Raw genomic sequence first — 66,093 nt, 5'->3', positions numbered from 1 at the left:
TCCCCTCTCCCCGCCTCCCCCGCCCTCCAGAGGCCACGCCCCCTCGCTGAGGACCGCCCCCTTTTCCTCCTCCTCGGCCACGCCCACTGCCGGCCGCAGAATTCTTCCGGGCAGGCCGCGAGGGAGGCGGGCTGCGATTGGCTGAGGCGGCCGCGCCCGGGCGACGCCTCCTTTTTCATTGGTCGAGCCGGGCGGCCAATGGGGTGGAAGAGGGAGGGGGGAGGCGGAGCTCCGCCCCTGGCCGCCAGGGGGCGCCCTTGGGGGGGGGAGCGGGGGGACGGGGGGGGCCGGGACCCCCCCAAAATGGCGGGGGGGGGCCGGGACCCCCCCAGGACCCCCCCGGGACCCCCCGGGGAGCTGGGGCGCGGTTGGGGGACCCCGTCCTGAGGGACAAGCGGGGGGGGTTGGGGGGGTCTTGGGTTTTTTTTTGGGGGGGGGGGAGATTTTTTGGGGGGGGGGGCGTTGGGGGGTTTTTGGGGGGGTTGGGGGGGCTTTGGGATTTTTTTTGGGGGGGGGTTATGAGGTTTTGGGGGGTTTTGGGGTGGGTTGGGGGGGGTTGGTGATTTTTTTGGGGGGGTTGGGGGGGGGTTATGAGGTTTTTGGTGGTTTCGGGGGGGGTTGGGGGGGATTTGAGGTTTTGGGGGATTTTGGGGGTGGGGGGATTGGAATTTTTTTGGGGGGGGTTGGGATTTTTGGGGGGGGTTGGGGGGTTTTTGAGTTTTTTGGGGGGTTTTGGGAGGGGTTGGGGGCTTGGGATTTTTTTTGGGGGGGGTTGGGGGGGGTTTAAGGTTTTTGGGATTCTTTGGGGGAGGTTGGGGGGGTTGGGATTTTTTTTTGGGGGGGTGGGGGGGATTTGGGGGTTTGGGGGGGTTGGGTTTTTTGGGGGGAGGGGTTGCGGGCTTAGGGGGGATTGGGGGTTTTGGAGGGGTTGGGGGTGGGTTTTTGGGTGGTTTGGGGGGGGTTTGGGGGATTTTTATGGGGTTTGGGGGGGGGTATTTGGGGGGGGGGGACAAGGGGGGAGCACGATGCTGTCCAGCAGGGGGGACTGCGGGGGGGGGGGGTCCCAAAGTGCGGTTTGGGTTTTTTGGGGGGTTATTTGGGGGGGATGAAAGGGGGGGGCGCGATGCTCTCCAGCAGAGTGCAGTGGGGGGGGGGGGTTGTCCCGAGGTGTTTTTGGGGGGGGGGGGGCTTTTTATTTTGGGGGGGGGGGACGAGGAGGGGGGCACGACGCTCTCGGGCAGGTTTGGGGGGGTCCCATGGTGGTGGCGACCCCATGGTGCTGGGGAACACCCCCCCCCCCCCCCCCAAGGCCCTGCCCACGCTGCTTGGGGTTTTTTTTTTTTGGGGTGGGGGCACCGCTGGGGGTGGCACTGGGCGTTACTGGGCGTTACTGGGAGTTACTGGGAGTTAGTTACTGGGAGTTACTGGGTGGCACTGGGATTTACTGGGACTTACTGGGATTTACTGGGTGTCACCGGGTGCCACCGCCCCCGGACCACCTCCCGGGGGGGGGGGAAGGGGGGGGGGTTCCAGCGGGGGGGTCCCGCGCCCCCTGGCCATTTTTGGGAACTGCCGCAGCTCCTGGGGGGGCCCCGACCCCCCCGGCCCCCGCCCCGAAACCCAACCCCGCAGTTGTCGCCCCGCTGGGGTTTCAGAGCCCCCCCCCCCCTCCCCCACCTGCCCCGGGGGGGTCGCGGCGAATTCCTGCGGGGTGGGGGGGGCCTGGAGCGGGGAGGGGCCCCGGGGGGGGGGGGGGAGAGGGGCCCCAAAGCTTGAAGAGGGTCCCCAAATTGGGGCGGTGGTCCCCAAATCCGGGAAGGGGTCCCCAAATCAAGGCTGCGGTCCCCAAACTGGGGGTGCGGTCCCCAAAAAGGGGCTGCGGTCCCCAAATCAGGGATGCTGACCCCAAATCGGGGCTGAGGTCCCCAAATCAGGGATGCTGACCCCAAATCGGGGCTGAGGTCCCCAAATCAGGGCTGAGGTCCCCAAATCGGGGCTGAGGTCCCCAAATAGGTCCTCGAAATAGGGCTGTGGTCCCCAAATTCGGGATGCAGTCCCCAAATCAAGGCTGTGTTCCCCAAATCGGGGCTGAGGTCCCCAAATCAGAGCTGAGGTCCCCAAATCGGGGCTGAGGTCCCCAAATCAGGGATGCTGACCCCAAATCGGGGCTGTGCTCCCCAAATCAGGGCTGAGGTCCCCAAATCAGGGCTGAGGTCCCCAAAGAGGTCCTCGAAATAGGGCTGCAGTCCCCAAATCGGGGCTGTGGTCCCCAAATCAGAGCTGAGGTCCCCAAATCGGGGCTGAGGTCCCCAAATCAAGGCTGAGGTCCCCAAAAGAGGTCTGAGATCCCCAAATCAGAGTTGAGGTCCCCAAATCCGGGCTGATGTCCCCAAATCAGGTCAGTGCTCCCCGAATCAGGACTGAGGTCCCCAAATCAGGACTGAGGTCCCCAAATCAGAGCTGAGGTCCCCAAATCGGGGCTGAGGTCCCCAAATCAGAGCTGAGGTCCCCAAATCAGAGCTGATGTCCCCAAACTGGGGCTGTGCTCCCCAAACCGGGGCTGCTGGGGCACGGCGGGGGCTCTTTGGGGCCGTGGCACCTTCCCGGGGCCCGATCCCTTTTCCAGCCGCCCTCAGTGCCTTGGGGCTGGGGGGGGCCGCACCGCCAGCCCCCCGGGGGGGGTTTATGGGGTTTCGGCCCCGTCTGGGGGGGGGGACCCGATATTGTCCCCGTGCCACCTGCGGGGCCAGGAAGGAGACGCTTTGTTGGGGCTTCCTGCGGGGCTGCGTCACCTCCGGCCCCGCTCTGGGAGGGGAAACTGAGGCACGGCGCTGGCACGCGCGGGGACCCCCTCCCGGCTGCCCCCCCCCGGGGCCCGGAGCCCATCCTGCCCCCCCATTTTTTGGGGAAAGAACGGGGCTTACATCGCCCCGGGGTTGAGGTTTCATTGCTCCAGGTTTGGGGTCTCATCGCCCCGGGTTTGGGGCTGCATCGCCCCAGGTTTGGGGTCTCATCTCCCCGGATTTGGGGTCTCATCGCCCCGGGTTTGGAGCTCCATGACCCCTGTTTTTAGGTTTCATCTCCCTGCATTTGGGGTCTCATCTGCCCGGGCTTGGGGTCTCATCACCCCAGGTTTGGGGTCTCATCACCCCGAGGTTGGGGCTGCATAGCCCTAGGTTTGGGGTCTCATCGCCCCGGGTTTGGGGTTTCATCACCCCTGCTTTGGGGTTTTCATCGCCCTGGGTTTGGGGTCTCATCTCCCCGGATTTGGGGTCTCATCTCCTTGGGTTTGGGGTCTCTTTGCTCCAGATTTGGGGTCTCATCTCCCCGGGTTTGGGGTCTCATCTCCCCGGATTTGGGGTCTCATCTCCTTGGGTTTGGGGTCTCTTTGCTCCAGATTTGGGGTCTCATCTCCCCGGGTTTGGGGTCTCATCTGCCCGGATTTGGGGTCTCATCGCCCTGGGTTTGGGGTCTCATCTCCCCGGATTTGGGGTCTCATCTCCCCGGGTTTGGGGTCTCATTTTCCTGAGTTTGGGGTCTCATTGCCCTGGATTTGGGGTCTCATCTCCCTGGATTTGGGGTCTCATCTCCCCGGGTTTGGGGTCTCATCTGCCCGGATTTGGGGTCTCATCGCCCTGGGTTTGGGGTCTCATCTCCCCAGGTTTGGGGTCTCATCTGCCCGGATTTGGGGTCTCATCTCCCTGGGTTTAGGGTCTCATCGCCCTGGGTTTGGGGTCTCTTTGCTCCAGATTTGGGGTCTCATCTCCCCGGGTTTGGGGTCTCATCGCCCCAGGTTTGGGCCCCCCCCCCCCCCCCACTGACGGACGGCCCCAGACGCGCATTCCGGCCGCGGGGCTCGGCCGCAGGCATCCGCGCGGCCCTGATTTGGCCGCAGCTGTCGCGACACCGGGGCACGGCGCTGGGGGGGGGGGGGGGGGGGGGGGCACGGCCCGGCAGCTGGGCGAGCCCCCCAAAAACGAGACCGAGCTTATTATAACCAGCGGGAGCTATTCCGGGGGTGGGGGGGTGGGGGGGGCACGACACCGGTGAAGGGCGGGTTATGGGGTGGCGGGGCCGGACCCCACGGCACGTCCCCGGGGGTCTCGGGGGGGATGGATGGGGCCGTGCCGCCACGGGTGGCACTTTCTGGGTGGGGGGCACCTGCTGCCCACCCCTTTTGGGATCAGGTCTCCTTATGGGGTCACCGTGCGCCCCCCCCCCCCCCAGATGTCCCCCGTCGCCGGCGGCCCCGCTGCGGCTCCCCATCGCCAAGCATCCCTCATTTTGGGGAGGGGAGCGGGGGCCGCCTGCACCCCTCCGGGGTGGGGGGTATTATTTTTAGTCCTTCCCTTATAAGGTTTCCGTGATTTTTTTGGGAACTGCGAGCCGAGTGAAGTCATCGCTGAGGTCATCCCAACTCGGTCCCCCCCCCCACTTTGTTTCTCCCCCCCCCCCCAGCCCCAGCTTCGTGCCGGCGCTGGGCTCGCCCCACGGGGAGGTTTTTGTGTGGGCTCCATTGAAATCTTCCCTCTCGGCCCGGGCTGCGAGGAAACAAAACCCGTCATTGTCTGGCGGGGGGCCAGGCCGCAAGGAAGGGGGGGGCCTTTTTTTTTTTTTGGGGGGGGGGGGGGCTCTTAGCGCTCCCGCTTGGCCGGCACCGTGCCGTGAGCCGTGCCCGCACCGTGCCCGCCGGCCCTCGTGCACCGGCACCTTGCGGGGGGGGGGGGGGGGGGGGTGAGCGGCTCCTGGGGGGCACCGCTGGCACATCCAGCACCCAAAAAGCCCCCCCCCCCAAATGAAATTACGGCGGTGCTGGCCCCCGTGGCCCCCGGTTTGGGTCAGTGGCTTTTGGCGTGCCCCTGCGTGCTCTGTTGGGCACGGGGTGACCCCGACACCGGGGGGGCTGGGGGGGCTGGGGGGGGCTCTGTATGGGGTTAGGGGCATAGGAAGTTGGGGGGGGGGGGGCCACGCTCGTCCCGTTTGGGGACACCCGCTTTAGGATTTTGTGCAGCCTCGGGTCGAGCATCGCTGCAGCCCCTCGCCAAGCGCCCCGCGGCCGTGTCCCCCCCCCCTCCACCGCTGACCCCCAGCCCTCGCTTCTTCTTCCTCCTCCTCCTCCTCCTCCTCCTCCTGGGGGCTGCCGCCCCCCGCCCCCCCCCGCCATCTGTCCCCCCTCGTCTCTTTGGCAGCCCCGGGCCGGCAGGAATGCGGATTAATTTCGGGAGGAATGCCGCCCCCCGCCTCGCTCGGCTCCGAGCCCCTCGGCGGGGCCCCCACACCCCCCCGGCCCCATCCCACGGCGCCCCCACGGCCACGACCCCGCTTTTTTGGGGGGGTCCCGGGGGGGGGGGGGCGCACCCGGAGCTGCCGCAGGCTGACGCTGCCCAGGCCCCGCTGCGGGGCCGGATCGGGGCCAGGGGCTGATTGAACGCAGGCTCCGGCGCCTGATTAAAGTAATCGGCGGGGATTTTTTTGGGGGTATCGCGACGTTCGGGATCCGCTCGAGTTTGGCCTTAAAAGGAAGCCGTCGCCGGCGGGCAGGGGAGGGGGCCGGGGGCTTCGCGCGGCCAAGGCTGATAAACGGAGGGTCCTTATCTGATAAATGGAGGGTCCTTATCGGCGCCCGGCCCCGCGTGCTGCCAAGGGCACGGCCGGGCCAAATCCGGCACGTGGGCGAGCGGCGCGGCCCCGGCGGCCGAGCAGCGGCGCTGAGCGCACCCGTGGGTGCTGAGCACCGCCGCCGCCGCCACCCGCGGCCCCTCCGTGCCCGCCGTGACTCAGCCCTTTGCTGGCGGCAAGGCGCCCGTCCTCCGGCCGCTGGCGCGTCTCTGCGCCTCGTCCCCGTGCCCGGCACACAAAGGGGCGATTGAGGCGCCCCGGGCGGGGGGGGCTGGGGGCACCCACACCCCTTGGGGACCCCTGGAAGCGGGGTGGGAAGGGACAACGCTTGGGGTTGGGGTGCTCGGGGTCGGGATGTTTGTGGTCGGGATGCTTGGGGTTGGGGTGCTTGGGGTCGGGGTGCTTGGGGTCGTGGTGCTTGGGGTCAGGATGCTTGGGGTCAAGATTCTCGGGGTTGGGATTCTCGGGGTCGGGATGTTTGGGGTCAGGATGTTTGTGGTCGGCGCGCTCGGGGTCAGGATGCTTTGGGTCCTAGGTAGCTCCGGGGCAGGGCGGCCCCGCAGGCACCGTGCCCGGCCCGGGCAGGGCTCGCAGCCACTTTCTGCTGTCTCATCGCTGAGTGCGCTGGCACGGGGTCGGGGTGGGCTGGCGTCCCGTCCCCACCCTGCTCTCTGCCAGCTCCGAGCCCCGAGCAGCACCCCCGGGGCGGGGGGATTCAGCTTTGCCGTGCAGCCCCCGCCGTGCCCTCCCCGCACCCCCAGCCCGGCCCCGAAGCCGTGGGGCTCCTGTCCCACTCCCCCCCCCCCCCCCCCCCCCCCCCCCCCCCCCGCAGGAATGAGGGACGCAGCAGGTCCGAGTGGGAGGACGAGGCTTTATTAAATTAGTGTCGAGGCAGCAAATGCGTCCGCCGTGGGTCAGCGCCGCCAGCGTGGGCGGGTTGGGGACGGGCACCCCTGGGTGCCCTCGCCCAGAGGTGACAGGGGAGCGCGGCCCCAAACCCCGCTGCGCCCCCCCCGGGCCGGGCTGAGCCGGGAAGGAGGAGACGTGGGGTTTAAATTAAATACTGCGGTGGAGAGCGCACCTGGGGGGGCACGAAACGAGGCTGAGCCCAGCGGGGCCGTGGGGTTCGGGGGGCACGGGGTGAGCCCGGTTCTTCTCCGCTCTCGGGACGCGACCTTCTGCCGGGCATCCGCTTAAGGAGGCAAAATCCACACGAAAAGTGTTAAAAACCACAAGGAAACGGGCGTGCTACGCGGGTGGGGGCTACGGGAGGCGTCCGATTGTCGAGAGGGAGCGGGGCTGCGGGGGTGGGGGGGGGGGGGGCCCGGCCGCCCTCACTCGTCCCCCGAGGCCCAGGGCTCTGGCTCCAGGCGCGGGACCTGGTCCCCCGTGGGGGACAGCGCGGGGACGGCGTCGGCCCCGCCGTGCTTGCCGGGCAGGGGGAGGCTTTGGGGGGCATCGGCGGGCTTGGCGGCGGGGGCTTCGCCGGCGATGCCGTTGAGCCCCTCCTCGGCGAATTCGGCCAGGTCCTCCAGGCTGGCCTGGCGGTGCAGCCCGTTCAGCTCGCCGCCCTCGGCGCGGCACGGCTCCGCCGGCGCCTCCTGCACCGTCGGCTGCTCCTCGCTGGACGAGGAGCCCCCCTCGTCCTCCTGGGGGGGCTCGGCGCTGCCGCCGGCCCCCTGCCCGCCCGCCGCCAGCCTGGCCCCCAGCACCAGCTCCTGGTTGAGCTCCAGGGCTTGCTCCACTATCTCCAGGATATCCGAGTCCTGCAGGACGTCCGCCGGCAGCTGTGCGGGGAGAGCGGGCGCCTCGGGGCTGTCCTCGGCCTCCGCAAAACCTCCCTGCTCCAGCGGGGAGCCTGGGGAAGGTGGCTCGGCGTCGGAGGGCCCCTTGTCCGGGGGGCTGTCACCATCCTGCGCGTCCTCCTCCAGGGGCAGCTGCTTGGCTGGTGCCTGCTCCGCTTTTTCGGGCGGTGGAGACACCGGAGCCGCCGGTGGCTGGAGCTCTGCCGGGGGGATGCGCTCGTCCTCCTGCCCCGGGGGGGTCTCCGCCGGTCCCTGCGGCCCCAGGGCATCGCAGCCTGGGACTGCAACATCTTCTCCGCTGGCCCCGTGCTCCTGCTCGCCCGTGCCATCGAGCTCCTCCTCTGGCTCGGCGGCGGAGCCCTCGGAGTGCCCCCGTCCCTCGTCACCCTGGGGTGCCTCGTCGGCATGCCCCACGGACAGCCCCTCGGCCACGGGGGAGCTGGGCTGTGCCGCTGGCACGGCCGAGCCTTCCTCCAGCTCGGCAGCAAAGCCCCCAGCATCATCCTCGTCCTCATCCTTTGGCATCTCCTGTTCTTCTGGGGGCATCTTCACATCTTCATCTTCACCCCCAAAAGCCTCCAAGTGCTCTTCGGCCTCTGGCTCCGGAGATGCGTCTCCAGGAGCTTTGAGATCTTCCTGGCCGGCTTCAGCCGCTTCAACTTTAATTTCTTCAAAGTCCTCCGAGATCTCAGCTTCCTCCCAGCTGGACGCCTCTTGGCTGGGAGCAGAAACCATGAAATACCCTTCCTCTTCCTCGGCACACTCCGTCGCAGGGGCCAGCTCCGTCTCCGACTCCTCTTTGTGGCTATCTGGCACCGAGGCAGCTGCTGCCTCGTGGCTCCCTCCCAGCTGCTCGTCGTCCTCCAGCTCCGTTTCAGCTCCGGGCGCTGTCTCTGTGGCCTCCTCGCTGGCCACGGGGTTTGGGCTGGCTGCAGCCAGCATCTCCCCTTGGTACGCGCTCAGCGGCGTGCTGTCGGGCAGGGTGTCCTCCAGCTCAATCCTGCCCGTCCCCGACCGCTGAGCGTCCTCTTCCGTGGGCTCAGCGCTCCCCACGCCACTGCCCGGATCCTGCTGAGGTTCTGCGGGGTCGGTGCTGCCGCTCTCCAGCTCCGCTGGCTCCGAGCCGAGCTCGCCTGCGGCGCCCTGTGCCTCCCACACCTCCTCCAGCGCCTCGGACGGGTCCTGGGCGTCCCCGGGTGCCTCCGTGGTGCCCCCCTGCTCAGCCTCCTCCAGCCCCGGGGCCGGCTCAGCCTCCTGCTCCTCTTCGCCTTGTGTTGGTGCCTGCTGCTGGCTCAGCACCTCGCTCCCAGCAGCTTCCTCATCCTCCTCCTGCGCCTCCTTCACCTCCGCGGGCGACGTGCCGCCGGCTCCCTCCTGGCTTTCTGGTGCCCCCGTGCTTGGCGGGTTGTCGTCCGCCCGGGCTGGCTCTTGGGGTGTGACGTTGGCGTCCCCTCCTGTCCCCTCCGCGTCCCCCGCTGCCCCTTCCCAATCCTCTGCTCGATGCTCTCGGCCGTTGTCCTCGTCCCCCGTGCCCCAGGCGTCCTCTCCCGGCTGCAGCTCCGTGTCCTGCTCCAGCCCGTCCTCCTGCAGCTCCTCCGGCTCCTCCAAGCCACCGCTCTCCTGCCTCAGCTCCTCGTCCCCCCAGGCCTCCCCTGCCCGGGGGTGCTCTCCCCCCATCGCCTCCTCTCCTTCCCCTCCCTCTTCTTCCTCGCCATCCCCTGCTCCGTCTGCGGTCTCCCCTCCTTCAGCCCCCAGCGAGTCTTCTTCTGCCGGCCCGGCCTCCCGGCTGCTGGGGGGCTCCAGCTCTGGGCACGTCTCCTGCTCCCTTTCCCCTCCTGCAGCCGCAGCCGCCCCCCCGGGGGGCATCTCCTGGTGCCCAAACTCCTCCTGCTCTCCCCCAACCAAGTCCTCCTCCTCCAGGCTGCTTTCCGAGGGGAGAACCGGGCGGCTTCCCACCGGGAGCGCGCAAGCGGCTTCGATCTCCCCCTGCGGGCATTCCTCCTCTCGCCTCTCCCTCTCTTGCTCCGGGAGCTCCTCGTCCTCCCTGGAGGGGCTCCAGGCTCCCCTCGGCTCCTCGTCCTCCGAGAGGTGCAGCGCCTCCGTGCTGGTGGCCTCCACGTCGTCCTCCCCTGGCTCTGGCTCCTCCTCGCCGGTCCCTGCCTGGATGGGACCGCTCACGTCCCCTTCCCGGGGTGCTCCCCGCAGCCCCCCGCTCTGTTCTGGGCTCGGTGGGCTCGGTATCTCCTCCTCCTTGCTTCCTTCCTCCTCCTCCTCCTCCTCCTCCCAGGGTCCCGTCTCCTCCTGGCTCTCCGTGTCGCTGGGGGACGCGGGCGCAGCGCCGCGGGGACCGGTGCCGTCCTGCTGAGCGCTGCTCTCGCCTCCCAGCCCCTCGGGGACGCCTCCTCCGGCTTCCTCCTCCTCCATTTCGGGGACCCCAACGCTCAGGGCCGGCTCTCCCCCCTCGTCCCCGGCCTCCTCGGCCTCGCGAGCCTCCACGGGCGGAGAGGGGCCGGGGGAGCGGGCGTCCCGGGGGGCGCAGGCGGCGCTGAGCGCGGGCTCCTCTTTGGGCTGGGCATCGTCCTGCATCTCCTTGAGCGCGTCCTGCAGCACGTGGCTCACCAGCTGCTCGGGGTACAGCTGGCCCTGGGCGGGCGGCGTCCCGGGGGGCTCCTCGGGGCCTTCGGGGGGCTCCTCTGGGCTCCTCTCCCCCGCGTCCCCCCCCGGCCGGGCAGGACCCTCTGCCCCTGGGCTCCCCGGGGAGAGCAGCGGGGCGGCGTGGGTAGGGGCAGCCGGCTCCCTGGCCTTCGGTGCCTGCAGGACCGAGCTGATTTTTTGGAACTCCCTGGCGCCGGGGCTCTTGGTTTTGGGGGTCGGAGCCTTGAGGGCGTCCCCTGGGGCCCTGGGTGGCTGCGCTGTCCCCTCCGGCCAAGGGAAGGCGGCGGGGCCGGCGCGGTGCTTGCTGCTGCTCGCCTCCAGCTTGACATCTGCAAAGAGCCAGGGGGGAGCGCAGTGGAGGGGGGGGCACAGCCCAAAAAGCCGGGTCGGCCCCAACGGGACCCCAACGGGGCACAGCAGCACCCGAAACACCGCGGGGACCGCAGCGGGAAGGCACCGGGTGAGGGGGGGGGGGGGGGGGCCTGGGGGGCACGCTGGGTGCTTGGCCAGGGGAATTTCAACCCAACAGCTCCTCTCTCCCCTCCCGCTGACCCTGGTCCTATTTTTAAAACAGCCCCTCCACGGAAAGTGGGAAATTCCTCCCCGGAGAGCTGCCAGGAGCAGCACCGGGGGCCGGGTCGGGAGCGCAGCGGGGTCGCGCTGCTGGGGCAGCAAATGGGTGGGGAGCGGGGGGGGGGGGGGGGGGGTGTCTGTTTTTTTTTTTTATTTTTTATGGAGGAAGCAATTCTCAACCTGCTGCTGAGCCCGGGGTCCCGTGCTCGGGCTCCTCGTGCAGGAATTTAACAGGAAAAAATAAAAAAGGAGGCGCCGAAGGAGATAAGCCCTTATCTGCTCCGTGCCGAGGTGCCGGCGAGCCCGGTGCCAGCACCCCGCCGCTCACACCTCCCTGCCGGGGGGAGCGGCGCTGCCAGGAAAATGCTGGTGCCCCCCGCTTTGGCCCCGGCCCCCCCCCTTACGTCTGCACTGGGTCTGGTCCCAGCACACCCCCCCTGCCCTTTACCTCGCAAGCCGTTGGCCAGCTTGAACTCCCCGGGGGCCATCTGCAGCCGGGTGCTCTCCGCTTCCAGCAGCGTCCTGCGAGGAGAGGAGGTGGCGGGGCGGGGTGGGGGGGCGACACACACACGGGGGGGGGGGGTTTGCGCCCAGGGCCGCCCTCACCGCCGGCTCAGCTGCCCCGGGGCTCCCAGCACACACACACCCCCCCCAACCCCCCCCAGCAGGCTGAGTGCAGGGAAACTGAGGCACGAAGGGGCTACGGATGGCTTTGCTCATGCCAACCCACTTGGCAACCTCGCCGCGTGGTCCCAGCTCGGCGTGGGCACGGGGGGGGGGGGGGGACACCCCAAGGGTGCCCCCGCCCCCCCCTCGCGGGTGTCCCCTCGCCAGCCCCCTGGGCCCCCTCCCATCCCCCTGCCGCTGGGTGACATCAGCTCTGCCGGGGAGGCCCCTCGGCTGGGGACAGCCCCTATTGTCATGCTAATTGCCCCCCCAGCCCTCTGCAGCCTGCCTTTGTCTGGGGCCATCTGGAGGGGCTGGGATTGGGGCTGGGGGGCTGCAGGGTTCGGCCCCGAGGTTGGGGGGGGGGGGGGCAAAGGTCCCGTCCCCGCTGTCCGGCCAGGCTGGGAGGTGCTGCAAGGGGGCTGCTGGCCGTGGGGAGGGGATTGGGGGCACCGGGGTCCCCCCCTGGGATCGTAGGGTGCCCCGCGGGTGCCCTCCCACCCAAGGGACCTCACCTGTAGGTCGCCACTTCCAGGCTGAGGGACATCTTGAGGTGCATCAGCTGCTGCCTGTCCTCCAGGACCTGGGCGATCTGCGCCCGCAGGCTCTGCTTCTCCTGCTCCAGGGCCTCGATGGCCAGCTGCGGGGACAAGCAGGGGGTCGGGGACCGTGCCACTGGGACCCCCCCCCCCCCCCCCCCCCCCCCAAGACGGGGACGGGAGCTTCGGCGGCACCAACGGCTCCTGCCCGGGTGGTGTTTCCCACCACCCCCACCACCGCTCTTCCTCCCGGCCCTGACCCTCTGGTCCCGTGGGAAATGATGGGAAATTATTGCTCCGTCTCCTTCCGGCCCCGGCAGCCGGAGGATGGGGGTGAGCGGCCGGGACTTGGCTCCGGGAGCTGCCCGCAGCCTGAGCCGCGGCGGGGAGAGGGTCACCGGGTCCGTCCCGAGCCCAGCACCCCACGGGGTGACCCTTTTTTCCACCCATGGGAGCCCAGCACCCCTCGGGAGGTCAGAGGGAGAGGGGTCCTGGGGGTGCCTGGGTCCTCAGCGCCTCTCGGGTGTCCCAGGGGCATTCGGTTTTTGCAGGGGGGGTGGGATTTGGAGAGGGGAGAGGTGGGCGAGGAGAGGAGCCGGGCAAAAATTCAAGAGGGAAGCAGCTGCTGGAGGAGGGATGGAGAGGCTGGAAGGGGGGCTCAGGACCACGCGATGCCAGCGTGGGAAGGATGCGTCCTTTGGGGCGGGCGGCTGCGACGCCCCCTTCCCCATCCCAAACCTGGAACAAAGAGGGACCCTTCCCCGCGCGGGGGCTGCAGCTCCAGCCGCCAGCCGGGGCCATTCCTGGCATTTCCAGCCCCGTCCCCCCCCCACAGCCTCCCTTTCCTCGATGAGTTTCGCAGCTGTGTGCCTGCAGCTGTGCTGCAGCCGGACAAAGTTTTTCCTCCCCGACACCGGCAGGACGCCGGCGGCAAGGGGCTGCCACTGCCCCCGGGGCTTGCAGCCCACCTTGGGGCCAAAACCCACCCGTGGGGGCTCCTGGAGCTGCGGGGCGACGCTGTCCCCTCTGCCTGTCTGTCTTGGGGTCTTCTCCTCCTGCCCCCTCCCCACCAGCTCCCCCTGCCCCCTGCTTCTCCCCACCTGGAACTTCTCAGCCTCCCCGCGCTGCTCCTGCCACTGCCGGGCCAGGTTGTCCTCCAGCAGCTCCTTGCGCGCTCTCAGCGCCGCCAGCTCCTTGTCCAGGTGCTGCAGCTGCAGCTGGCTCTGCTGGTTGTCCTCCGCCGCCTTCCAGAGGCTCTCCTTGGCCTGGCCGAGCGAGCCCTCCAGCTGCGCCACCTCCGCCTTGTAGGTCTCCACCGCCCCCCTCCAGATCTCCGCGAGCCTCCTGGAGTAATCCTCCACCTCCAGCGGCTGGAAAGCCGCCGGCACGCAGCGCAGGCTCTCCAGGCTCAGCGAGAAGCTGGCGAGCTCCCGGTCCAGCCCCGCTTTCTCCTCCTCGTGCACCTCCAGCAGGGCTCCCACCTCCTTCTCCAGCTGCACGGCTCGCTCCTTCAGCCAGATCTGCGCCCTCCTCTCCTCCTCCAGCTCCTTCTTGCCGGCCGCCAGCTGCCTCTTGGCTTCCTCCCGCGCCGCCTGCTCCTTCTGGCACCTGCTCTTCACGTGCTGCACCTCCTCGTAGAGGTTGTCCCTGGCCAGCTCGGCCGAGCACTTCTCCCTGAAGGCGCGCTCCAGCGCTGCCCGCAGGGCTCGCAGCTCCTCCTCGTACTTGGCCCTCCACGGCTCCGCGGCGGGGCCGCTCTTGGCGCCGCGGATCTCGGCTCGCAGCCCCTCGTTCTCCTCCTCCAGGAACTTCACGCGGGCCAGGTAGGCCTCCAGGCGCTTGTTGAGGTCCCACATCTGCAGCGACTCCTCACCCAGCAGCCTGGCCCCCACCAAGCCCTCCATGCTCAGCATCGGGGAGCCCGAGGACGACGGCAGGAGCGGTGCGGGCGCGGGCGAGCGCAGCAGCTATTCATACTCACCCCGGGCGAGTGGGAGGCCCCCGAGACCCGGGCAGAGGAGCGGCTTTAACTCTTCCGCAGCCGGCGCAGCTGCTGCCCGAGCCGTCCCCGTGTCCCCCCCCCGCCTCCACGTGTCCCCCCCCGCCCCCCATGTCCCGTCAGGACATCCGGCACTCCTCGAGCGGGGACGCCGACGTGCCGAGCTGGAGGGACGTGACCAGGGTGGGGTTGGGCTTTGCCGTGCCTCAGTTTCCCCACCAAGCACGGCGCAGTTTGCAAAGGGCGAGCTCGGAGCTCCGGGGTGCGGTGCCCCCCACAGCTCGGATCCCGCTGGGGAACCCCCCCCCGAAACGTCACGTCCCTGGCGCCTCGAGGTGCTGGACCGGCTGCCGTGGTGCTCAGCACGGAGCTATTTGGGGCTTTCCACGGGCAGGCTGGCAGACACCTGTCCCCTAGGGCTTGGCCGCGGGGACCCTTTTGTGCTGCTCCAAAACCCGGGGCTGAGCAAACCGAGATGGGGCCGTGGAGGGTTTCAGCGCCCCGGGGAGGAGAAGTCCCCGTGGGGATGCTCCGAAACCTGGGGTGAGCAAACCACTATGGGGCTGTGGAGGGATTTAGCGCCCCGGGGAGGAGAAGATGTCCCCGGGGGGATGCTCTGAGCAAACCCAGTGCCTCTTGGTGGCAGGTTGGGGCTCAGCCACGGGCACCGCTTTGGCACCGATCCTGCCCCAGCGCGGCTCAGGGCTCACCCAGCACCCCGGATCCATCCCAAGGGGCATGGGGAAAACTGCTGGGGGGGGGAAGGAGGCGAGCGGAGCAGCAACCCCCAGCCGCCCCCCCTGCTTCCAGCTGTGCCCCTTTTGGGTTCCAGATGTTGTGCTGCCGGAGCTGGGAGCCCCGTGGGGCTCGCGCCGTGGCTGCCGATCGCCGCAGGTTCCGCTCGCAGCCGCCGGAGCTCGGTGAGGAGCAGCCCAACGTTTGGGTTTGTGCCCCGCGTCCGTCCACCCGCCCGGGCTGCTCCCATCCTTCGGGCGAGGAATTGCGTCGTGGGGATTGTTTTCCTTTTTTTTTTTTTTTTCCCCTTTTTATTTCCCCCAGCTGATTTATTTGGGGGGAGGGAGTTAAAAACGCAAGCTTGCTGCGAACAAAAGAAAGGAAAAAAAATAATGAAATCATCTGGGGAGAGACTTTTTGCCAGCTCTTTCTCTCCCAGCCCTTCCTCTCCCGGAGAGGCGGCGGGGAGGGTGCCCGCTGGCCCCTTCCAAGGAGGAAAAGGGCAAAAAAAAGGCAATGTCCCCTCCCGAGCTGGCCCACGGCCGGCTCCCAGCCAGCTCCCACCCTGCTCCAAGGAGAGCCGAGCAACAGTCCCCTCTGCTGGCAACACCACCCGGAGCCACCCGGAGCCACCCGGAGCTTTGCGCCTGTCCAGGGGCTGGTTGGGACCCCACAGCCCCTGTGCCATGGCCTGGGGGGCGCGGGGGTCCCCAAAAGTATCAGTTTTCCACTTAATCTCCAGCCAAATACGCTGAGATTTCCTCCTCCGGGGCCTCCCCGGTGTCGGTCCCACGGGATGTGGGGCAGGAGCGTTGCCTTCCTCCCTGCCCTCGCTCTCCTCTTCCTCCCCGAGGCTCTCCTTTGGCTTTCCCTGCCGTGGCCCCGTCCCCTCGTCCCCGTGACAATCCGGCAGGGCTCAGTGGGACACCCCAAAACCCCCGTGGTGTGCAGCGTGCCCCCTGCTCCCCTGCTTGGGGGATGTACAGGGGGAGCACCCCGGGGTGGGGGGGGTCTGCGTTGCCCCTTCCCCTGTGGGGTCAGGGGTTACCTGGGGTGGGGAACGTCCCAGTGTCCCTACAGGGCAGTCCCGGGGTGGGGATGTCCGCGTGTCCCCCGAGGATGCTCAGGGCCAGGAGCTGCTTGGGATGGGGACATCGGTGTCCCTGGGGGTGTGCTCGGGGTCGGGAGCCTCTGGTGTGGGGACATCCGCGTGTCCCCGGGGGGTGCTTGGGGTTGGGATGCCCCCAGGAGGGGAACATCCACATCTCTGGGCGATGCCTGGGGTTGGGATTTGGCCCCAGATGGGGACATCCATGTCCCTGAGGGGTACTCCGGGTTGGGCCCCCCAGGACGGGGATGTCCCTCCCTCTGCGGGGTGCTTGGGGGTGGCAGCGGAGGTCAGTCGGGGGGCAGGAGGTTTTGGGGGGCCACAACCCCCCGGCCCCCAGCAGCGCGTGCTGTCGCAGGGCTCAGCGGGGTGCCAGCGGGCTTGGCACAGGGTGCTGCTACGTGGCTTCGAGCAGGGCCCCGGCAGGAGGAGGAGGAGGAGGAGGAGGAGGAGGAGGAAGCACAGCTGGGCACGGGGACACTTGCAGCCTCACCACGAAGGGGACGCAGCTGGGGACCACCGGTGTCCGGGGCACACTTTTTGGATGGGGTCCCCACGGGGCCTCCGGTGCTGGGACAAAGGGAAGGGCTGGGAGGGCCCCGACGCCTTCTGTGGGGCTGCGGCAGGGGGATGGGGATTCTCTGATGTCTGATAGGGGTTGTGCCCCGCTGCTGCCTTGCACTGACCGCTCTCCCTTCCAGGCACCGGCTGTCCCCGGGGCTGTCCCCTCTCACCAGGACACCCCGGGGACAGCGCGGTGGCCCCGCGGCGCAGCGTGGCGGAGCCGCTTTGCCGAGCCGGCGGGGAACATTTGTTCCCAATTAGGACGGGTAAGGCTCCTCGCTGAGCAGGCACTTCGCCTTTCCCCCATCCCCGAGCGTTTGGCCACAAAGTCCCGGGCGCAGGATGTGAGCTCATGGCCGCGCCGGGAGCGAGCAGCCGAGGATCCGCTGGGGGGGCCCGGGTTCACCCCTGCCCACTGGGACATCCGTCCCTGTGTCCGTCCCCACGTCCGTCCCCACGTCCGTCCCCGTGCCCATCCCGCTATCCATCCCCGCCCCGCGCCACCACGCCGCGCGCATCGCCCGCCGGCCGTGCCGCTAACGAGACCTTCTCCGCCGCTCCTAATTATTTCCCAGGGCGACGGATGATTAATTCTGCTCAGGAGCTGCGGCTTTCTGCAAACTCACCCGAGCAATTATCCGGCAGGCGCCGCGCCGGCCCCCCCCGGGGTGGAGGATGCTGCACGCCAGAGAAAGTTTTGAGCGAGATCTGGTTAAAAAAAGCTCCGTCGTGGAGCTCGGCTCTGTAAGGGGGGCAGACCCCAAACCCGGCTGCGCCCAGGGCCCCGAATCCAGCCCAGCCTCATCCTGCTCCGCGGGGAGGATCTGGGGCTTGGCGTGCTTAAAGCACCCCCCCGGGAGCAATCTGTGAGCCACCAGACCTTGAGACGCGTTCATTACCCCAGCCCCGTTGGGATGTCCCTCTTCTCCCATCCCATGGGCTGCAGGTGGGGAAACTGAGGCACGGCGTGTGCCGGGACGCCGGCTCTTTTGGGGCTGAAGGAGCCCCCGGCCCCCCCAGACCCACATTGTGCCTCCAACACATGAGGGTGGCACGGGGGAGGGGGGGGGGGGGGGCGGTTTGCATGACAAAGCCACAGCAACCGGGACCCCTGCCTGCAGCCCCCTCCCCAATTGGGCTGAAAATGCCAAATATTGGGGTAAGCACCCAAAAAAACGAGGGGCTGTGGTGGGGAGGTTGGGAGGGGGGGCGGGGTTGGGGTGCCCCTTGCATCCATGGGGTTAAATAACGTGCCCGCCCGGAGCATCCACCGCCCGCCGCACGGGTCCCGTGCTGGCTTTGCCAGGAGGGAGGGAAGGGGAGGGACGAGGCGCCTGCCAGCACGGTAATATATATATATTTTTTTTCCTTAATTAGGGGAAGGAATAAAATATAAAAGGAGGAGGGAAAGAGGAAGGAAAAAAAAAAAAAAAAAAAAGAGCCGCGGCCACGGACACGCGCGCACCCAGAGGGCTCCTCTCTTCTCGCTGCCCGCACTTATGCCCGGTGCAGCTCGCTCCCAGCCCCGCTGCCAACCTGCTGCCGAGCGCTGCCCCGGAGAAGCCGCAGCTCAGCCCCGTGCCGGACCCCCGGAGCCCCCCCCAAGTGCAGCGAGCAAGGTGGGAGACGGGCAAAGGCGCTCGGGATCCGGCCGGCGCGGCTGCCGTATTGCGCTATTAATTGCAATTTCTCTTCTCACCTCTGCGCTGGAGGAAAGCGAGGGGGGCCGGGGGGCTCGGCTCGCCCCGCTCCCAAGGGGGTGCGGGTTTTGGGGGTGATCCCCCCCCGGCGGGGATGCTCCGGCCGGTCCCCGCTTTGTCCTTGGCAGCGTGCGTGCGCTCCGCAAGTTTATTTCGGCGGCTCTGCAGAGCTCGGGAGGGATCCTGCGAGGAGAGACGGAGAAGAGGCTTCGGGGGAGATGCCGGGGGGGGGGCCGGGGGCTCGCAGTCCCTGAGCGCCCCGTTTTGGGGTCCCCTCCCCATGCAGCCCCCGGAGCCTCTGCACGGATCCTCTTGCCAAGGAGGCTGCGGTCAGGGCAGCGCCAGGGAGGGAAACTGAGGCACGGAGCTGGGCAGGGGCCCGGTTGCGTCTCCCGGGGGTGCAGGGGACAAAGTTGCCCCCCCCGGGGAGATCCCGGGGCTGGGGGCGGCTGCAGCACCGCAGGGATTTCCTTTTTTTCTCCTGGCTCTGCCGGCGTCCCAAAGGGGACAGGAGGGGCTGGGGGAAGAAGGGAAATATTTTGCAGCATTTTTATGGATTTTCCCCGCTGACCAGCCCCAGAGCGTGCACGCGGAGCACCCGGGGCTGGGGGATTTTCCTGCAAGCCCCTTCCCCAGGCTGAGTGTTTTGTCCCCGGGGTGAGGGCGCTGCCCTTGAGCATCCCCCAGCCGGGGGGGGCAGAGCTCCCCTTGCCCCCATCCCACTGAGCTCTCGATGCTCCCTGGCCGAGAAAAGCCCCGGCAAAACCCAGAACCTGTTGCTTCTCCCCATGGAGGGGCTGCTGCCCCCTCCGGGCAGGTCCTCGCCCACCTCCTGCACCACGGCGCGAGGGTGCTCAGGACATTTTGGGGCCGCTCTGCAGGGACTGGGTTTAACTGGGCAAACTGGGAGCCTGGCTCCTTCCTCGGGGTGCCGTGATCTTGTGCTTCGAGGGAGCATCTCCAGGCGAGGGTGCTGAGGGGCCGGGCGGCACCGCCGAAATCTGGGGCACCCCCCGCTGCTCCTGCCCCGCTTTGTGCCTCAGTTTCCCCGCTGGAGCCCCGCGGCGGGGGGGGGGGGGGGGGGGGGGGGGTACAAAACCTCCACGTGAGTTCCCCGGGGGGGGGGGTGTCCATTGGGGGGCTGCCCACCCGGCTCTGCCCTCCTCGGCTCCACCTCGGGAGCCTCCCTGAGCATCAGGGGCACGTCCCGACCCTACAACAAGGAGCCCCTTTTTCCCCACGCAGACGGGGGGGGGGGGGGGGCGCCGAGCGGCTCCGGCAGCCGGAGGGACCCCCCCTTTCCTCCCCACCTGCTTCCTGCCTTTTAGGCTCTGCCAGCGGCCGCTGCCAAGAGGCTGCCGGCCGCTTCCCGCAGCACCCCCTGCGCAGAACGCGACCCTGCCACCCATCCCTCACGGGGGGCTCGGCGTTGGGAGACCCCCCCCCCCCCCCCCCCCCCCCCCCACCCCCGGCCCCGAGCAGGGCGCAGCAGGCGGTGCAGGGTGCGGGAGCGCTTTGCAGCCGGGGGGGGGACGGGACCGGGATGGGGGAGGCCGGGCACGTGTGCGGGGCCATCGGGGCGCCCGCAGCCCGGTGCCGGTGGGGACATCGGGGCAGGCTGGAGCGGGGCCAGGCTCTGCCCGCGGCTGCTGACTCATTCTGCAGCTGAGCATCCCTGGAAAGCCGCTTCTCCGCGGCGCTGCCTCGCTGCGGGCTGCCAGGGCACCTTGGGAGCGGGGACGCATCCGGCGCGTGCGGGGACAGGGGGGACGAAGCCCCCAAAGGGGTGGTGACGGGGAGGGGAAGGGCCTCGGCTGCGGGGTGCCCGCTCGCAGCATCTCCCGTGCTTCGCCGCGGCCGAAAGCGGGGCTGGGCTCGGGGGAGAGAGGAGAAGAAAGATCGCTCCCGTCCCGAAGGAGGCCGCGGCTCCATTTTCTGCCCGGTTTCCCACGGAATTGGAGGGCAGCCGGCGGTGCCGTCTGTGCGCACGCGAGCGTCTCGTCGCCAGCCCCAGCCCCTGGCTGTCACCGCGGGGCCGGGATCTCGGAGGTGCCCGAGTCCCGCTCCCTGCCCGCCGAGCGTTTTGGCCACTGTCCCCTGGTCCTGCTCCCAGACTTTCCCCTCCTGACGTGTGGGCTAAAAAATTTTTCCGTTTGTGGCAAATAAAAAAAAAAAAAGATTCAAACCCCAAACCTCAGACGGTGACGCCTGAGAGTCTCCCGCCATCACGGGACCCTGTGGGCAGGATGAGGCCAGGTTTAATCCCCCCGCAGCTCCGGCCCCTCGGGCACACGCTGTCCCAGCCGTAGAAGGGGAGCAGATGCCCGGTGTCCCCAGCTCGCTGCCTTCCTGCAGACTTTTTATCCCTTGAATTTCCTCCCTGGGGCTTCGTGGGCTGCTCCGGCCGCCGCTCACGCCACCGCGGCGCCTTGGGAACGGGGAGAAAAGGAGCCCGTGACAAAAGCCTGCCTCGCTCTGCCGCGCTGGGGGACGGCGGCCAGCCCCCTCGCTGGAGCCCGGCCACCGTCACCGGGCAGGGGGGAATCGTCCCTCGCTCCGGAGCCGTGGGGCTGAATTCAAATGATCCGGCCCGAGCCAAAAAAGCCCCTGGCTTGGCTCTGGCAGTGCCGGCCAGGTTCTGGGGGAGGTTGTGCTGGGGAAGGGGTGCTAGGGACTGGATGTGCATGGGGCATGGTGCTAGGGGCTGGATGTGCATGGTGAGTGGGGCTAGGTGCTGGATGTGCATGGTGCAGGGTGTTAGGGGCTGTGTGTTCGTGGGGCACGGTGCTAGGGGCTGGATGTTCATGGTGCATGGTCCTAGGGGCTGTATGTGCACGGTGCACGGTGCTAAGGGCTATATATGCATGGTGCATGGTGCTAGGCTGTCTGTCCTTGGTCCCTGGGCTGCATTCACACCCAATTCCTGATGCATCGGCCCCATGGGAACCCCGGGAGCATGGTTTGCAGAGGGATGTGGGCAGCGAGGACATCCTCCCGTCAGCCTGGCTCTGGCAGCTGGCGACCTGGGCCAGAGCTCACCGCGGCGGTGCCAAATCCCCTTCGGTGGCTGCCAAAATCGATTCAGCACAAAGAGCTCGTAAATTACAAAGCCGCTCCGAGGCTCAGGGGCGCTGCGCTCCCATCCTGGGGCGGCACCGTTATGGGGAGCCGAGGAAACCACCGAGCCCCGACGTGCCTCTGCAGCAGGGTGCAGGGATAACGGGGCCGTGCCCTCCTGCAGAGCCAGGCACCACTCAGGGGCCTCTCTGCATCCTCTCCGCACAGCTGCGAGGTGCCACGGGTGGCCGGAGCCCCTCGGTGACGTCCCCAGCGTCCCCGGGGCAGCTTCTCGGGGCTGGCGACGGCCGCGCTAGCTGCGGGGCTCTCCTTTCAGAGCCGGTCCCCAGCCGGTGGGGGAGAGCCCTTTGTGCCAGGCAGCCTTGAGAGAGGCCCGGGACATAATGGCTGCTTTGCTCGGCCCCGCTTTTCCCAGCCTGAGCGCGGGAAACCTCTGCCGTGAGCTGAATGGCAAAGAGAAGCCCTCCTGCTCCGTCCCTCCCCCTCCGCCCCGCGCTTTTGTGTGCCCTCGGCATCCCCCAGCAGCTCTCCGACCAAAGCCCGCTCCCACACTTGCACAAGTGCATGTGCAAACACGCGTGTGCACCCATGGGCGTGCACGCACACGCATGCAGTGAGGCACGCCGATGTGCGGGCATGCCGAAAAGCCCCCCCTTGCACACATGTGCACATGCACTCACCGCCCACTCCAGGGCTCGGCAGCTCGTTCCTTCGGCCCTGCTCGACACCAGCTATTAAAATCCCGCCTGCGGTTTCTAACTGCGGTGCCTCCGGCCGCGCAGCCCAGCTCTGGCATCGCCTCCTGCCTGGCTGCGCTCAGACTTTCCGTGCCGCCAGGGCCAGGCTGGGCTCTGCCGTCCCCAGAGGACCCGGGGTCTGCGGGCCGAGGTCTCGCCCTCACCCCCACGCTCAGGGAACGGATGTTTTAATTCTCCTTTCCACTTTAAGCACCGCTGCTGGGTTTTGCCTCCCCCTCGCAGGGCACAGGATGGCCTCAGCCCTCCCGCTGCTGCTGCTCTGCGCCTTTGCCCCCGCGGCGGTCCCGGAGGTGCTTGGCCCCGGAGATGGCACAGGTAACGGTGTCACCGCACCTTGTGCTTGCCCCTGCCCCACAGCCGGGCTCCGGGGGGGGTCTCCACGCACCGGCCCCACTCACCATCTCCTCTCCTCTCCCCTCCCAGATGACCTCAAGGCGCTGCAGGTCTCCATCCCGCGGCACCCGGCCCTGGACGCCGTGCTGGCGGGGGACGTCACCATCCCCTGCCTCATCACCTACCTCGGGCCCCTGCCCACCGCCGGCACGGCCGGGCGCAGGGCGGTGCTGGGCGCCCCCCGGGTCAAGTGGACCTTCATCTCCGAGGGCAGGGAGGTGGAGATCTTGGTAGCGCGGGGGGACAGGGTGAAGGTGAGCGAGGACTATCGCCTCCGCGCCTCCCTGCCCATCTTCCACCAGCGGTACACCAACGCCTCGCTGCTGCTCACCGAGCTGCGCCCCAACGACTCGGGGATTTACCGCTGCGACGTGCAGCACGGCATCGAGGACGGCCACGACATCCTCGACCTCAGAGTCAAAGGTACCTGGAGGAGAAGCGGCGGTTTTGGGGGCTGGGGGCACAGACATCCACACCTCGGCTCCCATTTCTCGGCTCTCCACGATGGGGCTCAGCAAACCCCTCCTGCGCCCGCGCGCGGGTGCACCCACGTGGGTGGGAGGCTGCTGCGAAACCCCTCGCCCACCCCGTGCCACCCTCCCTCCCCCCGGGGGTGTGTTTCACTACCGCGAGGGCTCCATGCGCTACGCCTACACCTTCGCCGAGGCGCAGGAGGCTTGCGCCAGGATCGGCGCCCGCATCGCCACCCCCGAGCAGCTGTACGCCGCCTACCTGGGCGGCTACGAGCAGTGCGATGCCGGCTGGATCGCCGACCAGACCGTCAGGTGGGCACCCCCTGCACACGTTTGGCGCCCGTGGTACATGTTTGGCACCCACTCGGGCCCCCTGCGCCCCCCCTGCCATCACCAACCCCCCCCCCCCCCTTTCCTCTCGTGCCCCAGGTACCCCATCCACACGCCCCGTGAGGCTTGTTATGGAGACATGAACGGCTTCCCTGGGGTGAGGAACTACGGGGTGGTGGACCCGGAGGACATGTACGACGTGTACTGCTACGCCGAGGACCTGCCAGGTGCCCACAAACCCTGCTCCCTTCCCGTCCCTGCTTTTGCGGCCGTGCACTAACCCGGCCCCATAACCCGCCCCCATCCCACAACCCGACGGGCACCAGCGCACGGGGCCAAGAACTCGGAGAAATTTCCCCAAGCTGTAGGCACTGCTCATGTCTCCAAAGCCTCTCCGAGACTTTGGGCGCTCCGGTGTGTGCAGGAGCTGGGTGCTGCTGTGCTGCTCCCAAAGCAGGAGCATTTCTGGGGTGGTTTTGCCTGACTCAGCTCCTGGCAGGGGTGCTGGGCTCTCCCCTGCGGCTTGCAGGTCCTCTGAGAAATGTGCCACGTGTGTATTGCTCCGTGCAGGGCAAGGATTTGCTCCTCTGCGGTCCTTTTTAGAGGTGCCTCAATGACTGTAGCAAAGCACTGATGCTTCGCATGGCCAGGGGACCACTGGTGACCTGGGGCCGTCCCCCTGTGCCACGTCCCCGCTGCGTGCATGGAAGCTGCTGCCAGGTGGAAGCAGCAGCCCCCGCGTCAGTCACGTTGTGGTTTTGGGAAGCTTTGGGTCCGCAGCGGGCTTCAGGCAAAGTGCAGGCGGCTCGGGAAAGCAGAGCAGGACACTCAGCAAGGAGAGACCGTGCCCCCCCCAGATCCAGCCCTCGCAGCGTGGCAGCCCCAGTTGCGCCCCCGTTCCCGAGCCCTCTCCTGACGCCCTCCTCCTTCCTCTCTTGGCAGGGGAGATCTTTTTGGAGACGGCCCCAGACAAATTCACGCTGGAGGAGGCGGAGGCGCGCTGCCGGGCGCGGGGCGCGGTGCTGGCGAGCCCGGGGCAGCTCTACGCCGCCTGGAGCGCGGGGCTGGACGCCTGCAGCCCCGGCTGGCTGGCCGACGGCAGCGTCCGCTACCCCATCGTCACCCCGCGGGAGCGCTGCGGCGGGGCGCTGCCCGGCGTCAAAACCATCTTCCTCTTCCGCAACCAGACGGGGTTCCCCGATGCCCAGAGCAGATACGATGCGTACTGCTTCCGAGGTAACCGGGGCACCCCTGGGGCGCAGGGCAGGGACTCGGCCAGGCTGCGGGGTGCAACCTTGCACGGGGATCCCCGTGCGCTTGCCGTGCCGCCGTGTCGGGATGGAGCAGGGCTGTCGGCACCGCCTCAGTAGTGCATGACAACCCAGAACAGGGATGCCCTGCATGAGCTCGGTTTTGCACGCCGGTGCATTGGGATAGGGAGGGATAACCTGCATGGTCTCAACACTGCATGCATCGTGACGCAGGCTGGGCGTTCTGCATGGTCCTAATAGCGCATCAGGACAGAGCGGGGCTGGCCTGAATGCTGCATGCCGCTATATCGCGATAGAGCAGGGCTGTCCCTGTGGCGCCGTCCTTCTGCACGAGCTCAGGGCCGGCTCTGGGGGGCAGTGGCTCTCCCATATCGGTGCCGCCAGCCCCGGCCCTGGGGCTGAGGGGGCTGCGTGGGCACGGTTTGGCCCTACATGGCTGCTTGGGGCATTTCGGGGCTCCCTGTGGGCTGTGGGATGCAGCCTGCCCAGGCTGCAGGGCCCATGCATCGTGGCCATGGGTAGGGAATGAAACCGGTGGGTAGCGGCCGTGAGCTCAGCCGGGGTGCCGAGGGCACCCTGCGCACCGGGAGACGTCTGCGGTGCCCCAGGAGGGGATGAGCGAGGACAGGGATAACAGGCAGAGGGACCAACCACCCTCCTGTTGAACCTTCCCCATCCCATCTCCCTGAGAGTCCCCTCAGGGCCATGGGGGCTGGCGGGATGGGGACCCCAGCGCTCTCTCCTGGATCAACCGGCCGCCACATGCCTCTGTGCCTCAGTTTCCCCCTCAGCAGGGAATCCCACTGCCTCCGAGGCTGGGGCTAGGCAGGACGGACCCGTCCCACAGCGCCGCGACGCCGTCCCCGTAACCCACTAACTCCCGGGAGCTGCCAGCTCGGTCAGGGCAAGGGGGGCCTGATCCTGCCCTTTGCGGAGGGGCTCAGGGCTCGGGGAGCAGCGGGTCCCCGAGCGGGTGCCAGGTTGTCCCCAGCTGCCGCGGGGCCAGGACAAGGCAGTAATACCCCACTTTCTTTCTGCCCACAGAAGGGACAAACTCTATCCCTGAGGCCGCAGGAAAATACGGAGCCAGAGAGCCCGAGGGCCTCCAGGAGATTGTTACAGTGGCAGAAAAGCTGGAGGAGCTGCAGCTGCCCAAAGCGCAAGTGGAGATTGAGTCGCGAGGGGCTATTTACGCCGTCCCTTTCTTTAAGGACGTGGCTGACGCTGAGCTGGAAAAGCCGAGCCTGTCCCCCGAAGACGCCCTGGGGCCGGGGGCCTGGCACCCCCCGCTAGCTACCTCCGTGTCCTCAGCTCGAGGACATCACCCAACCTCTGCCACCCCCTTCCCCATGGCCCCGGCCGTCCCCGAGGCAGGCGTCCCGCTTAGCTGTGGTGCAAAACCGGGGAGCCCGTCCCCTGCAGACGAGGAAGGGGCGACAGGGACGGGTGGAAAGTGCGCAGAGGCCGGGCGAGAGCCGTCCCGCACGGGTAGGTGGAGCGGCCGCTGCAGCGCTCAGGCCTGGGGCGCCGAGAGGAGCTGCAGGGATGCAGGTGCAGAGCTCGCCCGAGGAGCTCGGGGGTGGCCGAGCTGCCTCTGCCCCTTCTGCACCCCACGCAGGGCACACCCATGGCCAGGCTGGCTCGGCGCAGCGGTGCCAGGCGATGTCTCCGGCGCGCACGTCGCCGGCTCGGGGATGTTGGTCCATCCCTCCCGTGGCCGGGGCAGCGCGGTGTGTTGGGCAGGGTCGGCACCGGAGGGTGCTTTAGCCATGCCAAGAGCCCGAGGAGGGAAAGGAGGTGGCGAGGGGCTGAGCACGACCCTGTTGTGGTGGAGCACGAGATGGCCGAGCCGGAGCGTGCCGCTGGTTCGGAGGGGGAAGCATCCCGTGGCCCCGGGGCTGTTTGTGCCTCCCTGAGCATCTTTGTGCTGGCGTCTCCCTCCCAGCCCTGCTCGCTGAAGCACCTGGTGTGGGTGCAGGCGTCTCACCCCAATTCTGCCTTGCCCTTTGCAGGGGAGGAGGGAGCAGCGCTGGAGCGGCCGCTGGGCTCCGCACCGGGCAGGGACCCCGGGAACACCGCAGCAGAGAGCCTGGGGGGACGGCGAGACCCCGGCCAGCCCACGGAGCCAGACACAGTGGGAGCAGAAGGACCCTCTGACGCCCCGTCCCCGGCGGTGGCCACAGCAGGTGACACAGAGCCACCCGACGGGCAGCCCCGGCCCCCTGGCCCCGCCGCTCCCTCCAGCCTCCCCAGCCGCCCATGGGAAGCCGTGGGGCGGCCGGCCCACACCAGAAGCCCCGGGCCACCCGGGCACAGGGACAGCGGGGTGACACCTCCGACCGGTGTCGCTTCTGCCACCTCAACAGATAGCCAAGAGCCAGCCCCCGGGCCGCACGGCCGCGGGTCCGGTGGGACGAGCAGCCCTGTCCCTGCTGTGGGGGCTGCCGAGGACGCCGAGCTGTCCGGAGACGTGGCCGAAAGCCCCCGGGGGGCGTCCCCGCTGCCCCCCTCACAGCTGCAGGAGGACGGCGAGGAGCAGTCGGGGGCCCTGTGGCTCCCCTCGCCCACGGCCCCAGGGGACGGGGGCACGGTCCCCGCGGCGGAGGCGACGGTGGTCACCCCGTGGCACACTGAGGTGCCCGGCAGCAGCGACGCACCGGCCACTGGACACGAGGCTGTGCCACAAACCCCGGGCACTGGAACACCCGCTGCGTCTTCGGAAGAAGAGGAGGAGAAGGAAGAAGAAGAGGAGAAGGAAGAGGAGGAGGAAGAGGAAGAGCGACCCATGCCCTCTGTCGCAACCGTGGAGGGTTTCCTTGCAGCCGTTCCCGGAGAACCAGGTGGGACCCTCGGGGATGGCCTCACCTCTCCTCGTGCTGGTGTCCCCGGGGTGTCTCCGGCAGGGACCCCGCTGGGGGACCCGGCCCCCAGCACGGCCGCCCCCCTGCCCGCCCTCCCCACGGAGCGCGCCAGCCTCGGGGCGGGGGTGAGCTGGGCCGGGGACCCCCGGCACCGCGCCGCCCTCGCGCTGGGGGCAGCGCTGCTGGCTGCGCGCTGGCACTAGACAACAGCAACGCCTTTCCTTCACGCTGTGCTTCCCTCTGTCCGTCTGTCCGTCCGTCTCTTTCCTCTCTCTTTCTCTCTCTCCTCCTCTCTTCGGCTGGGTAAGGGAAGGTTAAAGGTCCAGAGAAGCGCATATTTGTCAAACAAATTGGTCTGAGCTATGCATGCACTTAATTCTCTTCTACTTCTGTGAAGTGTTTTAATGACTGTTTCCATGAAAAAAAATATATATATCAAAAGAAGGCCCCAAACCCTCCTCTGACTAACAGTGGTACTAATAAAGGGAATTAAAAGCTTTCTAGAACACGCACCTCGGCTAGCTCTTCCCTTCGTCCTCGCGCCTGCTGCCTCGCTCGCGTTCCCCACTGACGAACTAATCCCCCCGGCCCTGCACCCCCAGCCCTGGACGAGGGCTTTTGGGGGCTGAGCATGATGTGAGCCGGGCGGCTTCCTGTCCCCTATGCCCTGGGGGGGGGGACACCCACGTCCTCGTGCCAGGGAGCACCCCCAAAGTGCACGCAGCCAAGCGCCCCAAAGCGCTGCAGGGTTTTAGGGGGTTGTGGGGTGCACGGGGGCAGTCCCAAGCCCCCTGGGGGCTGAGGTGGGACCCCCACGCTGCGGGAGGCTGGTGGATGCATGAGCTGTGACCTCAACCCAAATCCCCCCGGTCCCCAACTCCGGGATGCTCCCAGCTCAGCGATCAGGCGCTGCCCCGCATCCCAAGCGGGGTCCCCGGCTGTGCCCCCCGCACAGACGATGCTCTGCAGGGGGTGCCCGGGTCCTGCAGGACCCCTGCACCTTGCAGGACGGCTGCGTTTGTCCTGGCAAGGAGAGAGGCATTCAGAGAGAGCCGGACATGCCTGAGCCTTAAATAGCTCATCCCTCGCTCCACTGCGCTCCGCTGGAGCTGATCCGCGTGTCCCCAGCGCCGCGGGGCTGGCACGGAGGGGATGGTAGCGGCAGCAGTTGGGGGGTGTCAAGGACTTTTGCTCCCCGCCCTGCTGGAGCCCTTAATCATGCTCTTGAACCGGGGACGGGTTAATGACTGCATGCCTTAATGACCGGAACGAGTCGGTGCCAGCCAGGGAAGGGCTTTGCGGGCTGGGGCTGGCGCCGGGCAAGTTCTCAGCCCCGGCCAGGCCAGGCTGAAGGTGAGAGCGGCGGGGCTGGGGGGCAGGCACGAGGCTCGCCTCACCCCCAGGCTGAGGACGTGCGGCCAGGACGTGCCCAAGGGCTTGTCCTTTTTATGTCCCCTCCAAAAGAGCCATCGTGGCGCCTCTCCGACAGCACGAGCTGTCCCCATCCGAGGGCTTGGCACGGCGGCGAGCCCGCCGGTGCGAAGGATGCGCCCAGCTCCCGGATTTGTGCTCCTGGGGGACATCAAAGCCCCAAACCCGGCCAGATGCAAGGGCTCCGGGCACGCCACCGTGCCCCAGACTTTGTGCACGTGGTGGCCAAATCCCGCACCCCGTCGCTGTGGGGTCTGCCCTCCTGCAGCGAGGAGGGGGCCGCGGCGATGCCGGGCGCTACCGAAGCGCCGGCGCTGAGCGGGGCCGCCCGTGCCTTGCAGGTGGCTGCGTCCCCAACCCCTGCCTCAACGGAGGGACCTGCACCGAGGACGGCGCCCGCCTCGCCTGCCTCTGCCTGCCCGGCTACGGAGGGAGCAGCTGCGAGAGACGTGAGTCCCGCGGGGCCAACGACCCTGCACGGCGGCCCCGGAGACATAAGTGTGGGGGATTTGGGGTATTTTTGGGGGTCGCTCGCGGGCTGGGCTCCGTGGTGCTGATCCCGTCCTCTCTCCCCCCCTTGCTCCCCACCGTGGTTCAGCGCTGAAGAGGTGCAGCCCCGGCTGGGACAGCTTCCAGGGAGCCTGCTACAAGCACTTCTCCACCCGGAGGAGCTGGGAGGACGCGGAGACGCAGTGCAGGCACTACGGGGGGCACCTGGCCACCATCCTGACCCCCGAGGAGCAGGACTTCATCAACGGTACGTGGGGCCGGCCCAGACCCTGCAGACCGTGGGAGCCACAGGGGCACACTGTCACCCTCACCCCGCTGGGTTTAAGGTCTGAAAGCTAACCCAAAAAGTGGCCAAGCTCCTCTCCCTCGGCTGTGCTGTACAGGGACAGGGGACAGTTGGGACAGGAGGGACAGAGGGACAGAGGGACAGAGGAACAGAGGGACAGAGGGACAGGAGGGACAGAGGGACAGCAGGGACAGAGGGTCAGAGGGACAGCGGGACAGAGGGACAGAGGAACAGAGGGACAGAGGGACAGCAGGGACACCAGGGACAGAGGGAACCAGGGCTCACTGCCCAGGAGGAGCAGCCGGGGACACCAAAGCCACCAGGGACAGGAGGGGACACCGGGGCTCTGCTGCCCTCTCCCGGCGACCCCCCACCCTCCCGGCCTCGCCCAAGCCCCCCCCCCCCACTCCCCAGATGCAGCCTCCAGCCCTTGAGCCCTGTTTGGGGGTGCTGGGGGCCGGCTGTGCCCCCCAAGCCCCCCCGTGCCCCCAGACCAGTACCGGGAGTACCAGTGGATCGGCTTGAACGACCGGACCATCGAGGGGGATTTCCAGTGGTCCGACGGGAGCCCCTTGGTAAGTCGGGCTGCCGGCCCTCGCTCCCGTCCCCCCCGGGACGAGAAGCCCCCCCCCCCGGGCACCTCCTTGTCCTTCTCTATCCTTTGGGACCGATCCGGCGGGGTGAGTCAGAGCCGGGCTTTGAAGCCGCTGCCAAAACCGCGGCGGCGCCGAGCATCGCGCCACACCTCGGGCACAGCAGCCCCGGGGTGTCGGGGTCCCGGGGCCGGCAGCACGGGGATGGGGCCCCGTGTCACCCCAAAAAAAAAGCGGTCCCCAGCCCCCGTCCCTTCCTGTCGCCCCCCCTTCAGCTCTACGAGAACTGGCACCCCGGGCAGCCCGACAGCTACTTTCTCTCCGGGGAGAACTGCGTGGTCATCGTGTGGCACGACGGGGGGCAGTGGAGCGACGTCCCCTGCAACTACCACCTCTCCTACACCTGCAAAATGGGGCTGGGTAAGCCGTGCCCCCCCCGCCCCGGCCCCAAAATGGGGAGAGGAGAGGGTCTGGGGGCATCCTCCACTTGCTTGGGGTTTACGCTGGGAACCCGGAGGGTGGCGTGGGGCGGGGTTCGTCTGGCACAGGGGTGCCCACCCTTGCCCCCCCCCTGCCTGCAGTGCAGTGCGGGCCCCCCCCCGCCGTCAGCAATGCCCACGCCTTCAGCAAAGCCAAGCCGCGCTACGAGGTCGGCTCCACCGCCCGCTACCAGTGCCGCCACGGCTTCGCCCCGCGCCGCTCGCCCGTCATCCGCTGCCGCGAGGACGGGACGTGGGAGCGGCCCCAGCTCTCCTGCCGCCCTGGTGAGCGCGGGGGGGGGGGAGCTACGACCCCCTCCCCCTGCATCGCACCCCAGCCTCTCGCCCTTCACCTGGGGATTTTTCTTCTCCTGTTTCCCCTGCACCCCCTCTCCAGGGCTGGCTCAGCACCCCGGCGACTGAGCGGGTCCCCGAGGCAGGAGGCTCCCCGGTGGATGGGGACGGCACCGGGACGCCAGCGCGGGCACCGGCGGGGCGAGGAGCCTGCCCTGTGGGTGCCCGCCCTCTGCTTGTTTTATATCTGTACAAAGAAACCCCGATAACTAAAGATCCCCTGAAAAGGAGTCAGCAGCGACCCGCGTGGCGTCTCACCTCGCACGAGGGCTGTTGGGGTCCTGGAGTGACCACAGAGCCAAAATCGGGGAGGGGGGGGAGGGATCCTGGGGGGGGGGTCACAGCTTGGAGGTGGCAGCATCATCTCCAGCCGCTTGCTCCCACCTTTGCCCCGTGGGTCCTCACCCTACAAGAGCGGGATGGGGACATCGAGGAGGTGCCCTGGACATGGCCACGCTGCTGGGAGCGGGCGCAAGTCGCCCAAGCCCCCCCGGTGCTGCTGTGGGATTAAAGCAGATAAATGGGTGGCACAGAGCCGTGCCTCGGCCCTTCGGGGCAGCCGAGAGGCAGGGGTACCCAGCCCTGAAATTGGGAATGTGGGGTGCACACCAGTGCTGCTGGCACAGCGATGTCCCCACGGCCACGGAAATGGGGAGGCGCAGCCCAAAGTGTCCCCCAAATCCCGGTGGCCGCGGGGACCCGGCAGGGTTTGGGTTGGGAAGCTGCTGCTGGCAGACGTGCAGGGGGGCAGGGGGCACCTCGCAGGGCTGGGGCCACCCGTGTCTCCCCACGCTGCTACCTCCAGCGCCAGTGCTTTTTATAACTGTCCCCGGCTGTGTCACCAACCCAGAAACACCCCCAGTGCGGTGCCAGGAACACCGATAACACCAGGACACCCCGAGGGGGGGTCCCTATAAGCTGTCCCCTGCTTGAAACAAGAAGTCCTTGGCAGATCCCCATCGCTGAGAGCCCAGGAGGTCCCGGGGGCAGAGGGCACATGAGGGCACAGCTTCGTCATGCAGCTTTACCGTCGCTTTATTAATTAAGAAAGCGAAACTCCATTAGTCACGCTCGTTAATGCCCAGCTCTCCAGCGCGCCTGCACCGGCCAGTCCTCGCGGCTGCGGGGAGTGAGAATGGGGCGAGGGAAACACTGGGGGTGGGGGGATGGGGGGTATTGGAGCCCCCTTTCCAGGGCTGGTAATGGGACCGGCTTCTCCAGCGAGCCCCCCAGTGCCCGGCGAGCCCTGGAGCAGCTGGGATGGGGGGAGCAGCTCCACCAGAGGATGCAGGAGCCACCTGAATTCAGCCCCATCACTCCATCAGGGGATGCATGGCTCCACCAGAGGATGCACAAACCATCAGAGGATGCACGAGCCACCCCAATTCAGCCCCACCGCTCCCCCAGAGGATGCACAAGCCACCCAACACCACCCCGAGACCCCCAGCCCCACCTCGAGCTCCCCACCAGGGTGCCGAGGGCCGGTGCCGTCCCCTGGGCTCAGCCCACCTCTCCTACGCCCCCGCGAAGCAGTAGGTGCCGTAGGTCCGCTGCTCCTTGCTGGGGAAGCCGAAGCTCCGCACGCCGGGCTCGGGCAGCCCCCCGCAGCGCTGCCGGGGGGCGGTGATGGGGTACCGCACGCTGCCGTCCGCCAGCCACCCCCCGTCGCAGCGATCCAGCCCGGAAAACTTCCAGGCGGCGTAGAGCTGCCCCACTTTGGCCATGGCGGCCCCGTGGTTGCGGCACGCCTGCCCGGCCTCCTTGAAGCTCAGGTGGCCCCGGATGAAGTAGACCTCGCCTAGGGACACATGGGGACATGGAGGGTGAGCGGGCACCGGACCCAGGAGGGGCCCCCGGTGGGCTCCGTGCCCGGGGACGGGGGATGCCGGCGGCACCTTGCAGCGCCGAGGTGAAGCAGAAGGCGTCGAAGCGGTCCCGCTGCTTGTCCCTGGCCCCGTAGGTGCGGACGCCGGGCAGGAGGAGGCGGCCGCCGCACGGCTCGCGGGAGTTGATGATGGGGTAGTGCACGGTGCCGTCGAGGACCCAGCCCGCGTTGCACCAGTCCAAGCCCTCCGTCCAGGCTGCGGGGCGAGCGGAGGGAGGACAAAATGAGGGACGGGGCTGTGCTGCCCCCGGGGACTTCAGCATCACCACTGCCATGCAGCTCTTCCCTCCTCCACGCCCAGCAGGGCATGTTTTGGGGGCAGGAAGGGTTTTTTTGGGTCCCCCCGCAGCAGCAGGGCAGTACCTTTGTAGAGCTGCTGGTAGGTGGCCAGCCGGGCGTCCTGCTGCTCGCATGCACGCTTGGCCTCGTGGTAGTTGAACTTGTAGCGCCCGTTGCTGGGCTGGTAGGGGAAGACGACGCCTAGGGGGGACAGGGACAGGGATGGAGGGGGACGGAGATGCTCTCCCCGAGGGGGTTTTGGCTCGTTCCCCCCCGAGAACCTGGTGCTGAGGAGGGCAAGGGGCATTGCAAAGGGGGGCACGGTGGGGACCCGCAGCCTCCTCTCCCTGCCGGGAGGCAGCCGAGGCTCACCCTCGAGGTGCAGCGTGAGCGAGACGCTCTCGTCCTCCAGCCCGTTGACCAGCTGGCAGCGGTAGCGCCCCTCGTCCTCCAAGGCCACGTCCGTGATGGTGAGCGAGGCGTCGTAGCGGTGGCTGTGCCGCAGGCGCACCCGGGGGCTGAGGGGCCCGTAGTTCTTGTGGTACAGCCCGTTGGTGATGATGATGACGCTCTCTCCCCGTAGTTGGCCGGCTCCACCTTGCTCCACTTCACCCGGTAGTTGCGGGGCAGGGCGCGCAGGACGCAGGGCAGCGTGGCGGTGGCACCGCGCTGCGTGTGCACCGCGCCGTGCAGGGGCTCCAGCAGGTACTGCAGGCGCGGGGCAGCTGCGGGGAGCCGGGCACCGGCTCAGAGCACCTCCACGGCCCCAAACATCTCCCCACCGCCCTCATCAGCACCCCCAGCTGGTTTCCAGCACCCATCCTGGCTCAGCGCAGCTCAGCCCCCAGCACCGTTCCCAAGCAGCAGTTCCCTGTGCCCCCCCGTCCCCGTCCCCGCTCCATACCCGGGCTCCCCGTGGGCCGCTGGAAGATGCTGGAGGCTGGGGACGCTGCCAGGAGCCAGAGGGAGCTGAGCAGGAGAAGCCGGAACATCTTTGGAGCTGGGGGCAGGAGGGTGCCAGCGGGGAGTGATGGGCTCAGGGACGTGCAGCGGGACGGCCCCCGGCCTTGCTGGGGACCAGAGGACGCGGTGGGGACATCCGCAGCCATCATCTCAATGCTTGCCCTGCGAAGGGGACATCTCCACGTGGGACGCGCGCGGCACTGAGCCGGGCAGGATCGGACCCCCCCAGTGCCACCCCGCCCTCGGTCCCTGCCACCTCTTACCATCCCCAGGGGAGCCGCCGTGGCCATCCACCCCCCAGCGCCCAGCGCCCGTGTCCCGGCTCCGTCACAGCCGCCCCGACATGGCACCGAGGGCTCCGGGAAGCTCAAACCTGCGCCGTGGTGCTGCCAGGAAGAGGGGACGCGGGGGTGCAAGGGTGGCCTTGGGTGCTCCCAGCTGGCCCCTGCCCTCCCCGTGGGCCAGCGCTGCTGTCACCGTCACCGTCACCGTCTGTGGGCTGGCAGCGTCCCGGCAGCCCCGCGGCCCCACGGCCCCTTCGTGCCTGCTCCCATGGCTGTGCCCTCGCTCCCTGCCCCGTCCCCGTCTCTTCCCGCTTTCTTCTCTCTTTTTCTTTTCTTTTTTTTTCCCCAAACACCTCCCCGAGGAACGCACGGGGAGGAGGAAGCACAATTTCCCATTGTGAGCATCTTTCTCTTTATTGTTCTGCTGGGCAAAAACACAGCGCTCCCGGCTAACAAGCGTGCTTTTATTCGCAGGCCACAGAGCCGGGGAATTCAGGGAAAAATGTCAGCACCACGCAGGGCTCCGCAGCCCCTGGTGCGGGCAGAGACCCCCTGGGCACCAGTTCCCCCCAGGGACGCTGCTCCTTGCCACACAGATTAAATTCCTGCCCCCCACATCGAGTTCCCAGCTCACCGATGCCATCCTGCGGGGCTCCCGTGGGGGGGTCCCTCCTGCCACCCCCCCAGCCCCACCCAAAGCCACCCGAGAGGCTCCCCTGCTGTCACCTTGGGGCCGGGAACGAAGTAGGGGCGCACAATGGGGCTGTGTGCTGGGCCCCCCCTTATCAGCTCCCTCCCCCCAGGTCCATCTCCAGGGGAGGACGAAGCTCGTGGCAAACGAAGCACGAGACAAGCGGCCGTCTGTCCCTGGAGGACACAGCGCTCCCGGCCTCACACGGTGCAGAAAACAATTCCTCTTGGGGGGGATCAGCACCGCGTGCCCCCTCCCTGGCTCGCTGTAACCCCCTCGGAGCTGCCTGCATGAGCAGCCCCCCACGTCCCCCCCCCTGCAGCTCAAGCCATTCAATGATTTTTACGAGCCAAAGGGGGGACGGAAAAAACGCAAAGAAAGGCAAAAACAACGGGGGACAGCCCGGCACGCTCCTCTCCGTGCTGCTGTGGGCTTCGTGCCATGTGCGTGGCTGTCAGAACAGACCCTAAAAACCCCCCGGCAGCACCTGGCTGAGGTTTGGGGCCGGCTGCTTCTTCCCAGAGCCGCGGCACCACGAAGGGGCTGTGTCAGTGCTCGCATTTTCCCAGCAGCTGCGCCCAGCGGCCCCGCCACCACCGGAGCCCCAGCCCTGAGTCGTTCCCCGTGTGGGGACCCCGGCCCGGCTCTGGGTCCCCGAAGTCCCAGCTTGGCACGGCAAGGAGTCACCACAGCCGCTTCCCAAACGCGGGCTGCAACGCGCTTGTTTGGCTCCTTTCTCTTCCTCTTCCTTTTTGGGGTTTGCACTCCGGGCGCACAACAAACACGTCCCGGCAGCGGCAGCCAACGGAAAGCCGAGCGAAGGAGAGCAAAACAAACAAAACCCTCGCCTTCCAGCTGGCCTGGCCGGGAGGGGATCCCCCCTCCTTTGCCGACAGCAGCCTCCGGTCCCTCTCCTCGCCCTTGTTTGCCTCCGTCCTTCCGGGGCGCGAGCAGGAGCCGGCGGCCCCGCAGGCAGGGTTTGCAGGCAGCTGCCCACACGCTGCCGGCCCGATCCGGGGTTCGCCGACCCCCGGCATGGCCGAGGGCGCTGCTGCTGCCGCGAGGCTCCGGCTGGCCGGGCTGTGCTTCTTCCTCCAGCTCCTCACCATCGTCCTCTTCGCCGCCTTTGTCCGGTACGGCCCCGAGAGCGGCCCCGGCCTCTGCTCCCCGCAGTCCAACTGCAGCCGGAGAGACCCCGAGCCCGGGTCGGGGTACCCCCGTGAGTACGCCATCCCCGAGGGGCGCAGGGGCCGGCTCTGCCCATCCCCCTGGGTGCTGCTGGCTGTCGCCGTGCTCAGCGCAGGCTCACTCTGAACCGGACCCTAAAGGGGAGCAGGGGGCACGTGGGGCTCATCGGGGTGCTCCCCGGGGAGGGCTGGTGGTTGGGAGGTGCATGTGCTGCCCGGCACAAGTCCCCAGGTGAGCTGAGGATGGGCAAGCCCTCAGCACGGATGGCTGGTGTGGGACGCACGTGTTGGCGGCCCCAGTCGTGCCCCCAACCCCTGATGGGAAGCCCAGGAGCTGCTCCCAGCGCTTGGGGGGGCTTCAAAACCACACGCAGGGTTCGTAGCACCGAGGGAACTGTGCCAAGCCCCTGCCACAGGGTGTTTGTCTTTCCAGGGGCTGATCCTGACCGTACCCCTCAGCCATCACAGAGGGCTCAGCACCCTGCACAGACCCTTTGGGGCAGCGCTGGGGCCAGGCGGGTGATTCAAACTCACCCGGGACCAGCCCTTTGCCCCGGCGCGGGCGGCAGCTGGCCGGTTCGCCCGGTTTCGCCGAGTAACCGCACCCGGCGCTGAGTCACCGGTCCCCGTGGGGCGGGCATGGCACCGGGCCCAGAAGGACGCATCCCCCAAGGGAGACACGGGTCCCCACTCCTGGGTTTTGCTGCCAGCTGTGGGGTGACGCCCCTGGGTGTTTGCGCTTCGGGTCCCCTCGTCCCCTGATGTCTCCAGGGGCAGCAGGGGGGTCCCCAGCCGTGGCTGGCACCTCTGGCCACCTTCGTGCCTGTGTCACCCACCCCGGGAAGCTTCCAGGCTGTGGGGCACCCCACGTGGGGTTTGTGGAGGCTGCTATCTGCGTGGGGCTGACGCACGTGGGGTGAGCCGGAGCCGCAGGAGGCGCACGTCGGGCAGGGACAGCTGTACGCTCGTGGTCCCCTCCGGAAACCTCCAAGGGCGGTGACACATCCACCGTGGGCGCTGGGACACGTAGGAGGGAAAGGCTGAAGGCTCCAGCACCCCAAAACCTGTTTGAACCCTAAAAGGTGGCCGACCTGGGCGCGCATCGCTACCACCCACGGAGAGGACCCCGTGCCTGCCCTCCGTGTCCCAAACCCCCCTTGTGCCTCTCCCCGCCAGGTTTCCGTGATGCCCACCTCCAGGCTCTCCTCGGCTTTGGGTTCCTGCTGGCTTTCCTCGGCCGCTACGGGCCGGGCAGCGTGGCCACCAGCCTCCTCGTTGTGGCCTTCGCCGTGCAGTGGGCCCTCTTGGCCCAGGGGCTTTTCTACTTCTCCCTGAAGGGCAAGATTTACGTGGGTGCTCAGAGGTAAGGCAGGGAAGGGTGCCGCCGCCAGGACGGTGCCGATACTGGCTCCATCCCTTGCACGCTGGCTCCCTCCTCTGTAAAACTCACCACTGTGCTCTGGAGGACGGGGAGGCCAAGCAGGACCAGGCTTGCCAGCCGTCAGCCAGATTTTAGGGGGCACGGTGGCCCTGCCTCAAGCCACGCCGTCCCCTTGGCGCCAACGCTGCAAGAAGCCGGCCGCCTGCTCGGCCTGCAGGAGCAGCTGGATGCAGGGTGCAGGATTTGGGATGTACGGGTCAGGATGCAGGGTTTGGGATATAGGGGTCAGGACGCAGGATTTGGGACGTAGGGGTCAGGACGCAGGATTTGGGATGTAGGGGTTGGGATGCAGGATTTGGGATATAGGGGTCAGGACACAGGATTTGGGATGTAGGGGTCAGGACACAGGATTTGGGATACAGGGGTTGGGATGTAGGATTTGAGATATAGGGGTCAGGACGCAGGATTCAGGCTCACCTCCAGCCCTTCCTCCGGTGCCTGCACTCGCAGCCAGCAGCGCCGGATCCGGCCCCACGCCTTTCCTCTCCTTCCCAGCATGGTCAGTGCCGACTTCTGCACCGCGCCGTCCTCATCTCGTCCGGAGCCATTCTGGGCAGGGTAAACCCCATCCAGATGCTGCTGATGACCCTGCTGGAGGTCCCCCTCTTCGCCTGCAATGAATTCATCCTGCTCAGCCTCATGGGGGTGAGTCGCCCCTCCAAAACCAGGGTGGCCGTGGGCCTCCTGTCATCAAGACCTGCCTTATCCATCGGGACCGATCCTGTACCCTGTCCATGTTTTCTGCACCCACCAGATAAGCGACAGTGGGGGCTCCCTGACCGTCCACACCTTCGGAGCTTATTTCGGCTTGATGGTTTCGCGAGCCCTGCACCAGCCCCGCGCGGATGAGCAGGAAGAGCAGCAGGACGCGGGGCGCCAGCCCGATGTCTTCGCTGTGCTCGGTACGGAGCTCGAGCCCGGCAGCACCGGGGTCACGGGGCCGGTGGTGGGAGGACCAGCACCGGAGCTAGGATGGGGCAACCAGAGGCCACCAAACCTCTGAGGACAGAGGGCCTCCACCTCCCTGGGGATGGGGGAAAAAGCTTTTTCTCCTGCCCAACGTGACCCTCCTACACTGCCAAATGGGGCCTCGGTCCCTTTTTGCATCCCCTGGCAAGAGCGAGAAGAGTTTTCCTTGGAGGGCGACCTCGGTGCCAAAACCTGCCTGGCCCCCTTCCCCGCAGGGACCCTCTACCTGTGGATCTTCTGGCCCAGCTTCGCCTCGGCTACCACGGCACAGGACAGCGCCGAGCCCTGGGCAGTGCTGAACGTCTACTTCTCGCTGGCAGCGAGCACCCTGGCCGCCTTCGTCCTCTCGCCCATCCTCTACGAGGAGGGCACGCTGCAGGTGGTAGGTCCGCTCCTGAGCTGAACCCAAACCCCTGTCCCGTCCCGTGGGGCACATAAAGGGGCAAGGGGATGCTGTTAGGCTCCCTCGGCTTTGTTAAGACCCAGCTTGAGCCCTGCAGCAGCCCAAATCCCAGCCCAAAGGTGACGTTCTCCACGGGAACAGTGCCCTGACCGTGTCCTCCACCAGGCCCAGATCCAGGATGCCGCCCTGGTCGGAGTGGCGGTGATGGGGATGGCCGGGGAGATGCTGCTCACCCCCTTCGGGGCCCTCGTGGCGGGGTTTCTGGCCAGCCACCTCTCCCTGCTGGGCTCCAGGTTCCTCTCGGTGAGCCCCCCCCGACACCAAGGACGTGGGGACGTGGGGGACCCCCTCTGGGTGCGCCGGGGGGGCTGCATCAGCTCCAAAACGAGCAGCAGCGCAGCCTCCCTGGGCGAGCATCCCCCCTCACCTCCTCTCCGTGCTCCCCCCCAGCCCATCCTGCGCTCCAGGCTGAAAATCCAGGACACATGCGGGGTCCACAACGTCCACGGGCTGCCGGGGTCCTGGGCGCCTTGGTGGGGACGCTGCTGGCGGGGCTGGCCACCGCCGACGCTTACGGCGGCAGGTGAGAAGAGCCAGAATTTGGGGGGGGGCGCTGCCCCACGACCCCCCGAGCTGGGGGCTTCTCCAGCCACGAGCAGAGCCCACCCCCCCCTTCTCCACCCTCAGGCTGGAGCGCGTGTTCCCGCTGGTGGCCCAGGGCAGCCGCACGGCCAGCGGCCAGGCGTGGTGGCAGCTCTGCGCCCTGCCCGTCACCCTAATCCTCGCCGCCCTCGGGGGCAGCCTCACGGGTGAGTTTCGCCTCCCGGAGCCCCTGCCCCGGGATCCCCCCCCCCCACGCGTGTCCGCGGCCGTGCGGACCCCCGGCAGCCGCTAGGTGGCAGGGGAAGCCCGGGGAGCGAGGCGAGACCCCCGCGCTCAGGGCGCCCCCGGCCGGCTCCGGCCGTCCCCAGGAGCCCTCCTGGGAACCAGGGTGCTGAGGTCGGCCCCGAAGAGCCCGGAGATGGAAAGCAAGGTCCCGAGGGAGGTAAAGAGGGGGGGGGGGGGGGGGGGGGGTAGAAGTGGGTTTGGGGGGGTTGGGACCCTCCCTGCGGGTTTACTGGGGGAGACCCTGTGGGTTTGTTGGGGTGGGGACCCTCCTGGGGGTTTATTGGGGGAGACCCTGTGGGTTTGTTGGGTTGGGGACCCTCCCTGGGGTTTATTGGGGGGGGATCCTGGGGGTTTGTTGGGATGGGGACCCTCCCTGGGGGTTTATGGGGGGGATCCTGGGGTTTGTTGGGGTGGGGACCCTCCCTGGGGGTTTATTGGGGGGGGATCCTGGGGGTTTGTTGGGGTGGGGACCCTCCCTGGGGGTTTATTGGGGGAGGATCCTGGGGGTTTGTTGGGGTGGGGACCCTCCCTGGGGGTTTATTGGGGGAGGATCCTGGGGGTTTGTTGGGGTGGGGACCCTCCCTGGGGGTTTATTGGGGGGGGATCCTGGGGGTTTGTTGGGGTGGGGACCCTCCCTGGGGTCTTACTGGGGGGGGGTGGAGCCTATGGGTTTATTGGGGTGGTGAACCTCCCTGGGGGTTTACTGAGGGGGACCCTGGGGGTTTATTGGGGTGCGACCCTCCCTGGGGGTTTATTGGAGGGAGGACTCTGTGGGATTATTGTGGGGGACCTTGAGGGTTTATTGGGGTGGGGACCCTCCCGGGGTGTTTATTTGTGGGGACCCTGTAGGTTTATTGGGGTGCGGACCCTCTGTGTGGGTTTATTGGGGGGGACCCTGCAGGTTTATTGGAGTGGGGACCCTCCCTGGGGGTTTATTGGGGGGGCCTATGGGTTTATTGGGGTTGGGACCCTCCCTGGGGGTTTATTGAGGGGATTCTGGGGGTTTATTGGTGTGGGGACCCTATGGGTTTATTGTGGGGACCCTCCATGGGGGTTTATTGGGGTGGGGACCCTCCCTCTTCCCAGGGTGGGAGGCAGCTCCGTTAAAGCCCCCCCCAAAATCCACATCCCTCGCCACATCTCCACATCGCTGCAGGTGCCCGAGGACGGACGCGACCATGGGGGAGCGACGAGGAGCTGGGTGGCAGCACCCTCGCCTGACGGCCCCGACGCCACGGTGAGGTCCTGCAGCACCGGGCTCGATGCCTCCAGCAGCATCGCCAGCGCTGGGCGGTATGGGCAGCCCCAAATCCCCGGCCCAGGCAGCCGGGCTCGTCCCCCCGTGGGACCAGCACCCGGTCCCTAAGGCTGGGGAGCAGCGGGATGCGTGGCGAGGAGATGCTGCAGCGGTTCGGGGGAGGAAGGCACGGCCCAGCTCGCTCCGGGGACGCGACACGGAGCCAGACCTTGCTCAGATTTGCATGAGAGGTGTTGCTCCCGTGCCTCAGTTTCCCCACCCGCTGCTCTCTGAGACGTGGGGAAGGAGGAGAGCTACGGGAGGGCTCTTCTCTTTAGGGGAAGGGGTGTACCTAGGTAAAAGGCAAGCAGCAGAGACTTTTTCTATGGACTCTTTTGAACACCACAATTAAAATACCTTACCTTTCGTAACTTCAGGGTTTCCCCGTGAATTCACGCATTGGCTTTGCTGGCGGATTTGCCTCCAGGTTTGTTTCCAGGGAGGAAAGCAAGGCCCCCAGGTGCCCCCCACACCCTATACGGCGATGCTGTGGGGCCCCAGTCGGGCCGTGTGGGTTTTGCGCCTTGCTCTGATCCTCGCCCGCAAGGGGGGATCCTCCAGAGCTTCACCACCAGAGGGTGCGATGGCCCCGGTGAGCCCAGGGTGACACCAGGGTCCCCAGCACAGAGGTGGCCCCTGCCTCCCCCTTCCCCCTGCACCTCACACGGGGGCTGTGGCCGAGCAGAAGCCCCCAAACCAGGAAAGTGTCACCCCTTTGAGAGAGGGATGCTCCCGCGGCCAAATCCTCAGCCGATCTGGGGAGCTCGTGTGGGGGGGCCGTGGTGGCCACGTCGGGGTCCCCACAGGAGGGTGCCTGGGGGGGCCTCATCCTGCCGGCAGCTGCCAGAGGCTTTCACACCTCTGGTGCCAGACTCTGGCGCTCGCCAGGTGGGGCCCCGTGGGCGCAGGTGCCCCCCGGTGCCGGTGCTGTCCCCTGGGGGGGGGGCAGCTCCATTCCACCCAGGGCTGGCACCCGGGTGGGGTTAGCGGGAGGTGGGGTGACACCGGTGGGAGACGTGGCTCTGCGCCCTGCTGCCCACCCGACACGGCCACGTGCGGCACCGCCGTCTGTTAACTCCTGCCGCTCTTGGAGCACCTGAAACGATTGCATCAAAGGTGGAAGGAAAGGAATCGTTTCACAGCAGAAGTTTCCCAGCTTTGGGCTTGACGCGCGTTCAAACCCCGCTTGAACCTTCCGGGGGGTTCGGCGTTCCTTACAGAAAACCCGGTGAAACCGAGACAGTTTCAGTGCTTCGGTGCCACTGAAATCCCACAAAAAAGCGCATGGCAATGGGACACGCGGCTCCGTCCCCGCTGCCACCACGGCCACTGGGGGGCTTCTGTTGCCCTCGCTCCACGCAGAGACCCCAGCCCCACTTGTTCACTGGGGGGACGCATCCCACGGCCAGGACCCCCCGGCACGCACGGGGACGCAGGATGGAGAAGCAGCAGCGGGCAGGGCTCTGGCCAGCAGCCCCCAGCCCCTTCCCACCCACCTTCCCACCCCTCCTCTCTTTCCCAGGCAGCCCCTTGCCCCTTTTCATCCCCTCCCGGCACGTTTTAAAAGCAACCCACTGCGAGGGAAGAAAAGCCCCTCCAGTGAGATCATTGCGAGACCCCCGATGCAGGGGTCGGGCGTGAAACCCACCTCCTCCTCCTCCTCCTCCTCCCCTCGCCCACCCCGGCCCCTCCGAGGGCTGTTATGTTTGGTAATCGGATTAGGGAGCCCCGCACCCTCCCCACGGCCGGCTCGCACGCCGCCGCGCCCCGCAGGATTGTTTAAGCCGGGCGAGCGCGCCGAGAGCTCGCCCGCGCGGCGGCGAGGGTCGGTGGGATGGCGAGAGCCTGAAAGGTTTCGTCAGCGAACAAATGCTTCTCTGTAGGGGCCGTTTTCTTCCCAAGTTGAACTAATGATGGCAGTTTGGCGAACAGATGGCGCGGCTGAGAGGATAATCCCGGAGCCCCGCTTCTGCGGGGAGAGGCAGCGCCGGCTCTTCCCGCGGCACTGGGGGCCTGGGACGGGCGGTGATGTTGGGGTGACGGTCACATCCCCATGGGGCGCAGCCTCAGCTCCTCACCCTGATGCCTGTCCTGCCCCGAGGCCCCTCGTGCCTCAGTTTCCCCGCCTGGCAGGGCACGCTGTGCTCCGTGACCCCTCACAACCCGCAGCCCAGCCCAGGGGGATGCAGCACAGCCCAGGCGCAAAGGACGGGGCAGAAAAGCTGATTTTGCTATTTGCTATAGCCACGGGCTCATCTAACTCACGTCGCCCCCCCCTGCTCCCAGCCCTGTCCCCCGGGAGCCCCAACTGCGCCAGCTCTCTCACCCTCTCCCGCGGCAGCCCAGCTGCCAAGAGCCCTGCCTGAATCACCTCTTTTTTTTTTCTTTTTTTTTTTTTTTGCTCAATCAGCTGCTCCGAGGGTGTTTCACACGGCGAGGCAATAACAACATCTCTCTGCTACAGCTGGGGAAACTAAGGCACACAAAGGGGTGCCCACGAGTGCATTGGAATTAGAGGCAGGACAAAGCCTGGGCTCCCAACGTGTCCTTACACATCGGTGGCCCCCGCCGCCTCCCCCCCTGGCCCAGCTGATGCCGTGTGCGGGTTGATAGAAAGCCAGCTAATCATCTTTCCCACCTTCCTTGGAGTGTGAATCGTTATCCGAGCGACACCTGTAAAGCTCCGTGTCAGACGGGGCTGGGGCACGCGCCTGATAATGGGCGCCATATGGGAGAGGGGAGGCTCGGGAGAGGAGCAGGGGCCCGAGCATCCCCGCTCCGAACAAAGAGCAGCGCCTGAGGGCTCCCTGCAGCCAAGCGGCATCACTGGTGCTGGCTTCGGGGCCTCGGCAACGCCAGCGGCGCCGTGCCCGAGGAGAAGCCCTGGCAGCACCCCTGGTGCTTGACACCAGCACCCCAAAGCACCCCGTGGCACCCCGGCACCACCCATGGGTGCAAATCCCCCTGGACCCCTGCATTATCTGGCGACAGGAGGACACGGCGTGAACGGATCCTGACCCAGAGCCCCTCCAGTTTCCCTCCCTGACCCCAAGCCCGGGGGGGGTAAAGCCCGGCCCCGCTGCCAAGCCACCCCCAGCAGGAGCACCCCTTTGACCCCTTGCAATTACGGAGCTCCGTTTGCTCATTGCCAGCAACGTAACGAGCCCCCGGGTGCCAGCACTGAGGGCACAGCAATTAAAATCGCTGGTGCCACCGGGCGAACAATCGGCTCCTTCTTCCGCCAGGTCCCGAGAACGATAAAATAAAATCAAGAGGGAATAAAGGCCCCGGCAAAAAGCGGGAGTCAAGTCTATTTACAAGGCGAATATGAAGGGAAGGGCCGGGAACAAAGGTGTTATGTAAGGGACAGTCACTAAGGGGCTCTTTACCCACGCTAATTGCCACTTGCTCTGCGATACCCGTTTGTCGAAGCGGCTGCAGGTTCAAGCACCGCTTGTTCGCCGTGCTGCCTGGCACAATCGTGGCCCAAACCCGCGGGGAGCCCCGTGGCGCCCCAAAAAGCCAGAGGGTAGTGGGGCAGGTACGGAGAGATGCTGCTGGGGGTGAAACAGGACCTGGCTCTGCTGGAGGAAGAAAAAAAAACTGGGACCCTGCATCGACAGGCGGAGAGGAGTGGGAAACCATCACGGGATGCTCGTGGGGAAGGGATGCAGGAATGGCTGTGAAAGGAGAACCGGAGAGGGTGAATGATGCCGGTGCTGAGGACGGATGATGCCGGTGCTGAGGACTGATGATGCTGGTGCTTAAGACAAATTTGCCAATTGCTCTGTCTGGAAATTGCCAAATGGCTTTGGTCAAATGCGAGAGAGCAAAGGGCAGAGGCCAGCACAAAACTGGGGTCCTTGCCATGCCCCTCAGCTGGCCCCTCTCTGCTCCCCGGGCACGGGGATGGCTGAGGTGCTGCCGGCTCTGCTCTGGCCGAGCCGCTGGGAGAGGGAGGAAGAGGAGGAGGCTGCATCCCTGGGAGCCCAGAGGTCAATTTTATTGACAAACGGCCTCTTGAATGGCGCGCAGGGAACAATGCCGGCCCTCAGCCTGGGTCAATTGGGGCTGTGTAAAGCGAGGGGCCGGCAGCAGTGGCCCCGGGGAAGCCCTCCAGGCGAGTGGCCTCTGCCACCGTGTTTGCGTAACCCCTGACCCCTCCTTTGGGGGTTTAATTGAAATCCCAGCTTGGTGACAAATTGGCATGACCAGTGGGCTGGAGGGTGGAAGCGATGCCGGGGAGCCCTCTCCCTGCTTCGGCGGAGCCCGGCACGCCGCAGCAGGCTGCCTCTTCCCCTGCTGGCACGGCCACGTGTGAAGCAGCTTCCCCTGCACCCAAGCTTGGGTGCTCGGGCAACCTCCCTGCTCCACAAGGAGCTCCTGAGGGCACTCAGCGTGGGCAGGAGCAGGCAGGCAGTGCCCGTAAAAGCAGGGATCCTTTGGGATGAGATCCTGAGGATCCTCCTTGGGCTGAGGTGCTCTGCTGCTTCCCCTGCTCTCCACGCCCTGCAAGAAGGGAATGGCCACAGCCCTTCACCGGTCTTGTGTGTGCAAGCAAAAGCTGCTTTTCAGAGCTAATACTAGACACGAGCTTCCGAAAAATAAACCTAACCAAAGCCCCAAAGCAGTCCCTGCAGGCTGGGGATCGGGAAATAGCACCAAACTGAACGGGGCTGAAGTCGCCCCATTTCAGAAGCTCCTGGGAGAGAGGTGAGAAACGACAGATGCGCCCTTGCGATTGCAGAAATCTCACTTTCTGCAGGAATCAGACTGAAAACAGAGCAAAAAAGCCCCCAGACCAGCCTCCTCGAGATCCCCATCCCTTTTACAGCGCATTAGCAGCATCGCAGCCGCGCCGATGACGCAGGGCTGTGCTAACGAAGGTGCTGCCCACCTGAGCTTTGATATTTTACACCAGGTAGGTCACCTATGATGGATCCCAGCTGCTCTCTGTAGGGGATGGAGGAGCGCTGGGTCCCCACTCGCGTGTGCAACCAGACCCCAAAGCGAGTGGGGCTGGAACCGGTTCCAGATCAAATCCGTGCGGTGCCCACGTGCTGCCGAGGCTCCTGCGGGCAGCTTCGGTGGCTCTGGTGACACGTCCCACGCCTGTCCTCAGAGCATCAACCCCGTTTTTACCATGCCAGGACTTTCATCTGATCTCCGTCCAACTCGCGCCAAATCACCTCAAAAACAGAGCGGCCCCGCTTTGAGGCTAAACCCCCAAATATCCCCACTGATGCCTGCTTTAGCTCCTGTACCCCATTTCAAAATCATTCCCAGGGATTTTTACATATCTCAAAATACTTCTAACTGCAGGTTCCATGTCTGTCATGCGTCGCTGATGAATACATTTCACTGCGATTATTGTTGGCATTATTGCTGTGAGACACGCACCCATCCCACCCTTAAATCAGACGCCCTGATGTCCGGGACGGAGCCTGGGCTCGTTTTCAGGGGACGCAGCTATCGGGGACAATGAGAGTGGTCAGAGCAACCCCCTGCCCCCCAGCTCGATCTCAGACCAACTTGCAGGAGGCCTGGATTGCTGCTTTGCAGAGGGAGAGGAGCACGACAGGACACAACCTGCTCCCAGTGTCCCCAGAAAAACAGGGACACCGCTGGGAACCAGACTTCGGGCCGGATCCTTGCCTCCACCACCTCCCCATGCACCTTTGGAGCTTGCTGCATTTCAAGGGAGAGAAAAGGGCTGCGGTTTTGTGTCACTTAACCTCCGTCCCCCCACGTCCCTGTGCGTAAACCTGGGATGGTTTCACCCCCCGCCATCCCCCGGCCACCCTCCTGCACACCCCGCCGTTCCCCGAGCAGCCTCCGGTTTCCCCCAGCTGAGGTTTGGAGGCTCCTTGCACGAACCCTTCGAGGCTTTTCACGCGGGGCTCGACAAGGCTCCCGCTCCCTCTGAGGGGTTCTCACGACAAGGGGCTTTCATCCAGCGCACACCCCGCTCCCCACTGGCTCCCCGGCACCCCAAAGACCCCAAAACCTTCAGCCACCACCGAGAGGCCAAAGAAGCACCCGGGGGGGGCCCGGCCCAGCCCCATCTCCCGGTTCCCATCCTCATATTTATTCCCTTCCAGTCTCCCCGTGCCTTTCTCCTTTGGCGAGCGCTGGCCTCCTCTTCCCCGCTCCCCCAGGCCCCCCTCCGGCCCCGGCACCCCCCTTTCCCTGGGCTCTCTATAAACAAAAGCGCCTCAGTGTCTGCAGGAAGAAAAGTTGCATTATGCAAATGGGAAAAAGCGACCGGGAGATTTCTCACTCCGAGAACCCCCATTCCGGGCCTGCACCTCGGTTTCCATGGCATGGCCAAAGCCTGCTGGAGCCTGGTTTGCATACGGATGAGAGAGGAGATGAAATCAGCACGAAAGCCCATCGCTGACAGAACGCCATTGTTTAGCCTGTCTGATTTGGAGGCTAATGAAACGCCATTAAAAAAAAAAAAAAAAAAAAGGGAGAAAGAAAGAAAGAGGGGGAAAAAAAAAAAAAAACTGCTTTCATCCTGGCTTCGGTCAGCAGCGGGAGGGGGGGTTAAATATGACGACGGAAGGTTGCCTGCCCGACCGGGCTTGGGGTGAAGGTATTCGGGGAAGGAAATTCCCAGGATGCACTTCCCTGCGAGCCGGGGGATGCTGACGGGAGATGGTGCTGCGATGGTGCTGGGGGCAGTGCTGGGAATGCGCCGCTGGGACCAGCCCTGAGCATCCCCAGGGTGCAGCAGCGCCCGGCGTAAAAATCCCCAAACCCACCGCTGCTCAGCCACAAACCTTCCTGTCCTGCAGCATGGGTCTGGGCAGGGCATGGAGACACTCAGGAACACCCCACGCCTGGGCTGGGCTCTTCTGGTCGGGGGATTTTTGGCTACAGTGCCTAAAAAGCTGCAAATCCAAAGGCTGCAGCAGGAGAGGGTCAGCGAGCGAGCGTGGTGCAGCCGTGCCCATCCATGCTCCATGCGCTGGAGGCGTTTTGTGCACCTCGAAGGACAGCACAACAAAGATGTAGGGACAGAAACACCCATGGGTGCTGCAAAACCACCCCTGGGGCTGCTCCCCATGCTCAGCCATGGGGGTCTGGGTGCCTCCGGGAGCATCCCAAGGTGGGACTGTGCCTGCTGCCCGGTACCCCTTTGTCCCTTGCACCCCATCCTGCTGCCAGCAGCACGTTGTCCCCGTTGGGACAGAGAACAGCGCGATCGGCCCTGAAAGGGCTGATTTGCTTCCCCCAGCCCATTGAAATGCCGGAGACCAAAGCCTGTTCCCTCACGGCGCTCGGAAACCTGGCACCCTTTCCGCTTCGCCGCCCCGTGCCCCTCAGCCCAGGGCTCCTGCTGGGACTTTGCTGTCAACAGAGTTTTGTTCCCTTTCTGGGGCGGCACGGGGGGGACACAAGGACCTTGGAAGTGGCAGCTCCTTTGACACTGCTATTCTGCCGCGACCCCCCTGGCTGAATAAACAGCTCACAAAAAAATGGAGTTTACTGTATTTCCTCCTCAGGGGGAAAACACTGCATCTTGTTTCTAATTAATTTACCCAATTAACATTATCTTCATTGGGGCTGTATGCAAAGACCTCTCTGTGCTGGCCGGGACGGAAGAAAAAAACAGGAATCAAACATATTCAGGCATCTCTCACCCCGACTGTAAAAGGGACATCGCAGAAGCACGCACGCTGCTCCGACCATCTCAGCCGAGGCAGCAACCACGGAAGCATCGCCTCCGCCTCCTCCTCCTCTGCTTCACCACGGGTGCAGGATGAGGCCACCTGCAGACCGGCCCCTTGGTGCTGGGAGCACCCAGAAATGAGCTGCTGGGGGTGCACCTAAGGGTGCTGGGCTGGGTGAGGTGCGCGGCATGGGGGGACTAGGGGATAGATGCAGGGGGGCACCCAGAGAGATGTCCACACAGCCCCTAAATTCAAGGGTTGGCTTTCTGCCGCCGTCACCCGTCGAGCTCTCGAGCCCGTGCTGCTCTGCACCTCCCCGGGAGCCAGTCCCATGTTCAGACCCTGATTTTTCCTGGGGCTCGCCCAGGTCCTGGGCAGCCGCTGCTTGGCGAGGTCCAGGGCCCTTTGCACCTCCGCCCAGAGCCCTGCTCCGCTATTTTGTTCTTTTCCCTGCCAGATGCCAGCTCTCTTCAGCCTCTTTCTTCTCCCCACGCTTTGCTTTGCCGCATAGTTCCGGAAACCAGAAACAAAAGGAGAGGAAAGAAAATAGGCTGGATCTAGTGGGGGGGGGGAGAGGAGGAGGAGGAGGAGGAGGAGGAGGAGGAGGAGGAGGAGGAGGAGGAGGAGGAGGAGGAGGAGGAGGAGGGGGAGTTTCCCTTCCGTTAAGCTTTTTGCAGCTCTCCCTGCCTCCCCATACGAGACACGATGTGGCACCTCACATGACAAGCGCTCGTGCCCACGTGTGCATCCACGTGATGGGGCGCCCGGCCGTGCCAGGCCGTGGGACGCAGCCTTTCCATGCCGGACCCTTGCTCCCACTGCTGCGTGCACCGCTGAAATGCACGTGTCGGGGAGAAGCAACCTCGGCTCGGGTGCTCGCAGGCCTCCGTGCCTTAGTTTGCGCAGTGGGATCCGTGCTTTCAGGGCAGAGGATGTGGACTTGGGGCCCGGCATCCAGAATGTCCCCAAAGCATCGTGAATCACAGCTGCACAGCTCTGCCTCACATCTTCCCATCGTCTCCCCTTCAAACAGGGCTGCCAGCACGGGTTTAAGTGCCCTCATCATCAGAATCATCTGATTCATAGACATTTCTGACTTATAAAGGGAAATCCCCCATCCCAAGCTTCATAACCATTAGCCCGAATGGCCGGCAATCAGCTTATAACTCGTTTTCCTTGCCGAAATAAAGTCCCAGCACGGGGAAACGCCAGCTCCCCAGCAGCCTGCCCAAGCATTCCCACCACCCCTGATTTATGACAGCACTGAACCAACACACGATGAGCAGCTCCTGCTCTCAGGAGCACCATCAGGAGGAGGAAGGGGCAGGAACCCCATGGGCGAGGAGGAGAGGGAAGGTCTCGTCGCCCGCCGCTCTGCTTCTTTCCAGGGGTCGGAACCGTGCCGCAGCCGGCACGAAGCCCACCCGAGCAAGGCAGGGTCTGGCTGGCTCCAGCCACTAGTAGGAGCTGCAAAGTGCGAGTCCGAGCAGCCAGAGCAGAGAAAAACGTGCCAGGCAGCGATGGCAGGAGGGAATGCACCCAGGCAGAAACGAGGGCTCCGCGGCTCCGGCAGCATTTTGCACGCTCGCATCTCCCAGGCCGTGCTCCCTGCTGCAAGGCTGCAGCTGCCCTGGGCTGACGGAGGAAGAGCACCACGAGCGCAGGGTCCCACAACCAAGCCCTGTGTCCCCTTCCTGGGGACGAGAGATCGTGGAGCAGAGGGTGGTCAAACACGATGCAACCCTGCAAGACGTTTCTGCAGCCCAGCTCCTGGGGGAGACCCCTCGCAGACCTCCCCCTGCCTGCTGGACCAGGCAGAGGGGAGATGCTCCCACCACCAGAAACCCGCTATTAGCAGCAGGTGCTATGTCCACCCCGTTTCCAGCTGCTGCCAGGACTTTCCGTAATTCTCAGTGACCTCAATTTCACTTTAATTTCGCAAATCATTTTTTTGGGTTGTTGTTTTTCATTTTACTCTCTTTTTAATTTGTTGTTGTTTCCCTCTGAGCTGGAGTTTGTCATTTAATCAACTTAGACCCAGATAGCCCAGAGGGTGTTTGGGGAAGGGGGGTGGGGTGGGGGAAGAATGAAAACGCTAATGTCACATCACCTCCCTAAAATGAGTTTTAATTGTAATCCTTTAATCCCTCTCAGATGGCCCTCTCTCCACTGATGTTTTTCATAATTATTCCTTGCCATTTTCCCATCGGTCTAAGGAGTGTCTTCAAGAGGGAGGGGGTGGAGAAAGGGCCCTTTTATAAATAATAATAATGGGCCAAATTAAGACACAAAGAGGGAAATAACAAGGGGGCAAGGGCTGCAGAGACAGAATGGGGATTATTAATGCCTCCCCCCTCAGAAATTTCAGCGATGGTGCTCTCAGCCACCCCAATCAGTGGGCAATTGAGGCTTGTTTGCTCGAGTGGCTGCACCCTCCTACAATGACCCACATTTAGCCAAGTGGCTGCATTGACGGAGTACCAGGTGCGCGGGATTGGGAAACTGCCTCGAGGCAGCGTCTCGCCAGCCCGCGCTGCTCCGGGGCTGTTCCCACCTGCCTGAGCCATGGCTCGGGCCGAGGAAATGCTCACAAGGGCCGAGGAAATGCTCACAAGGGCCGAGGAAATGCTCACAAGGGCCTCATCCCCACCGCTGCTGCCAGCCACCATCCCCTGTGCCCTCCGAAATGAGCCTGACCCTTCTCTGGAGCTTGCTCAGGTGGAGCCCAGAGGCTGTTAATGAGGTTTCCTTCCCTAGCAGCAGCAGAGGAGGACCTGGCTGGGTGGGGAAGGTCAAGAAGGGTCCCCATGGAGGGCTCTGCTGGCCCAGGGGCACCAAGACCTCAGGGCTGGTGCCTCCAGCCCTCCACCAGTATCACTGCTGGTTGCATTGGTACCTTCCAGCAGCCACAGTCAGGCACCCCAGCCGCAAGGCATGGCAGGAGAGCAAACTGTCTCATCCTTGACCAGCTTTGTTGGCTCTGAGCAGTGCCAAGTGCCACCCAGGAGCCCTGGGCCCTGGCTGCCATGGCTTGCCAGGTGCTTTACAGCGATGGTCCCCATGTTGTTAGCACCGTACTGATGAGAACACAACGCAGAGCCTGTTGGAGGAAACACACAAGACCAATAAGAGTTCACTGGATGCTTCCGAGCAGCTTGAAAAGCCCCCCAGGAAAGCCATGTGGGGACACAGGTCCCTAAAGACACAGAGGTGTTAGTTAAGGGGAATTGAACCTGGTGAGCAGGAGCGGGGAACTGAGATGCTACAACAGCCTGGTCCACAACCACGGGCTGCAGAGCAATCCCCAAGCCCACAGCTGCTCCGGCAAAGCACCCCGGTGAAAGGGGAGCCTTCACAGACCACTGAACTTCAACTTAATCTGGGAGACCTCTTGTACAGGTCTGACGGGGGTTAATCCACCCTGAACTTCTTTGTCACCCTCTCTCCCCAGCCATAAAGCTCGATGGTCATTGCTAATCATTGCATTACTTCAATGAACATGACCCCAAAGGCTCTGATGCCCGCTCCTGGCTGTCCCTCTCCCTATTTCGGCTTTCTCACCGCGGCAACCTGCACCATCCCACCCTCCGCCATGGTGCCCGATTGAATCGACAGTGCACGTTGGTGGAGTGACCCTCGGGGATGGCAGGTCGTGGCCACCACGACCCTGCAGGCAGGTGATTCTTGCAGGAACAAAGAGCCCCTGTGTGCTGACGGCTGGGGCTTGCGTGCAATTAACTCTGGTCAAACCAAACACGCTGAGTTGATAAGCACCGAGTTTAAGAGCTGTGCTGGGGTTGATAGACTGCAAGCTCCCAGGGAAGGGACTGGCCAGAGAGGGAACGGCTGAGCAGCAGGAGCTGCAAGACGAGAGGGGAAGAGAGCCCTGGACACAAAGCAGGGCAGGGAGGGGGTGGCAAAAATAGGATTACAGCAGGGGTAGAGCTGACAAATCGTGTCAGGCACCAGAAGCACTTGGGGAGGCAAGCTGCAAGGAAAAGGATCCCTTTAATTATCTACAGTGGGGCAGCAGAGGAATATGTGGCTGAAGGAGAGCGGGGGGAAGGTGGGCACAGGGCTCTCAGCTGCAGCCAGCAGTGGGGAGGGCACAGACCCCTGTCCAGTAGCCGGGAAAGGGGAGCCCCCTGCACTCCTGAAAAATGATATCTCTTCCTCCCAAATGACAGGGAGGAGAAAATGAAATCTGGCATGTGGGATTTCTCAAGAATTCCCGTGTATAGGCAGCAGGGCATTTTGGTTTGAATTGCATCAGAAGACAACATACAGAATTCCCAATGATTTAGATAGTGCAGTCTGACTAGAGATACAATACACAGCAAAAGTTTATCAGAATGAAACAGTCAAAATAAAGGTACTTCGTGGCATTTCGTGTTACCAGTCCTCGATAAAAGAATTAGAACAATATATTAGCAGGGTTGTTTTGTTGCTGACAGTAAAAACAGTCCTGTAAAATGTGTCGATTCCAGCAAAACTGCATTTTCCATTGAAATATCACCAGCGAACTGGAGCATGTCTCTCCCTGCAGCCCTAAGCAGATGCTGCTCCCAGGCTCAGGCACGAGACAGCGCCAAGAGGAGTCATTGCACTATGGACCATGGAAACGACCACAAAAACCGCTTTTCTTCCTGTATCCCCTACTAACCGCAGGCTCCAGCAGCGGCATCGCCCATGCCCTGCAGCACTCCTGGTCCAGGTGAGGCTTTTGAACAAAGCCCCACCAGCCGCTCCTTGTGGTTCCAAGAAACCAGAGCATCGCTGTGCTCCTTCAGGATCAACACCTCCCAACATACAAAAAGAGATGTACCACCCCTCCCCGAATAAAGGCAGGGGAAGAGGGAAGGCTGGGGAACAACATACTCCCCCTCCTCCCGCATCTTCCTCTCGAACTGATGCAATTCTTTATATTTTCTAACGCCCCTTCCCCATTTATTTGGGAAGTTGGGAAGCATATGCTGGTCTACAGCTGCATCCAAAGCGGCACCACGTCTCCGGCAGCCCCATCGCCCATCTCCCAGCTCGTTTGCAGCCCCCCCAAAGCCCCAAGCCCCCCTCTCTGGCCCCCCGCTCATTGTCCTTGGCGGGCAGACGCGGGGCTGGCACCGAGTCGTGGGAAGTGAACCAGCAGCTGTGGGTGCTGGCGCGGCCACCCCACCAGGCCCCATCGCCCCCCAAACCCCCTGCCATCCCCACCCTACGGCAGGGGGCAGCTGGGGAAGAAGCGGGGCGGGGGGGGATGGAAAAGGAGAGGGGGAAGAAGAAGAAAGGGAAAACGGCCCCCTTTAAAATAAAGAGGAGGAGAGGCAAAAAGGGGGGGGGGGGTGTAAAAATCGTTAGCACTAATTATCAGGCACAGGGACAAACGATTAATTTGCAAGTCAATTAGTCTCAGATAGGTTCACGTTTCCTGTTCTCAGCCACTGAGGGGGAAAGAAGAGGGAGACACAACTGCGGCCTTAATCCTCCTCAGAGGCGGCCATGGCGGGGCCGCCTGCCCGTGCCAAGGCGGAGGGAGGGGGGCTACAGCTGGCATCGCCGCGGCTGAGGGGCGGCCGCGGCGAGGGGCCGTTATGTGCCAGTCATTGTGCCCTCCGGAGCAGCCCTGGCACAGCGCCGGCATCTTCCCCGCTGGGGCCCCGCCGCCATTTGGGAGCCCCTGCCGCCATTTTGTGGATGCCCTGGGAGGGCGGTGGCTGCTGCGGGTTTCGGAGCCCGCTGTCATGCCGTCCTCCTGCCTCCTCCTCGTCCCTCGTGTCCTCTGCCAGGTCCCAGACACCACGGGGGCCTGCGGGTGCCATCAGGACCTGCGGGCACCATCAAGACATGAGTGGTTGCTAGGTGGTTGTTATGGCCGCCCCGGGCCTTGGCTGGCCTGGGGTTATGGCCGCACCATAGAGATTGGGGCAAAAGGCTCAACTCCAGCTGGTTGGGACCGTGCTATGAGGGGCCAGCTGCAAAACTCATCCATTTTAGCAGCTGAGGAATGGAGCTGGCACCCCCAGGAAGGTTCCCAGCCTTGCCCCACACCACAGAGCATCCAAAAGCGATAGGATTTAGCCCCAAATTTCCCTGAATTTCATCAAGCTAAGGTCCCAAAAGTGCCTGTGAAACTGGGGGTTTGGGGCAGCTGAGAGTGGAGCCCAGGGGTCTGGATGGGAAGAGATGTGGGATGTTGCCCTGAACACAAATTCGGTTTTCTTTGAGTTCGCTGCCATCACTAATTACACACAAACTGACAAAAACAGCACTGTAAAATATATATTTTCTAGGAACACCTTGATGCACCCACCCTGACTTGATTGAACATCACCCTGTGCTCAAGGAACATGGGGAAAAACTGAAAAAAAAAAAAAAGCAGCTCAAAGCAACATAAAAAACAGAGAGGGAGGAAAGTCAAGTGAGGGAGAGAGGTGCCAGCAACCCCTGGCTCTATCCAGGGGGACAGACAGCCCCCGAGGATGCACAGACACCTGCCACATCGCCTCGAGCAGCACCCTCACTGCTTCCCATTGTCCCCAAACCCCAAATCCCCCCAAGAACAGGGAGGGAGCGATGGTGGCAGCTCTTTAGCATGCGTGTGCGCCCGTGTGTGTGTGTGTTCGTGCACGGGAGGGTGCAGTGCATGATCTGAATGTGCACCATGCTCCCCACGCTCTGCGCGGGGACATTTGTGTGCGTGTGGACACAACATGTCTGGGACCTGACAAAAGCCATCTGATTGACACAGAAAAGGGGGCTGACAAAAGGCCGAGCAGAGCTGGAGAGCAGTACACAATGCTGGTCGCTGGTACCACGCGCAAGGGTGGGGGACTGAGGTAGCAGGGTGGCTTTTAAGGACACCTCTGCCTTCCAGATTTAACAATAATAAATAATAATTATTATAATGATATATAAACGATCCTTCAGCCTCGCTTTTGTGCAAAGTGGGTGCTCTTGCACCTAGCCAGGGAGATTTCAGCAAGCAGTGGCAATAGCAGGGTTGCTGTGGTCCCCTGGCCGCAGCTGGCACTGGGGCCCCTTTGTGCCACACAAAACGCGTTTTCAGCCACAAACCTGCCCGAAGCCTGCAGGAGCTTTTATTTTATACCCATTGCGATGGTGAAAACCAACTCTCTGCAAAAGACCCTCAGCGTGGCCTGAAATTTGGCTAAAATGCCTGCAGAGGAGAGAGCAGAGAGCTCCACCTGCAGCAGAGGTGACCTTCACCTTGCCCTGCCTACAAAAGCAGGCGCTTGCCCCTTCCAAAATCAACCACGGTGATCGGGGGGGCTGCACTAAAACATGCCTTTTCTTGTTGTAGGCAGCTATCTCCACCTGGAGGGTCCTGAAACCACAGGCAAGGACCCAGCCGAATGCCAAGAACAGCTTACATTTTTTCTAAGGATCTTTCTCAAAACCCATTTATTTCCCCCCCCACTCCTCCTCCTTGCCATAACGAGAAACAAAAATGTTTGCAATGTAAACGGCTTCGCTGCGCCAGGGAACTCCTGGAGCAGCAATGGCTTTGCTACACGGGCTCTGAATGCCTCCGAGCAGGGGGGGATGAAAAGAAACTGTTTTATCTTTAAAAAGTGAAAACTCACCGCACTCGCTATCCTTTCCCTTTAATCGCATCCTGAAAATTTCCACCAGCTTCGGAACTGATTAAGCTTTTGTACCTGACAGGCTTGAGGATTGTTTTTCAATCAAAACTAGTTTTGAGTGTGATTGACCCAAGTTTAGAAACTCTCCATCAGCCACACACCTGGGATTTTATCTTCCTGTCTATGCACTGAAAGTGTCTGAAAACACTCTCTTATTTTGACACATTTTTTTTCTAAGAGAAAAACAAGAACACTAGGAAAATATTTAGTTCACAATAAAGAGTCTATCCAAATTCCTAAGAATAATAGGAAATACCCTAGGATGATGCTACACAATGGGGCTAAATTGGTTCCCACCAGCTTAGGACCCTGTAAAAGCCTTATTAAGATTTTTTTTTTCATCTGGGCGTTTTAAATTATAATTAAAAATACACTCTTTTATCACAATAATTTATAATAAAACGTTGACATTTTAGCATGCTCAAACATTTCTTGAATACTGCTCATTCTACAAATTAACAACCGGTTCTTCTCGTGGCAGTAATAATAACGTAGCTAAAATCCCCTTTTCAAACTTCTGGGGGCAAATGCTCGCTGCGATTTCTGCCCCGAGCAAAAAAAGTATTTTTTCGTTTGCTAATTTGAGGGACAAGGTGGGAGAATTACATTTAGGAACGGGCTTACACGGGATCTTGCTTGACCCGACAAATCCCGGGGAACAAGACGGCTTTGTCTGAGCGTGCGGCAGGCGAAATTTCACACTTTCTCCCTCACAGAGCTGATACCAGACCCAGAAAAGCGCGATATTGCCCCAAACTACCCCTGGCGGGTTTCAAGGAGACAATAATTCGACTTTAACGAGTTTGAGAGGAAAGAAAGATGAACTGAGTTCATGCGAAGAGTTTTTGCCGACTTGTTAGGCGGGAGAAATGAGGGCAGAAACGGCAGAAAACGAAGCTGAAGTTTGGCGGGGAGGGAATGGGGGAAATTCGGGGGATTTGGGGAACATTCCCACGCCCTCGCCCGCCCGGCGGGGGCGGCTGGAGGGGGGAGCAACCCCCCGCGGGACCAAACGGGGACCTTTTTTCCTAGAAAAAAAATAAATGGGCAGAGAAGAAATCTAACTGATTTTTATTTTTATTATTATTATTATTATTTTAACTGCAAAAGCAAGGGACAGCAGAGCCCAGCCGGGACGGAGCGAGAAGAGCCGGGCTCTGACTTTTTATTTATTTATTTTTTTAACCCGAGGTGCTCGGGATGGGGGGAGGCATTTCGGGGCTCCCCCCGTGCACACGCACATGTGCCCCTTTTCTGCATTTTTTTTTTTTTTTTTTTTTTTTTTTTTTTGCTTAAAGCCGGGTTAAAGTAATTCAGTGCCTGCGAGTTAAGCACGGACCTTTCTGCTGCCGGCAGAGCGCTGTTTGCAAACGAATTTTTGCTCCGGGGTCGCCTGGTGCCAGCCGGGCCCCCCCCGCACCCCACAGCGGCTCCCCCCCGGCTCTGCCCCCAGCCGGGACCCCCCCACCCCCGGCAGCCCCGGAGGCTGCACCGAAAAAAGGGGGAAAAGAGTTAACTTCGTGTCCTTTGTCATTTCCAGTTGGTTGTTAGTTCTGTTTACTTCGCTCGTAATCTGGGGTTACTCTGATCAACTGCGCATCAACTAATTTAATTAAAAAAAGCTTATTTTATAATCTGATTTGGGAGGGGGAAATCTCCGTTTATGATTTTTTTTTTCCCCCTGCCTGCTGGATGCGATCATTATTCTTGCATTTTCTAATGAAACGTAAGATCACAAATTAATTGAATTGCTCCCCCCCCCCCCAATCTGTCATCTTTGTTAAATTTGGGGTTAATCGTAAATAAATTGCAAATAGCCAAAGCGAGCGCGGGGTTTTTTGTTTGCTTTGCATTGTGCCGCGCCTGGGAAGGGGCTGGTTTGGGGCAGCCCCTGGCGAGGAGAGGAAAAATCCCAGCGTGGAGGGTCCCGCTGGGTCCCCCCAGCCAGGGCTGGCTCACCCCAAAGCCCCCTCCCCAGCCCCTCCATCCTCCCCATCACTTGTGGGCAGAGAAAAGTGCGTGTGGAAGGGGGACAGCGAGAAAAAGCACACCGCGGAACAAAAGGAAGGCTTGAATGGCCGAGGGGATGACAAACGAGAATTTATTTTTTTTTTAATTTTTAAAAAAGTCAAACATACGGATTTTAGCCGGTTACACGGCCCCACGGCAAAGGGACATCAGCACAGGAGCATCAGCTGCTCGGGAAGCACCCAAAGCACCCAAAGCACCCACGGCGCTGCTGCGGGGGTCCCGCAGCCCCCAGGAAAACCCGGAGCCGAAGAAATGCACAAAACCTCTGAACACACCGCCGGGCTGCCGAGGAACAGCGGCACAGGAGCCCTGCAAAGCCCAGAAAACAGGGCAGGAGTTGGGCAGTTTGAAGCTTTCCACCTGATGCTCTATCGCTAATATTACTGGGTTTAGTTTTAGATGTATTATTTTCATGCCTAAACACGATCCCTACATTTATAGCACATGAAATATTGTAGGTTTTTTTTTTCTTTTTCTTTCTTTCTTTTCTAATTTACAGCACAGTTCTGTTAGAAAGCACTGCAAGTTATTTTTTTATTTTTTTTTCAACTTGAATTTTGCCTTCCCCCCCCCCCCACTGGCATATTCAGTCACCATTTGGTTACATTTAACGTAAACAGCCCCCAAATTAACACGTTTGATGTCACCCAAATATATTTTTGTATTTGATGAGAAGTTATTCCCGCACAGCAGAAATCCAGCGCTGGAGCTAGTGCAATTGTTTTGCCTTGTGGATGTGCTCCTAAAAGCTCACTCGTGGCCTGACAGCCTTTAGCACTCCGTATCTGCCCCAGCCTCCTGCCTTTTGTCACATACAGATACTTTAATTCAGGTTTAAGCAAAAAAAATTAAGGTGTTCCAGTATGGAAAACATCTTCATAAATATATTAATTGCTGTTAATTATTACTGCTGTTTCTCCAGGTGCCACGGGCAGGAGCCAGGACCCTCCTCTTTGCATTTTTCTGGTACAAATAGCAAATCGAGGTGATTTCTCCCCAGAAACCTCACCCCAGGAGAAGCGAGAAGAGGTGGCCTCGTGCAGGCAGGCTCGCTTATGATGCGATGGGTGCATCCTCCGGAGGCAGAGGGCTGTTTGCATAAATTCATGCAAAAAGGAGGGCAGGATCCTCTCTTTTTGGGTCCCGGCACCCCAAAAAAGCTCCGTCGCGCCGGGGCTGAGTTGCTTTGTGCCATCGATCTGGCTCACGGCTACTTGGGCAGGGACATCAGTGTCACACGAGGCCCCTCGGTGACTGCCTGGGTGGACGTTGATCCCACAGAGCAGCCTCTTGAGGAAGGGTCCCGGGGGGGCACGGACTCCGGGACCACGTCCCCAGCCTGAGCATCAGGCCCTGGCAAAGGGACGAGGTGCTGGGCTGGGCCATGGGACAACGACATCCAATTTTTGGGCTGCTCAGTCTTGGGAAGGAGCCAGCATGCCCGCAGAATCCCCAGTTCTTTCCCCTTAAATCCTCCTTGCACCCCAGTGGTGATGCAGAACCCCCCAAACTGACCCCCAAATCCCATCCTTCTACCCCAGCATCAGAAAGGAGCATTAATATATAAGAGTGGTGTTTAACACAACGCTCCCATACCCAAAAAGGCATTCTTCCCTGCTCCAGTCTTAAACTGGCTTCTATCATCACCACTACAGGCTTTAGGGGAGAAAATAAAATAAAATTCAAGGTGCCTGCAATGCCAGGGACTTCCCAGCACTGGGAAGGGGGTTGGGGCAGGGTAATTTTGCAGTGGAAAATTCTTAGATCCCATATAAATTTTGTGCAGTGATTTATGTTCTCAGAATAAGGTGGCACCAGAACTGAGAAGCCTGTGAGGGTCTGGGGAGCACCAGAAAGGACATATCTTCAACATTTCTAGCAATTTAAATATGCCTTTTAATATTTTCTCCAAGAGGTTGAAACTTTAACCTAATAAAGCACAATTGGCTTTCAAACGTTGCTCTGAGCTGAGGCTGGGGGTGCGTGTGTGTGTGTGGGGGGAAACGATGTGCTTTTGGTGCCCCAAAGCAGGAACCACATTTTTCCCTAGGAAAAAAAAAAAAAAAAGTAAAATAAAATAAAACACCACCAAAAGCAGACTCAGGCGCACACACTGGCTCAGTCTGAACCTTTTTTCTTTCCCCCCTTAAAACCTGCGCAGCGAGCGCGGTTCTGAGCTCGTGGCAAACGAGGGTTCCCCTCCGCAGCCCCTGCTGAGACGCCTGGGCTAACGAAGGGAGTTTCAGGAGGAGAATCCCTTACCTCTGAACCCCCTCCACCACATGTTATTGTTCCCTTGTATAGCAGACAGGGCTGTTTCCCCGCTATCCCTTGTTTTATGTATGCCATACATCGTTCCTTCCTAATCCCCCATTAGAAAGAAAATAAAGCACATTATTGTTTGGAAGATGATAAAGTCGTACGTACATATCCTTTAATGATACATAAACAATTTCTGATAACATTCTCCGGGCTTTTCGTTCCTTCCTGATCCCGATAACTTTTATTCAACCTTTATGTAAGGCATCGCCTTCCTGAGACAATTCCCACCAAACACAGCTCCGAGCAGCGTGGTGCCTAACCTGAAATTTCGCTGCAATTGGGATCAGTTCAGCCTTCTCCGCGTGGGCTTTTCCCCCCTTAGCGCTCCGGTTCCAGCGGTGGTTATGGGATTTAGCACACAAGGGCTTCTAAGATCGCTAATCCTATTAAACTTCTGCAAACAGGCCGGGTGGGAGCTGCTGGCTGCCCAGGGCCGAGGAGAGAGGGACAGGCACCATGGCAGTGACCCCAAATCCTTGAGAGAGGCAACGTGCATGGGCACGGGCATGAACCTCACCTATTCCTGGTGATGTGCCCTGGATGGGACCTACCGAGCACCCCCTGCCCAGGGGCTGGAATGGGGGGAAATGGGCACGAAGGTCCCTGCGCTTGCTCCGCAGGGTTTTGGAGACCCCAAAATCCAAGGTCAGCCCATATCCATCCTCCTTCTGCTCCTCCAACTCCAGGCAGGAGCATGGGGTTGCCCCCAGAGAGAGGGGACCCAGTGTCCCCCCAGGATGCTCTTCCAGCCCCCAAACCAACCTCAGAGCCAGGCACCACCACTGGGGACCAGCGGGATCCCCACGGCATCCCCCTTCCCTCGATGCCACCAGCCTGGCTCTGCCATCCCTTCCCCACACCCCAGCCCTGCAGCAGGGCAGCCTTTACTGCAAGCCACAGGAAAACCCTAAAAGGGGTGCAGTCACCCCCATGGGACCCCCGCTGAGCTGTTTTCTTCCCCTAGACCCCACCGGGGTGCTTCCCGGTGCCAGCAGAAAGCTGCCGCCCTGGCACGCGCCGCGGGGAAAGGAGGGCAGCAGCTGCCAGGCAGCGCCAGCAATGACATTTATGGGGGGGCTGGTGGGGGCAGCTGGCTGCGGCTGATGATGATGATTATTTTTTTTTTTTTTTAATTCATCTTCCTTTAAATAAGATTGTTCCAATTAACAAAGCGCTCGCCCAGAACAGGTTTGGGAGAGAAAAGGAGCGAGCGCGGGATGTGTGGCACAGCCATGTACACGCACACAAAAAAAAAAAAAAAAAAGAGTAAAAATAGAGAAACCCCTTTGGGATTTGTAATGGGGCTTCTTCCCACTGCCTGCTCGCTGCGAGCAATCCCAGGGATTGCAGCATCCAGAAAATGTCCCCCAAAACCCAGTGAAGAGCACAAGAACCAGCGGCCAGAGCAGCGGAGGTGCGCGGCCCCAGCTGCCCTTCCCACCCCAACTTGCCGTACCTGCTGCTGCACAATGGCCCTTTGTCTCCCAGCCCATTAGCGGGGGTGCCCCGCATTTTATTGCCATTAACGTCCAGAAAATAAATGGAAAATAAACTGTCTCTTCACAGCTGAACCGCCACAATCCAACCCCCCCCCCCCCAACTCCCTGCATTAATACAGCGTCAAGCCGCTCTGACAAATATTCCCTTTTAAAAATGCCAGCACAGTCAAGAAGGGATTTGTTTTCATTTAGGGAGATGGGTCATTTTTGCCCTAATAAATGTTTTTCCTCATTTACACCGAGGTGGTGTATTTACGAGGGGCTTGTTTGATATTACAGCCATGCAGACAGCAGCAGCTCATGCCGCAGATCCGCGTGTCAGGATTATCACGACAAGGCATTGCTGCTCCGTGCCACAATTTTAAGCCTTGAGACTGGCTGAACTCCATGATGCTCAACTTCATTTATTAATGTTTCATCTCACGTGTTATCTAAAAATATGACATTTTTATTATCCTACCTATAGAGCATGGGGAACCGCAAAGCAATTGGCTAAATTCAGATGTGGTCAAAATATTTTTAGCATATTCTTGCATGCTTTTTTTTTTTTTTCAGTGTTTCTGTTGAATGCTCACTGACTGTATGGATATTTCATGACAAGAAAATCTGGCTTACTGATAGAGGGTTATTTCTGTTCAAATACAAGAAGCTGTTGATTTTTATTTGACGAAAGTTTAAGAACTGTCCACGCTCCATTAAAAAATGAAGGGCAGGATCCTGCCCCTGCCTATTGCACACCCCTGACTCTGCTCCAAGCATCCCTGCCCCACGGCCCCGCATCCAAGCTGGGCTCGCTCGTCCCCACCAGCCTGCCCCAGCACCCTGCAGAGCTGGCGTTCATTTTTCACCCATTTTTCCAGCTTTTTGCAGCTCCCCCCAGCACGGGGCTGGGTCCACTCTGAGGTTCCAGCAGCATTGGAGGCTTCTGGAGCTGCTTTCCTCCACGATGATCCTAGCTGCTCCATCACCTCCCGGTCCCCAAAACACACCCAGAGCTGCCAGCACAGCTCCCCGGGTGGTTTCAGCTCCTGGGGTCCCCAAGGGGCCGGGGGACTCGCTGGTGTCTAGCGCAGGGTGAGCGCCCACCACCCTCTGCCTCGGCAGGGCAAAGCCACCGCCACTGCTCTTCTCTCCCCTTCTTTCCAATAAAACCCACGTTGAGGTGGCTAACCTCAGCCAAAGGGCTCCAATATTAGGGAGACAGAGCTGCTCCCCACCTGATTTTTCTGGGGAAAAAAAAAACAAAACCAAACAATTCTGCTTGTAAAGAAAAACCCTTTCCCTTCCCTGTGCTGAGCCAAGCGTTTGGCAACAGCCCCACAAGCAGCACAAGGCCCCCATTTACTCGCCAGGAATGGAGCAAAACCTCCAGGAACCGCCTTCCCTGAGCCTGGAGCTGCTTCACCTTCCCAAAACCTCTCTGGGTGCAGGGGGGAGATGCACAAGTCCCATTCCCTTCAAGACACCCACACCCTGCACCCCTGGGCACGCCGAGCACCCCCGGCTGCTTTGGGCGGATGGGGAGGAGGTGGGGAGGGGACAGGAGTGGAAATAGGTGGGAATTCGAAACCTGGCCAAGCCCCACAGCTGCCCCAGTGGTGTTTTGGTGCTTGCTGGTGTCTGGGGTTTGCCTGGGCTGGCCGAGGGGTGCAAGGAAAGCTCTCGTCTCTATTTGTGCACAAATCACGGCAGTCGGGGAAATCACCGACACCCAGCTTAGTGCGTGGAGCTGGCCGGACGATTTTCTGGTGGAAAACGACAATTCATCAAAAGCATCATTCAGCAAAGTTGCCATGCAGAAGCACAGTCCGTTTCTACCAAGAGTTTGTTTTGAATGAGAAATGGGGAGGAGGGGGGGCGGAGAAGCACTGAAATGAGATCAACACATTTCGCTCTGGGCTTTTCGAGGAACACTGAGCCTGTTTAAAAAAAATATCACTTTTCATTTCAATATTCCACATTATAGAGTCTGAAGTAATTGACTTTGCAATTTCACTCTGAGAAAAACATTGAAGTTTCTGCTCTTATTCTTTCTTAGAAGTGGAAGAATGGGGGGAAGGAGAAGGAAAGAAAAACCTCAAGTATTGCCCATGAATTTAAAACATGCAGTTCCCCTTCCGGCTGCCTTAATGAGATCAGCCTCGAATCTGTAGGAACCCTGCTCAGGAAAAACCTCATTCAAAATGCTTTCTCCACAAGGAGAAAGACGAGGGATGGAAACACCCATGGGGAAGGAATTGGAGAACAATTTTGGGGGAGATTTTGGAGAAGCCACGCACGAGGATGTCCCACGGGGAGGGGAAGGGGCCATCTGGGACCACTTGTTGCAGCCAGCGCCGGGTGCCGCACTGGGTGAGGGTGCCAAGGGGGCGCTGACGCTTCCTTCCCTGCAGCCCCTGCCCAGGGGCACCCCAACATTGGGGTCTCTGGGGACAATGACGAGACCCAGACCTGTGGTCCAGGGATTGGGTGGCTTTGGTGGGGGGAAAGCAGATTTGAAGCCTCTCCATTAAAAAAATGAAGGGGAAACGCTGCAAAGAGCTCGTGGATAAGGCAGAGCAGTGACCCGCAATGCTGGAGGAAGGGGGTGCTATGAAATGCTGCAGTAGGGGCGATAGGGACCCCCGCAGCCCGTCCCTGCCACCAAGGTCCCCCTGTGCGCAGTGCCACCGCCCCCTTCCTACAGCGAGGCTCTGGGGAAGTGATGGGCACGAGGCAGGAGACCCCACTCCCCACGCCATCGGTACCCAAAGCAGCACAACCAGGGAAAAAAAATCCCCAATCTTTTCTATTTTTTTGGACAAACGCTTCCTAGCATGGGAAACAAAACAGGACAGGGATGGAGGGACCCCATGCCCTGCTCCTCCTCCATCCACCTGCCCCCAGCAGAGCCGCATCCACCGCGATTGTGCGGGCATAGGGATGGGGGCGATGCCAGCCGCATTCCCCTTTGTCTGAGGGCATTAAACCCCCAAAAAATGCTCGGGGGGGGGGGACACCGGGAGGCTGTCGGTGCCTGATGAGCGGCTGCGCAGCGCTGCCCGTCTGGCACCGGTGCCCCTCGCCACGGATGCCATTGGCAAAGCGCTGCACAAACATCTTTTCAGGGCTCGCCTGGTTCTCCCGGCTGCCATAGAAACCCCCGTTTAGCTGAAAGTATATTAAAGGGTGGCGCTGGCCCTCGTACTGAATTCATCACATTGTATTCCCCCAGAAAAAAAAAAAAAAAAAAAGAGAGAAAGCCCACCCCTTTGTGCTTCTGCCGCTGCTTTCTCTGTCCGGGGGAGATGGTCGCTGGGCTCATTTTGCACTCGCGGTCGCAGCCCCGAAGGAAACCCGCCTGTGTCCCACCAGCCCTTCGTCACCTTCCCAATCACCAAAGAAGAGGTTTCTCAGAGCAAGAAAATGCAAATATGGGAAAAGTGGGGGGTAAAACCTTCCCTGCACCCACCCTGCTCCTGCCCGTCGCTGCAAACAGCTCCAACCCCAGCACATCGAGCACCCCGAGCTGGGCTTTTCCCGTGGCAAAGGCACATCTGGTCACACATGTCCCTTTCCTTACAGGGCTGGGTTGAATGGGAAACTCCCAGCTTTTTACAGAAATATTTTCCTGCTTAAATTCCCAGAAATGTACAGCAGCAAAAATACCGCAGAATATACCCAAACCCAAATAAAAGACCCCCAAGGCACGGTTTGAAGAGGCACAAACCCGCTTCACCCCAAAACTGCTGAGCAGCCGGAGCAGGGATGCGGCCCCAAAACCTCCCCACGGCATCGCCTGCCCCAGGCAGCCCCAGAGGGTGCCGGGGGGCAAATCGGTGTCGGGGGCACAGG

At 63.2% G+C, this 66,093-nt stretch overlaps 5 protein-coding genes across 11 annotated transcripts; 3 read left to right on the top strand and 2 right to left on the bottom strand.

Moving 5' to 3' along the window:
- Positions 1-6,476: 6,476 nt before the first annotated feature.
- NES (nestin) lies at positions 6,477-13,899 on the bottom strand. The gene is given in 5 exon segments (XM_040538967.1): positions 6,477-7,006; positions 7,008-10,408; positions 11,101-11,174; positions 11,834-11,958; positions 12,958-13,899. Coding segments are annotated over 5 exon segments (4,578 nt in total). The 5' UTR covers positions 13,771-13,899; the 3' UTR covers positions 6,477-6,841.
- Positions 13,900-15,184: 1,285 nt separating this feature from the next.
- Positions 15,185-17,676, top strand: LOC121060841 (collagen alpha-1(III) chain-like). The gene is made up of 3 exons (XM_040538979.1): positions 15,185-16,529; positions 16,839-17,209; positions 17,641-17,676. Exon 1 carries the CDS (start codon positions 15,388-15,390, stop codon positions 16,342-16,344), a length of 957 nt encoding a protein of 318 aa, XP_040394913.1. The 5' UTR covers positions 15,185-15,387; the 3' UTR covers positions 16,345-16,529; positions 16,839-17,209; positions 17,641-17,676.
- Positions 17,677-17,705: 29 nt separating this feature from the next.
- BCAN (brevican) lies at positions 17,706-31,835 on the top strand. Of its 7 annotated transcripts, XM_040538974.1 has the most exons (15): positions 20,558-20,598; positions 22,022-22,114; positions 22,223-22,614; positions 22,802-22,977; positions 23,095-23,222; positions 23,938-24,231; positions 25,311-25,754; positions 26,279-26,452; positions 26,633-27,106; positions 28,900-29,007; positions 29,157-29,315; positions 29,847-29,929; positions 30,223-30,367; positions 30,529-30,711; positions 30,824-31,010. In XM_040538974.1, exons 2-15 carry the CDS (start codon positions 22,030-22,032, stop codon positions 30,847-30,849), a joined length of 2,871 nt encoding a protein of 956 aa, XP_040394908.1. In that variant the 5' UTR covers positions 20,558-20,598; positions 22,022-22,029; the 3' UTR covers positions 30,850-31,010. The 7 variants fall into 7 exon arrangements, with proteins under 7 accessions (XP_040394903.1, XP_040394902.1, XP_040394905.1 ...); XM_040538969.1 differs by lacking the exon at positions 20,558-20,598 and adding an exon at positions 17,706-17,882 and having other exon boundaries at positions 30,223-30,711; positions 30,824-31,835; XM_040538968.1 differs by having other exon boundaries at positions 20,491-20,598; positions 30,223-30,711; positions 30,824-31,835.
- HAPLN2 (hyaluronan and proteoglycan link protein 2) lies at positions 31,800-35,275 on the bottom strand. Its single transcript, XM_040538978.1, is given in 7 exon segments — positions 31,800-32,578; positions 32,676-32,861; positions 33,029-33,145; positions 33,317-33,521; positions 33,524-33,669; positions 33,849-34,084; positions 34,171-35,275. Coding segments are annotated over 6 exon segments (1,146 nt in total). The 5' UTR covers positions 34,057-34,084; positions 34,171-35,275; the 3' UTR covers positions 31,800-32,294.
- Positions 35,276-35,675: 400 nt separating this feature from the next.
- Positions 35,676-41,438, top strand: RHBG (Rh family B glycoprotein). Its single transcript, XM_040538976.1, is given in 12 exon segments — positions 35,676-36,101; positions 37,246-37,432; positions 38,006-38,028; positions 38,031-38,155; positions 38,265-38,412; positions 38,695-38,861; positions 39,048-39,185; positions 39,333-39,399; positions 39,402-39,465; positions 39,570-39,691; positions 39,854-39,927; positions 40,927-41,438. Coding segments are annotated over 12 exon segments (1,509 nt in total). The 5' UTR covers positions 35,676-35,917; the 3' UTR covers positions 41,137-41,438.
- Positions 41,439-66,093: the final 24,655 nt, after the last annotated feature.

The sequence above is a fragment of the Cygnus olor genome, chromosome 28 (assembly GCF_009769625.2).
Source record: "Cygnus olor isolate bCygOlo1 chromosome 28, bCygOlo1.pri.v2, whole genome shotgun sequence".
Taxonomy (NCBI): Eukaryota; Metazoa; Chordata; class Aves; order Anseriformes; family Anatidae; genus Cygnus; species Cygnus olor.
Note: the sequence above shows the minus strand (reverse complement) of the source record. Positions and strands in the feature narration are given on the sequence as shown.

Excerpts from the sequence above, each read along its gene's own strand:
- LOC121060841 (XM_040538979.1), top strand. The coding sequence starts at position 15,388 with ATGTGGGGCAGGAGCGTTGCCTTCCTCCCTGCCCTCGCTCTCCTCTTC.
- BCAN (XM_040538968.1), top strand. The coding sequence starts at position 20,544 with ATGATCCGGCCCGAGCCAAAAAAGCCCCTGGCTTGGCTCTGGCAGTGC. Across the intron at positions 29,008-29,156 it reads AGGGAGCAGCTGCGAGAGAC|CGCTGAAGAGGTGCAGCCCC; the intron begins GTGAGTCCCGCG and ends ACCGTGGTTCAG. Across the intron at positions 29,930-30,222 it reads GGTCCGACGGGAGCCCCTTG|CTCTACGAGAACTGGCACCC; the intron begins GTAAGTCGGGCT and ends CCCCCCCTTCAG.